This window comes from Sapajus apella, unplaced genomic scaffold (assembly GCF_009761245.1).
Source record: "Sapajus apella isolate SASKATOON/1434 unplaced genomic scaffold, GSC_monkey_1.0 scaffold104, whole genome shotgun sequence".
Lineage (NCBI taxonomy): Eukaryota > Metazoa > Chordata > Mammalia > Primates > Cebidae > Sapajus > Sapajus apella.
This window is the reverse complement of record NW_022437044.1, coordinates 1,685,093-1,742,950: the sequence shown is the minus strand read 5'-3', so window position 1 is coordinate 1,742,950 and position 57,858 is coordinate 1,685,093. Positions and strand designations below refer to the sequence as shown.

The window sequence follows — 57,858 nt, the reverse complement described above, 5'->3', positions numbered from 1 at the left end:
AAGGGAGAGAAAGGGAGAAAGAGAGAGAAAGAGAGAAAGAAGAGAGAAAGAGAGAAAGAAGGAAGGAAGGAAGGAAGGAAGGAAAGAAGGAAGGAAGGAAGGAAGGAAAGAAAGGAAGGAAGGAAGGAAGGAAGGAAGGAAGGAAGGAAGGAAGGAAGGAAGGAAGGAAGGAAGGAAAGAAAGAAAACAAAAGTTGGTGGGAAACTTTTTACTACTGATTCAATATCACTGCTCATTATTAGTCTTATTGGGCTTTCTATTTATTTCTGACTCAATCTTGGTAGGTTGCATGTTTCTAGCAATTTACAATTTGTTCTTCCTAGCTACTTTAAAATATACACTATAGTATTGCTGACTATAGTCACCCTAGTCTGCTATCCAGCATTATACTTTATTTCTTCTATCTAACAATAAATTTTTACCCATTCGCCAACTTCCTTTCATTTCCTGCTCTCATCCTCACACCCTTCTCAGCCTCTGGTATCTATCATTCTACTCTCTACCTCTATGTGAGCAAGTTTCTTTCAGCTTCCACATATGAGTGAGAACATGCAGTTCTCATCTTTCTGTGCCTGAATTATTTCACTTAACATAATGACATCCAGTCTCATTCATAATGTTGAAAATGAGATGATTTTATTTTTTTATGGTTGAATAGTATTCTCCTTTCTGTATATACCACACTTTTTTTTTTTTTTTTTTTTTTTTAAGGTCATCTAACTATTGCTTTGGGAGCCGGGGGCTCAGGAGCTCTTGGTGGGGCAGGTGCGCTTCCTCTTCACCATCACAGGCTTCTGGCTGCGCAGGATGGCGCTAGCCCTGCGGATAGCTGCCATGCATAGGTCGGGCTGGCACTTGCTCTTGCATATCATGTGTCTGATGCTGCTAAGCGTGGGGCGAGCACTCTTGTTGATGGTAGTCCGCACGTAGGAGGTGGCAGGCTTCCGCTGGCCGGATCTCCATTTCATGACCACCACTACACCCTTGCCGTTGGGTGCCAGCTCCAAGCCCACAGTCTTGAGGTGAATCAGCCCGTTGTAGCGGAAGGAGTTGCGGGCCTTCAAGTTACTGGGCTCGGTGCTGTAGGTCTGCTTGTTCTTCTTGATCAGGAAACTGGAGCAGTTCCGCACGACCATCCATTGCAGATGCGCAGACATGGCGGAGGCTTCTCTCGCTGCGGCGACCTGAGGCGGAAAGACTATACCACATTTTTTAACCTGTTCATCTGCTAATGAAAATTGAGGTTGATTCCAATTCTTTGTGGAGTGTGAATAAACATGTGAGTGCAGGTATTCTTGTGATATGCTGATTCATTTTACTTTGGATAAATACCAAGTAGTACGATTTCTGGATCATATGATAGTCCTACTTTTTGTTTGTTGAGAAATTTCCATAGTGCTTTCCATAGTGACCCTACTAATTTACATTCCCATCCATGGTGTATAACAGTTGTTTTTTTCTGTACATCTTTACCAGCACCTGCAAATTTATTTATCATTTTCTCTAGGTTTTCCAGTATATTAGCATATACTTGCTAATAAGTTTTAATGATCTTTTGTATTTCTGTGGTAATATTTGTAATGTCTCCTTTTCCACTTCTGATTTTTTGGGAGGATTTCCACTCATATTTTCTTGGTTACTCTAGCTAGCAGTTTATTCATTTCATTCATCTTTTTGAAAAACAAAATTTTTATTTTATTGATTCTTTGTAATCTCTTAGGTCCCTATTTCATTAAGATCTGCTCTGATTTGTGTTATTTATCTTCTTCTACTTTTGTGTTTTGCTTGCTGTGACCAAAGTTTCCTGGAACTGACAAGCAACTTCGGTAAACTCACAGGATAACAAATTAATGGATAAAAATTAGTAGCATTTCCATACACTACTGAAACACAAGCTGAGTGCCAAATAAAAAAGGCAATCTCATTCACAATAGTAGTCAAACTATACTACAGGCTACAGTTACCAAAACAGCATGGTACTGATACAAAAACAGACACATAGACCATTGGAATGAAATGGAGAGCCCAGAAGTAAGGCCATATGAAGAAGATTGAAACTGGCCTCCTTCCTTAGACCATATACAAAATTCAACACAAGATGGATTCATACCTTAAAATTAATACCTAAAACAATAAAAAAATCCCAAAGAAAACATAGGAAATGCTATTCTGGATATGGACCCTTGCAAAGAATTTATGACAAAGTTGCCAAAACAATCAAAATGAAAGAAAAAATTGACAAGTGGGACCTAAGTAAACTACAAAGTAAAAGAAAGATAACCTAAGAAGTTAGAGAAAATATTTGCTAACTGATATGGTTTGGCCGTGTTCCTACCCAAATCTCACTTTGAATTGTAATAATCCCCACATATCAAGAGCAGGGCCAACTGGAGGTCATTAAGTCATGGGAGCAGTTTTCCCCATGCTGCTCTCATGGTGTTGAATAAGTCTCACAAGATCTGGTGGTTTTCTAAATGGGAGTTCCCCTGCACAAGCTTCTTTGCCTTCCACCATGCAATAGGCACCTTCCCTCCCCATGTTTTCTGCCTTGACTTTCATGTGGAACTCTGAGTCAATTCAACTATTTTCTTTTATAAATCACCCAGTCTCAGGTATGTCTTTATTAGCAGTATGAGAACAGTATAATACACTAACTGTACATCTGACAAAGGTCTGATATTCAGAACCTATAATCAACAGAAATTAACAACAAAAACAAAGAAGCTTATTAAAAATGGGTGGAAGATATAAACAGATACTTCTCAAAAGAAGACATATAGGAAGGAGGTAGAGCAAAATGGCTGAATATAAAGCTCGATCAATCATCCCTTCCAATAAGACACCAAGTTAACAACTATCTATACAGAACACACACACAGAAAAAAAAAAAAAAAAAAACACTTTCACGAGAACCAAAAATCAGGTGAACACTCACAGTGCCTGACATTAACTTAATATTACTGAAAGAGGTACCAAAGAGATAGAAAAAAATTCAGAATCACTGATGCCACCCTTCCTCCCCCCCACCAGCAGCAAAAGCATGGTGCAGTGTGTTGCCCTGGGTGCTGGAGGAGGGACAGCACAGCAATTGTGAGTCATTGAACTTAGGGCATTCCTGTCAGAGCTGAAAGAAAAACCCAACCAAACTCAGCTGACATCCATCTACAGAGTGAACATTTAAACCAGCCCCAGACAGAGGGAAATTACCAATCCTAGCGGTCTGAACTTGAGTGCTAGCAAACCAGGCAACTGAGGGCCAAATTATTTCCCTTTTTTAAGAACACTTGAAAAGCAGTATATGCCATAAGGACTGCAACTATTAGGCATGTGCCAGGGGTAAACCAGGCCCAAAAAAATTTGACTGGGGGAGGCATGTGACATACTGAGACACCATCTGGGGCAACCAAGAGAGTACTGGCATCACCCCTCTCTTAAATCCAGGCTGCACAGTTTATGGCCCCAAAGAAGACTCATTCCTTCTGCTTGAGAAGAATAGATGAAAGAGTGGGGACAACTTTGTTTTGAATCTTGGATACCAGCTCAGCCACAGCCAGATATAGTCAGAGTCATGAGGGCTCCATTCCAGGACCTAGATTCCAGATAATATTTCTAGACACAATTTTGGCCAGGTGACATTTCTAGGCTTACCACTGCCCTGAAGGAAAGAACCCAGTGCACCCAACATTCACCACCTGCTAATTGAAGAGTGACTGGGCTGTTAATAATGAGCAGAGATGCCTAGGTACTACATCAAGAATTTTGGTGAGCCTCTGAGACCTGCCGGCTTCAGGTGAGACTCAGCACATTACTAGCTTTGGTGGCTACAGACCAAAACTCCTTCTGCTTGAGGAAAGCAAAAGGAAGAATAAAGGGGATGGAATTTGTCTTGTACTTTAGGTACCAACACTGTGACAGGCAGGTAGAGCACCAAGAAGGCTCTTGGGGTCCCCAATTTGAGAACTTGACTCTTGGACAGCCTTTCTGAACATGCCCTGGGCTAGAGGGGATCCCACTGTTTTGAAGGGTGAGTCCCAGGACAGGCAGCCTTCATCACAAGCTGATTTAAGAGACTTTTAACCTTAACATCAATAGTAGTCTGGCAGAAGTCTACGAGGCCAGAGGCCAGGGGTGGTGGTGGACTACAAGGTGAGGTTCCTCTGCCTTTTAAGAGGAGAGAAAAGTGACAAGAACTGCATCTTGTGGTTTGAGTGCCAGCTCAGCCACAATACAATAGAATACCAGGTAGACTTTTAACTTTTTTGACTCTAGTTCCTGACTTCTGGATGGTAATTCTGGATCCACACTAGGCCTGGGAGAACTTACCACCCAAAAGGAAAGGACAAAGACCTGGTTGGCTTTGCCAGCTGCTAATTGTAGAGCCCCAGGGCCTTGTGTGAATATAGATAGTAGTCAGAAAGTGGTTACAGCAGGCCTTGGGTGAGACTCAGTGCTGTTCAGGCTTCAGGTCTGACACAGCACAGTCATAGTGGTGGTGGCCACACAGGGGATTGTGTAACTCCAGTTCCAGCTTTAGGTAACTCAGAACAGAGACAGTGACTCCATATGTTTGGAAGAAAGTAAGGGAAATGAGCAAGAGTCTCTTGATGGTAATCCAGAGAACTCTCCTGAATCTTGTTAAAGACCATAAAGGCAGTACTTCTATGAGTCTGTAAGAACCACAGCGTCACTGGGCTTTGGTGCTCCCTAAAAGAAAAACAGTTTAGATCACAACCCAACTATTTTCAAATAAATCAAAAGCCTTCCAAGGAAGGATGGCTACAAATAAATGAAGATAGTGAAGACCACAATAAATACTGAACTCTACAATGAGCAGACACCAAAGAAGATCTGCTAGCATCAACAATACCTCTGAAAACACAAACAAAAAATGAAGCAAATAAGGCACTATGGAGAAATCCTGGAGAAATACAAATATGTGACTTTTCAGAGAGATAATTCAAAATACCTATGTTGAAGAAACTCAAGGAAATTCAAGATAACATATAGAAGTAATTCAGAATTCTGTCAGATAAATTTATCAAAGATTAAAATAATTAAAAATAATCAAGCAGAAATTCTGGAGCTGGAAAACACAACTGGAATACTGAATAATACATCATAATCCTTTACTAACAGAAGGGATAGAGAAGAAAAAATTATTGAACTTGAAAACAGGATATTTAAAAATACACAGTAAAAAGAGACAAAATTAAAGAGAATAAAGAACAATGAAGCACACCTGCAGAATCTAGAAAATAGTGTCAAAAGGGAAAATCTAAGAGTTATTGGATTGAAAGAGATGGTAGAGAAAAACACAGAACAGGAGTAGTAAGTTTATTCAGATGGATAGTAACAGAGAACTTTCAAAACCTAGAGAAAAATGTCAGTATCCAAGTTCAAGGAGGTTATAGAACACCAAGCAGATTTAACCCAAAGAATACTACTTCAGGGCATTTAATATTCAAATTCCCAAAGGTCAAGGATAAACTAAGGATCCTAAAAGCAGAAAGAGAAAAGAAAAAAAAAAAAGAAAGCCTCAATAAACTAGGTATTGATGGAACATACCTCAAAATAATAAAAGACATTTATGATAAACCCACTGCCAATATAATACTGAAGGGGCAAAAGCTGGAAGTATCCCTCTTGAAAACAGTCACAAGACTGGTATGTCCTCTCTCACCACTCTTATTCAATATAGTATTGAAAGTTCTGACCAGGGCAATCAGGCAAGAGAAAGAAATAAAAGTTATTCAAATAGATAGAGAGGAAGGAAAATTGTCTTTGCAAATGATATAATCCTATATCTTTTTTAAAAAAAATCTTCTTAGCCCAAAGCCTTTTTTAAGCTGATAAGCAACTTTAGCAAAGTTTCAGGATAGAAAACTGATGTGTGAAATTTACAGGCATTCCTGTACATCAACCACAGGCAAGGAGAGAGCCAAATCGTAAATGAACTCTCATTCACAATTGCTACAAAGAGAATAAAATACCTAGGAATACAGCTTAAAAGGGAAATGAAGGACCTCTTCAAGGAGAATGACAAACCACTGCTTAAGGAAATCAGAGAGAACAAAAACAAATGAAAAAACATCCTATGCTTATGTATAGGAAGAATCAATATTGTGAAAATGACCATACTGCCCAAAGTAATTTACAGATTCAATGCTATTTCCATTAAACTGCCATTGAAATTCTTCACATAATAAAGAAGTAGCTATTTTAAAATTGATATGGATCCAAACAGAGCTTATATAGCCAAGTCAATTTCAACCAAAAAGAACAAAGCTGGAGGAATCATGCTACCAGACTGTGAACTATACTGTAAGGCTACAATACCAAAACAGCATAGTACTGGTACAAAAACAGACACATAGACCAAGGGAACAGAATATAGAACTCAGAAATAAGACTGCACATCTACAGCCATCTGACCTTTGACAAACCTGACAAAAACATGCAATGGAGAAAGGATTTCCTATTTAATAAATGGTGCTGGAAAAACCGGCTAGTTATATGCAGAAAACTTAAATTGGGCCCCTTTTTTACATCTTATATGAAAATTAACTCAAGGTGGATTAAAGACTTAAATGTAAAACCCAAAATTATAAAAATCCTAGGAGAAAATCTAGGCAATACCATTCAGGATATAGGCATGGACAAAAAATTTGTGACAGAATTGCCAAAAGCAATTTCAACAGAACCAAAAATTGACAAATGAAATCTAATTAAACTGAAGAGCTTCTGCACAGCAAAATAAACTATCATCAGAGAAAACAGAGAAACTACAGATCGGGAGACAATTTTTGCAATGTATCCATCTGACAAAGGTCTAATATCCAGATTCTACAAGAAACTTAAACAAATTTACAAGAAAACAACAAACAACCACAATAAGAAGCAGGTAAAGGACATGAACAGACACTTCTCAGAAGAAGACATTCATGTGGCCAACAAACATATGAAAAACAGCTCAACATCACTGATAATTAGAGAAATGCAAATCAAAACTGCAATAAGATACCATCTCATGTCAGGAAGAATGGCAATTATTAAGATGTCAAGAAACAGCAGATGCTGGTGAGGTTGTGAAGAAATAGGAAATGCTTTTACAGTGTTGGTGGAAATGTCAATTAGTTCAACCACTGTGAACAATCGTGTGGCAATTCTTCAAAGATAGAGAACCAGAAATACCATTTGATCCAGCAGTCTCATTACTGGGTATATACCCAAAGGAATATAAATCATTCTATTAAAAAGATACATGCACATGTATATTCATTGTAGCACTATTCACAATTGCAAAGAGATGGAATCAACCCAAATGCCTATTAATGATAGACTGGATAAGGAAAACCTGGTGCATATACATCATGGAATACTATGCAGACATAAAGAAGAATGATATCATGTCCTTTGCAGAGATATGGATGGAGCTGGAAGCCATTATCCTCAGCAAACTAACACAGGAAAAGAAAACAAAACACCACATGTTCTCACTTATAAGTGGGTGCTGAACAATGAGAACACATATACACAGAGAAAGAAACTACACACGCTGGGACCTGTCTGGAGTTTAGGGTGCAGAGGGAGAGCACCAGGAAAAATAGCTAATGCATGTTGGTCTTAATACCCAGGTGATAGGTTGATAGGTGCAGCAAACCACCACGACACACATTTACTATGTAACAAATCTACACATCTTGTACATGTACCCCAGAACTTAGATTTTTAAAAAGAGAGATACAAATAAACAATAAAAATTACAAATTGATTATTAGCAGTGACCCCACAGAAATACCAATGATCATCAGAGATTATTATGAACAATTCTAAGCACAGAAGCTTGAAAACCTAGAAGAAATGGATAAATTCTTAGACACATAAAACCTTCCAAGACTGGACCAGGAAGAAATTGAATCCATAAACAAATCAATAATGAGTTAAAAAGTGAGTCAATAATAAAAAGCCCACCAGTCAAAAAAAAAAAAAAAAGTCCAGACCAAATTTATTCAGAGTCAAATTCTACCACACGGATAAAAAAGAAATAGCACCATTTCTTCTGAAAATATTCCAAAAAAAATGAGGAGGATGGACTACTCACTAACATTTTTTATGCGGATAGCATCAACCTGCTGCCAAAACCTGGCAGAGACAGCAAAGAAGAAAACTTAAGATCAATATCCTTGATGAGAATAGATCCAAAATTCCTCAACAAAATATTATCAAACTGAATTCAGCAGTGCATCAAAAAGCTAATACATCACAACCAAGTAGACATTATCTCTGAGCTGCAAGGTTGCTTTAACATATGCAAAACAATGCGTCACTCACCACGTAAACAGAACTAAAAACAAAAATCACATGACCATATCAATAGATGCAGGAAAGGCTTTTAATGAAAATAAGAATCCCGTCATGTAAAAAATACTCAACAAACTAGGCACTGAAGGCACATACTTTAATAACAGCAATCTATGAGCAACCCACAGCCAACATTACACTGAATGGGCAAAATCTGGTAGCATTCTCCTTGAAAAGCAGAACAAGACAAGATGCCTTCTTTCATTACTCCTATTCAGTATGATATTGGAAGTCCAGGCCAGAGCAATCCAGCAAGAAAAAGAAATAAAAGGCATCCAAATAGGAAGAGAAAACATTAAGCTTTCCCAATGTACAGTCAGTGTAATTCTATACTTGGGAAACTTCATAGTATTTGTCCAAAAGCTCCTTGATCTGATAAACAAATTCAGGAAAGTTCTGTGACACAAAATCAGTGTACAAAAATCAGTAGCATTCCTATACACCAACAGCAACCAACCTGAGAGCCAAATCAAGAATGCAATGCCATTTGCAATAGGCATAAATAGCAAAAAAATATTTAGGGATATAGCTAATCATGGAGGCAAAAGTTCTCTAAAATAAGAACTGCAAAACATGTCACAAAGAAATCAAAGATCACACAATCAAATGGAGAAATAGTTCACGCTCATGGATAAGAAAAATCAATATTTTTAAATGGCTGCATTGAACAAAGAAATGTATACAATCAATGCTACTCCTAACAAACTACCAATGGCATTCTTCATGGGAATGGAAAAATGTATTTTAAAATTTATATGGAACCAAAAAAGAGCCTAAATAGCCAACACGATCCTAAGTAAAAAGAACAGAGCTGGATGCATCCCATTATTTAATTTCAAACAATACTACAAGGCTATATTGATGAAAACAGTATGGTACTGTTACAAAAACAGACACATAGACTAATGGAACACAATAGAGAACCCACCTCCATCAGTACACCTACAACTATCTGATCCTTGACAAACCTGACAAAAACAAGCAATGGGAAAAGGATTCCCTATTCAACAAATCGTGCTGTGATAACTGGCTAGACACATACAGGAAATTGAAATTGGACCCCTTCCTTACACCATAAAAAATTAACTAAAGATAAATTAAATATGTAGATGTAAGACCTCTAATTATAAGAAAGAATTTTAGAAGAAAACAAGAAATGCCATTATTTTCAGGAATAATTTTATGAGTAAGACCTCAAAAGCCATTTTAAAGAAAATGCATGCTGGGCTTAATTTGACAAGTGGGACTTAATGAAACTAAACAGCTTCTGCACAGTAAAAGAAATTATTAACAGTAAACGGACAACCTATAGCATGAAAGTATTTGCAAACTATGTATCTGACAACAGTATCATATCCAGAATCTATAAGAATCTTAAACAACTTAGCAAGCAGAAAGCAAATAACCCCATTAAAAGGTGGGCAAAGAACATGAACAGATACTTTTCAAAAGAATGCATACATGTGACCAACAAGCTTATGAAAAAAATACTCAACATCACTAATCATTAGAGAAATGCAAATCAAAACCATAATGGGATACCATCTCACACCAGTCGGAATGAGAATGACTATTATTAAAAAGTCCAAAAATAACAGATGCTATTTTGGTTGTGGAGAAAAGGGTACACTTATAAACTGTTGGTGGGAATGTAAATTAATTCAATCATTGTAGAAAGCTGTTGGGCAATTTCTCAAAGAACTTCGAACAGAATTACCACTGTACCCAGTAATCCCATTATTGAGTATATACCCAAAGGAATATAAATTGATCTACCATTCAGACACATGCATGCATTCGTTCGTCGCAGCGCTATTCACAATAGCAAAGATATAAAATCAACATAAATACCCAACAGCGATAGACTGGAGAAAGAAAATATGGTAAATATACACCACGGAATACTATGCAGCCATAAAATGAATGAAATTATATGCATTCTAGCACCCTGGGTGGAGCTGGAGGTCATTATCCTTAGCAAACTGACAGGAACAGAAAACCAAATACTGCATGTTCTCACTTATAAGTGGAAGCTAAACATTGAGTACATATAGGCACAAAGAATAAAACAATGCACAGTGGGGTCTCCTTGATGCTGGAGGGCTGGAGTAGGGTGAGGATTCAAAAACTACCTTTCAGGTACTATGCCTATTACCTGGGTGACAAAATAATCTGTACGCCAAACACCCACAAGGCACATTTTACCTATATAACAAACCTGCAAATGTACCCCTGAATGTAAAATAAAGTTAAAAATAAAATAAAATCGGAATACATAAACAAATATAGTTATGCCACTAAATAAATATTTTCACCTTCTGCTACAGTTTGGATGTGTCTCCCAAAATACATGTGTTGGAAACGTAATCACCGCTGTAACAGAATTAACAGGGGGACCTCTTAGAGAAGTGAATAATAAATTAGTAGATTAATAGATTAACGCTATTATGATGGGAACAGGTTCGTTAATGCACATGTTGATTCCTTATAGAAGGACAAATTAGGCCTCCTTTTGTTCCCTTACATCATGGGATGATGCAGCAAGAAAGCCATCAGGAGATGCCAGCCATTTGATCTCAAACTTCCAGTCTCCAGAATCCCAGCTAATATATTTCTGTTCGGTATGAATTATCCAGTCTGTGGTTTTCTGCATTGGTAGCACAAAATAAACTAAAAAACAGCCCCATGTGTAAAATTACCTGAAATCACTTCTACTTAACATCCTAGTATATTTTTACTTGGTTAACAGTGAAGCGGAAGGTTTTTCATTTCAAACCTCCTTTCCTTTCACAGTATAAATGGATGGGCATTTAGGTAATGTCCATAGTATGCTGACAATCAAAAGATCAGAAATCACATATGCAAGATGTTCATAGTTAACATTAATATTCATAGTGCATTATTAATCAGCCGTATGCAGTGTATTGAACAAAATTTGTAGTAAGTTAATAAATGATCTGGTCTTAATAGCAGAAATGGAAAGAGTTTTGTTTGATGGGATAATAGTATTCTACTTTAAGACTAATATACAACTAACCTTTCAAATTTGAAAGACCAGTAGCCACTCATATCTCTTTGTTTCATCTGTGGGTTATCAGGTGCAAGAAGAATGGTAATTTTACTTGATAAATGGTTTGTTTTGTAATGATATAAATAAAATAAAAGAATCCCCATCCAGAGAGTTATTTTACACAGCTGTTTGTGCAGTCAACTGCTAAATAGTTTTGAGTGATTTATTTTTTTCTAGTAAAAATACTAAAAGGGGGCTGAATTGTCTTGTACATTGAAAGGAATATTATTATAGTTTTCCTTCTGCCAGTTCTTTCCACGGGTAGCATAATTAGTATTATCAATGAGAAAACAAAACTATTGTCAGCAATTGAACTAGTTAGTGCAGTGCATAGAATGTGAAACAAATACATCAAATAACTGGCAGTTAAATATATATGGTTTCATTGGAAGAAAAGATGAACATTTAGTAGAACAAGAAAGCAGAGTTACACATCAAGACAAATGTTTTAATTTATTTGAATGAATTTTGGCAAATGATTCTTTCTTTACTGATTTGAATCCTTTCTTTAAGAAGCTTAAAAATAAATCATTATTTAATTGCTGAACTTGTAGAAATTCAGTAAAAGACAGACATGGTGTAAAGTAACTGTTCATACTTTGCCATCATTCATTTGTTTATGCAGGCCTGTATCCATTAAACTGAGGAGTTACCATTTGCCAAGCACAGAGCTCAGTCCAGGGTACATGCTGAACTATGACAAGGCCCCTGTTCTTAAGGACCTCAGTACAGAAGGAAAAACAACATGTAACTATGACACTATAATTCAATATTTTAAGTCATAGTTTTGTGAGACAGTTCCTTGACTCAAGTATCTCATATATATACACACACACACACATATATATATTTTATATGTATATATGTATGTGTGTATATATGGACACATATATATACTTTTGTGTGTATGTATATACATGTACGTGTGTATATATACACACACTACATATATACTTTATATATATATATATATATATACACATGTATATAAACAGACATATATATCTTTTTTTTTTTTTTTTTTGGAAGCAGAGTCTTGCTCTGTCGCCCAGGCTGGAGTGCAGTGATGTGGTCTCAGCTCACTGCAACATCCATCCCCCAGGTGCAGGTGATTTTCTTGCCTCAGCCTCCCCAGTAGCTGGGACTACAGACACAAGCCACCGCACCTGGCTAATTTTTGTACTTTTAGTAGATAGGGGGTTTCACCATATTTGCCAGGCTGGTCTTGAAATCATGGCCTCAAGTGATCTGCCGACCTCTGCCTCAGTATTTTTTTGTACAGCTTTACTTTCTTTTCTCTCCACTGAATCTTCCAGCACTTGGTTCCACAGTCAGCCACCTTCAGGCCAACTCTGTTTCACCTCTCTGTCCAGGAATGGAGAGTCAGATTCTACAGTGCGATCTGGGCTCAGGCCCTGAGGTTTCTGTTTGTCTTGGAGAAAGGTAATTTAATAACAATAAGCAGTACACAAAGTACTCTGAATGCCGAGAGGAGAAACTCTGTGGTGTGCTTTTCCTGGGATGAAATGATGGGCATATGTGGTATACAAAACTAACATATTAACTTTTGTTAAAGTGAATAACTTTCGTCTTCGAAGAAAGTCTTCTTAAAAGTGTTCCTAAGAAAAGCAAATGTGATTAAAAATTGCTTCCTTTTCTACTTTCTTAAATAATTTCTATATGATCAGCCTTCTCTCTTTCTTAAATGTTTGTTTGCTATTTACCAATGAAACCATCTGCAGGCCTAGAATTTTCTTTCTTAGAAGTTTTCAATTATATGTTTCAATTGTGTGTTAAATTCATTTAATTGATATACGACTAATCAGTTTTTACGTCTTTCCTTGCAACAGTTTGATATATTTATTTCTCAATGAATTCATCCATTTCATCTAATTATTGAATCTATTTGCATATATTTGTTCATAATAATATCCCATTATATTATATATGTTATTTTTAATGATGTCCTCTTTGTTATTTCTGATATTAGTAATTTATTTCATTCCTATTTTTATCTTAATTAGGGTAGCTATAGGTTTATGATTTTTATTTTTCATAAAAAACTAGATTTTGCTTCAATAACTTTAGGAGAACCAATCTATTTTAATTAGGGTAGACATAGATTTATGATTTTTATTAATTTTTTAAAAAAACTAGATTTTGCTTCAATAATTTTAAAGGAACCAATCTCTTTTTACTTTACAGCCATATCCAATGTATCCATTAATTTTCTGAGGTCTACCTCCAAACTATATACAAAATCTGACCGCTTCTCAGCACCTTTATGATACCAATTTTGTCCAAACTATCATCATCTTTAACCTAGATTACTAGAGTAGGTTTTTTGTTTTTTGTGGCTTTTTTTTTTTTTTTGCATTTTCCTATCTCTAATGACAATGGTATTAGTTACATGGAAGGCATTTAATTCATATTTGTTGAATGAACAAGGCTCAACTTTCTATAGTAATTATATATTCATTCATCAACATTTCTACTATACCTTTAAGATTTTCTGAAGTCAGAAGTTCTTTTTGGTTAGTTGGAAATAGTAAAACAAAGAAATTAATGTAATCTAGTATCAGATTATCTGTGATTGAAGTCTGCATTCATGATTTTCTTTCTCAGTAACCTTAAGCAAGTCAGTTCATCTCATTCTGTAGCTTAATTTATCACCTGTAAAATGCAAATAATATTTAAACCCTCCTCATAGGGTGCTGTGAATCTTAAATGGCATAATACATTTAAAGCATTTAAGATAGGTCTTGATAAATATTAAGATACACAATACATATTAGTTTAATTATTATTATTTATTTTATGTCCCTCTCAATATCAGCCTAGCACATCAGAGAGAGTAGGTCTGAGTGGTCTTTATTCTGTCAAGTATGTTGCAGGATTTTGCCAGTGTGCAGCTTTCTCAAAAACATTTCCAACAAGCTGTGAGTTATTAACAAAAATTTTGTGTCTAATGAGAAGACTTTTCCTTGTTTAAAAAAAGATCCTTCCAAATAAAAGCTAGTTCTAAGATATAGGCCAAAAATACCAGTTCTGCCACAATTAGAAAACATTGTATTAGCAAAATAAACATAGTTATGGTTGCATAAAAATGACATATAAGTATCTTACATAAAATGATGACATTGTCTGGATATTGTAAACTCTAGGCATTAAGGCACAGTAGTTTTGTTCCTGTGACATAAAAATAGATGATGTAGGTGAAATAGAAAAAAGAGTAGATGAAGAACTCAAACTATTTTTACTTTTTTTAGTTTCTGAAAAGGCTTAAAGACACAATTTCTATTAGGGTTATTCCACAAAAAGTAGTTGTTAGATAAATTCCTCTTATGGCTTACTGAAGAGAGCAAAGTAATTGAGCAAAATAATTATTGCTTTCTCTACAGGATATTAAATTTTAAGACAAGTGTTCTGAGCACGACTTATTCAATTGTTCTAGATTCTGAAAGCCAAGAATTCCGAGGGAAGCTACGGACTCAAAATCTAAGTATTTTATGTTTTCTATAAAAAACAAAAAAATGCTGCTGACTATATTTTTTCTCCCAAAATTTCATGGTTCTCCTCTTTGATTCTTAAAAAGCCATTGCAATTTGGGCTGCATTGTCAATCAAGGATAGTAGGTCTGTAAGTTTCCTCGCAAAAGTGTTTGAGATCTCTTCTGCAGTAAAAGCAGAGCCAAAAGAAAAAAAAAGATCAGACAAGTTTGTTGACTATTATCTTCCTTATAATGGAATTGCACTTAGCCACTACCTTTATTTCCTCTCATCTATTGGTCATAGAAGTGCTTTGAATTCCTCTTCAATGATATTTAAAGTTGTAGAGTTATTTTTCTCCAAGTGTTTAAAAGTACCCTTTTCCTAAATCCATAACATATTTGCCAAATTTATTTTTATGTTTTGCTTCATTCTATTATGTTTTACATGAATTAAGATAAGGATAGTGTGCAATGAGCAAAAGTCTGTCAGGACTATAGAATTCTAGAAGTTTCAGTAATCACAAGCTGCCCCCACCTGGGTTCCTTGATTCCTTGGATAACTGATATAATCTATGTTTTGTATAGTTTCAAAAACCCTTGCCTCTTCATCTATGCTGTGATTACACACCGACGGAACACAAAATAGTAGATTTTAAATAGTGAACTCATGGAGAATTCAATTATGGTGACGATAATAAAAAAGGACATAGGAACGTGCAAGGACGTCATAACTAAAACACCAAAAGCAATGGCAACAAAAGCCAAAATTGGCAAATGGGATCTAATTAAACCAAAGAGCTTCTGCACAGCAAATGAAACTATCATTAGAGTGAACTGGCAACCAACAGAATGGGAAAAAATTTTGCAATCTATCCATCTGACAAAGACCTAATATCCAGAATCTAGGGAGAACTTCAACAAATTTACAAGAAAGAAACAAACAACCCCATCAAAAAGTGGGCAAAAGATATGAACAGACACTTCTCAAAAGAAGACATTTATGCAGCCAACAAAAATATGAAAAAAAGCTCATCATCACTGGTCATTAGAGATATGCAAATCAAAACCACATTGAGATATCATCTTATGCCAGTTAGAATGGTGATCATTAAAAAATTAGAAGACAACAGATGCTAGAAAGGGTGTGGAGAAATAGGAAGGCTTTTACACTGTTAGTGGGAGTGTAAATTTGTTCAACCATTGTGGAAGACAGTGTGGAAATTCCTCAAGGATCTAGAACCAGAAATAGCATTTGACCCAGTAATCCCATTACTGGGTATATACCCAAAGGATTATAAATCATTCTATTATAAAGACACAGGTACACCTATGTTTATTGTGGCACTGTTCACAATAGCAAAGACTTGGAACCAACCCAAATACCCATCAATGATAGACTGGATAAAGAAAATGTGGCACATATACAAGATAGAATACTATGCAGTCATAAAAAAGGATGAGTTCATGTCCTTTGCAGGGACATGGATAAAGCTGGAAACCATCATTCTCAGCAAACTGACACAAGAACAGAAAACCAAACACTGGATGTTCTCACTCATAAGTGGGAGTAGAACAATGAGAATACATGGACACAGGGAGGGGAACATCACACACCAGGTCCTGTCAGGGCATGGGGGCTAGGGGAGGGAAAGTAAGGAGTGGGGGGTATAGGGAAGGGATAGCATTAGGCAAAATACCAAATGTAGGTGACAGGGTGATGGATGCAGCAAACCATCATGGCACGTGTATACCTTTGTAACAAACCTGCAAGCTATGCACATGTACCCCAGAACTTAAAGTATAGTAATAATTTGTTTAAATTATAACAAAAAATAATAAAAGCTAAAAAAATAAGTTACACTTTAACAGATGTGTGGTTTTTGTAATCTAAGACTTAAAAACTCAGAGACTCACAGAATTTTGGAAGTAAAAGCATTAAAGATCATGTAATCAAGTGGTTCTTAAAATAAGTGCATGTGTCTCTGACAGGATTATCTAATTATAACCAAGGGATATGTAAAGTGATAGGATAAACGTGGTACATTAGCGGGTGCCAATTTCACTCAGCCTTTGGTATTTTAAAACAGTGTTTTTATTTGTCCTCCTCTGATGCTGTACTCTATGCATGAAGTACAGGTACTCAGGCTCTAACACATTTCTTTAGGTAGATTGCTATAATTTTATGGGCCTAATGGATATCTAGGAATAGAAGAGGTTTGGGAATGATGTTGAAAAGTATTGCCAGTATGACCAAAAGATAATTGGATTGCAATGTAGAATCATGGAGGAGGCCAGGTGCAGTGGCTCACACCTGTAATCCCAGCACTTTGGGAGGCCGAGGCAGGCAGATCACGAGGTCAGTAGATCGAGATCATCCTGGCTAACAGGTGAAACTCCGACTCTACTAAAATTACAAAAAATTAGCCGAGCATGGTGGCACATGCCTGCAGTCCCAGCTACTCGGGAGGCTGAGGCAAGAGAATCGCTTGAACCCGGCAGAGGTTGCAGTTAGCCAAGATTGCGCCACTTCGCTGAAGCCTGGGTGACAGAGTGACACTCCATCTCAAAAAATAAAAATGAAAGTAAAAATAATGGAGGGACAGCCTTACAGAGCTATTGAAAGACCCACTAGCTAGGTGTCATTTCTGAATGATAAAAACAGTGTGAGACCCATTTCAAGTGCAAAGAGACAGCCTTTTAGGGGTTAAGGTTATTTTAGATCATACCCTATATCTACCGTACTATGTACTATGGTAGGAATATTTGAATAACATAAACCTAGTGCAACTCCCTTATTGCATAGAAAATCGAGGTCAGAGAAATTAAGTGATTTCCTGTGGTCACATGACGAAAGTCAACAGCAGAGATGAGAAACTGGTTTTCTTCCTTCAAAGACATTTCCCTTTTCACTTTACCACATTGAATCTTCTCATACAATTCCAGGTAAAATAGTTATTTTGCTTTGAGACTTGATGACTAAGCTTGTAAATGTGTACTCACAGCCCTGTCACAATTTTATTGGGCTCTCTGGAAACAAAAAACAAGTACGGTCTTCTGAAAATTGCCATTTTTTGCCAAAAATACCAAATGGGCTTATTTCTAAAACTTAATTTTCTATAGAATTTTTCTTGTTGTTTGAAAAGGTTTTTAGGTTATAAACACTAGCCTATGAGTAGAACTTCAAAATTTTTTATTAGCCCTGTGTTTTAGGGCACAAAGTTTAGTAACAATTTAAAAAGGTAACTTTTTTTCAGGTAGATAGCTATGTACATATCCCACAGTCTAGCATCATCTTACTTGTATAGCTCGGGATCTCTAAACGTGTGAGAGGACATAAGAAACATCCTCTGAATTTGGCAAGGTATTATCTCAGTGATCCTTCTAAAAGGGAATTATTCTTTGCAAGCTCAGAATGTGGACAATGGTCTCCAATTTACTCACTGTTTTGCAACTGAGAAACTGGGAATATAGCTTCTGATAACAGCAAGACAGTTACTGGCTACAACTATATACATGCAATTGATTGAATAATACCACCCCAAAAATGTCAACATCGTAGTCTTAAAACCTTTCAAAAAACTTTACGTGAAAAGAGGACTTCGAAGGTGTGATTCAGTTAAGTATCCTGAGAAGGGAAGATGTACTTGGATTATCCAGGTGGGACCAGCATAACAAAAAATGTTTCTGAAAAGACAAAGGCAGGCGAATCAGAGAAGGAGATGTGATTATGCAAGTAGAGAGAAGTAAGGTGATTTGACGATGAAAGTAGAGATCAGAGAGAAAGAGAGAGATTTGAGGGTGTTACAATGTTGGCTTTTAAATGGAGGAAGCAGGCCATGCATGAGTCAAGGAATGCAAGTGACCTCTAGAATCTGGAAAAGGCAAGGAAATGGATTCTCTTTTAGATCCTTCAGAGGGAACACAGCCTTGTCAACACCTTCATTTTTAAAATTTAAGATTTCCAGAACTGTAAGATAGAAATATGTTGTTTCACACCACACAGTGTATGGTAATTTGTTACAGCAGCAACATGAAACTAGTACAATATGACTATATTCAATGGAATATAAGAACATAAAAGAGTGTTAGTTAAGATGAAAGAGGAACACAAACCATTGGCTGTTTTCATTTAATCCATACATTCTTTATTAGTCTTTAGAAAGTCAGAACTTTTAAAGCAAAATAGATTACTTCAAATGTTGGTATTTCTTCAGATGCCCTAAGAAGGCATACTCAATGAATAAATTCAAACTTCATTTAAAATGTACATGGACACTAGAACCCTCCATTGATTGGAATTTAAGACTAAAGAGTAAAATAATACAAAGGTTAGAGTACACTTAACTGGGCAACATAGTATTATAAGTGCATTTCATATGTGACATTGCTTATTCCTTAAAGCCTATAGATAGGTACTATTATTATTATCAATTTATAAAGGATAGAACTGAGGCTCAGATAGATTAAACAATTTGTCCATCATCATACAGCTAGTAAATGGCTGATATCTCATTCTAATGCATATAGACACAAACTATGTGTATTTGTGTGTATGTACTGGTATTTTATTTTTTTATTGAAATATAATGTAGATAGAATAAAATATTTTAATCTTAAGTGTATAGTGTTATTAAATTGTACAAATATATACATCAATGAAACAATTATCCTATTAAAAATACTGAATATCTCCAGAATTTTCAAAGCTCCCTGTTCCACTTCGCAGTCAATATATCCTTATGGATAATTACTGACTACTAATAATGAGATGTGAATTACTTTTGCCTATTTGTAATTACTGATGTTCAGATTATGTGACGATTAGAACTCTCATCAATTAACTAAGGTAGTTTTGCATTTGCATGTGTTGAACAAATATATTTGATCACTTATTGGCAAGACACATGAATGGATGCTGATGTGAGCCAAAGAAATTTGGTTTCTACACTTAAGGAACTGACTTTCTTTTTTTTTTTTTTTGAGACGGAGTTTCGCTCTTGTTTTCCAGGCTGGAGTGCAATGGCGCGATCTCAGATCACCGCAACCTCTGCTTCCTGGGTTCAAGCAATTATCCTGCCTCAGCCTCCCGAGTAGCTGGGACTACAGGTGTGCACCACCACACCCAGCTAATTTTTGTATTTTTAGTAGAGACGAGGTTTCACCATGTTGACCAGGATGGTCTCGATCTCTTGACCTTGTGATCTACCCACCTCGGCCACCCAAAGTGCTGGGATTATAGGCATGAGCCACTGCGCCCGGCCTGGAACTGACAGTTCTAAAACGTAAGACAGATAAGTAATAAACAAAGGAATGTATGAGTTTCCATTGTTTTACATAAAAGGGGTTTCAACATAGACTTGGGAAAGTCAGGGAAGATTTCCTGAAGGAAGAAATCTCTATCTTACAGAAAATTATAGAAAATAATCACCCTAAACCAGCTCACATTTTAACGTGAATTGTATATCATTAATAATTGTGCAAAAGACTACAGGACAAAATAATAATTATTACAGAAAATTGAAATATATGGTCAACCTATTTATCTTACATCTGAAAGATGACTGAAAGTTGGCTGGGTAAAATGAAATGTATGGAGAAACACATTTTAGGCAAACACATTTTAGAGCTAGCATTTACAAGGGTCAAGATGCAAGAAAAAGTATATAGCATATGTAGGGGATTAAATATAGTTTAGTAACAGTAGATGTTATGTTAAAGATGGAGAATGGTAAGATATGAGGTATATGGAATAAATACCAAATTATATATATCCTCATCATGGAAAATCACAGATGAATTTAAGAGGACTGACATAATCATATTTACATTTCAGGAATATTTCTAGAGCTGCAATAAGAAACACAAATCAGAAGGAGGCAATACTAGGGATAAGTATTTCAGTTAGATTGCAATAATGTCAGTAAGAGGTGATGCCTAGACTGGGGTAGACCAGCGTAGTTGGAAAGATATTAATGGATTCCGAATACTTAGGAGGTAGAACTGGTAGTACTTCGTTATTGCTTGCCTATAGGGTTAGAGGGGAAAGGAGGAATAATGTTCCCAGATTTGAGGCTTAATCAAATGCATGGACGTTGGTTCTTTTTCCATTTACTGAGAATGGGCACAAAGAAGATAAATATTAACCAGGTTTTTGGGGAAGAATAATGAGTTCTGGGATATAGAGAAGAACCTGTTGTTTCTATGTCCTGTATGTCCTCAGACTGAGTTCACTTCTTCTCACTATTGTAGATAGGCTCTATGCACATAGACAGCTTTCTCAAATGCCTATGTATTCCGACTTCATTAAACTTTCCTGCTCAGTCCACTGTCAGGGAGGATTGGAAGTGCCAGAGAATTAATAGTACCAGGGGCTGCTGTAAAACAACTACTCTATAAGAATCTCTCAAGTGGAAAATTGTCTCATTGTTTCCCATAAACTGCATGTGGGCCAAATATGAGAGAGCTAGTATGGGCATGTCTTAGTTATAATGTATAAGAGAATAACTAAAAGGGCAAGGGGATCGCTGTTAAAAAAAAAAAAAAAAACCTGGAAATTGCACTACCAGATGCCTTGGGGCTGTGGAATAAGTGGCAAGCAACTAGCCAGAAGAGGACAGGATTTATTCCTGTCAAGGGAATTGCAGATAAGAGATCCCCAGTGATGGGGAGTGCTTTTGAAGAACTGAAAGTCCATAGAAAGTGAGCTTGCATGAAAGGACTGGCAAACCCAGAGAAAACATGAAGACAGATTATGACATTTTCAGTTAGATGAGAAATTTGCTGTTTTGTTGCATCTTTAGTTTCCTCATTCTCTAGCCTTGGAGGACAAATTAAATAAGAATATCAACTAGGAGAGAAGGATATAAATACTATGTCGGAAAAGATGGAAATAACTGTTATGCATCTCTGCCACACCCTTGAAAGTGTCCTGCTTTCAACATGCACACGTTTTACTATTATGTGAGATTGGATATTTTTAATTTTGACCAACAGTCCTTGTATAACTAATGAATTACCATAAAATTCATGTTGCTGGCTGAAATGTTATGCCCAAGTGAATAAAATGCAAAGGGGTAAAGATTATAAAATTAAATTACTTTATGATTATATTCTATCCATCATACTTGATTTATACGTCATTTACACTTACAGATTTTGTCATTTTTTTTTACAAAAGTACTACAGAAAATGTTCTGCAACTGTATTTCTCATAAGAATCTATAATTACATCTTGTGTCTCTTTTCATTTCAGTACATAGAGATCTACCTCATTCTTTTAACTGCTACATATTACCCCACTGTGTAGCTGCACTATAATTCAACTGCTCTTTTAATGCTGGACACTAAAGCTGTATGTAATTTTTACTACTACTAATGCTGCTGTGAACATATGAAAATCTCTATATATAGACATGTGTATGTATGTGTGTGTGTGTATGCATACACACACACTGATGCACAAGGATATGCAGTAGAATAGATTTCTAGAAGTGACATTATTAAATAAAACAGAATGCACATTTTAAATTTTCACTTCATGACTATATTTATTTCTGGAAAGGTTTAACCAATCCACACTGTTGAGATTTTAAAACATGTCTATAAGTTATTTCTTACTACTCCCTTCAAAAGAAAGAGGTCGAATATTTTCTTTGAGTATGAGCTGTACTTAGTGACTCTCTTCCAAAAATGGAATGTGATAAAGTGATAATGTGCAATTTCCTAGGATATACTGTAAAAGGCATTGGGATTTTTTTCTTCTTTCTCTTATACCACTCTTTCTAAGGAGAGGTCAGATGCCATGTTCTAAGGATACTTAAAAAAAACTACGAGGAGGTCAATTTTGTGAGCAAATTAGTCCTTGGTATGGTTTGGCTTTGTGTCTCCACCCAAGTCACATGTCCAGTTGTAATCTTTACTTGTGGAAGGGAGGACTTGGTGGGAGGTGATTGAATCATGGGGGTGGACTTCCTCTATGTTGTTCTCGTGAGAGCGAGTGAGTTCTCACGAGATCTGGTTGTTTCAAAGTTTGTAGCACTTCCCATTTCCATGTTTCTCTTTTTCTTGTTCTGCCATGGTAAGATGTGCCTGCTTCTCCTTCACTTTCTGCTAAAATTGTAAGTTTCCTGAGGCCCCCCAGCCATGCTTCCTGTACAGCTTGCAGAACTGTGAGCCAATTAAACCTCTTTTAAAAATATATTATCCAGTCTCAGGGAGTTCTTTATGGCAACGTGAGAAAGAACTAATACAGTGCTCCTGTTAATCGCCAGCGAGGAACTGAGACCTTCTGTGAAATAGCTGTGTGAGTAACCCATCTTGTTAGTGAATCCGTAAGGAGACCCCTGGACTACGTTTTCATTACAACCTCATGAAAAATCCCAAACCAGAATAATCCATCTAACTCACTTCTGAATTCCTAACCCACAACAACAGAGATTTTTAAAAAGTGTGTTCCTTTAAGTCACTAAATGTTGAAGAAATATATACACAGCAACAGATATCTTACAGTTTAACAAAAAGTGAATAAAAGTAGTCTTTTTTCTGATACCCTGGGGAATATCAATTCTACTTTTCTTATTATACTGTAAGTTAAATTTTAAAATGCAGATCAGGTAAACATGCTTCCTGCTCATTTTTCCAACCTCACATATTAAAGTGCTTAATATTTGGTCTTTGGACCACATTTCTTTTTCAAGTTCACTTTCTTGATAATGTCGTTTAATATTATGGCTTGGAAACTTAATTTTACCCTTTGATATAGTTTGTATATTTGTTCTCTACAAATCTCATATTGAAATGTGATATCCATTGTTGGAAGTGGGGCCTAATGGGAGGTGTCTGGGTCATAGAGGAAAATCTCCCATGAATGGCTTGGTGCTGCCCTCATGGAAATGAGTGCATTCTTCTGTTTTAGTTCCCTTGAGATGTGGTTGTTTAAAAGAGTCTGGAACCTCCCTGCCCTATTTCTTGCTCCTCATCTTGCCATGTGACATATCTACTCCTTCTTCTCCTTCTGCCATGATGGGAAACTTTCTGTGGTCCTTACCAAAAGCAGTTGGCTTCCTTTACAGCCTGCATAACCATTAACCAAATTAACCTTTTCTTCTTTATAAGTTACCGGTCTCAAGTATTCCTTTATAGTAGGCAAAATGGACTTTTATAAATCTTAAATTTATATCTCTATTTCTGACCTCACCTATACAACTGCCTGCTCAGTGTCTTTACTTCAATGTCTAATAATCAGTTAAAGTATTCTGACTAAACCATATTTATGATCTTTCCCTTAAACAGAAACATTTGCAGTTTGTCTCCTCTCACTGTATGGCAAGACTATCTTTTTAGTTGATTAGGCCAAATATCTTGCAGTCACCCTTGATTTATATCATACATTATGGTTAATCCATCAGCAAATTCTGTTGACCATATTTTCAGAATATATTGAGAACCACTTACTTTTCACTACTTTTTCTTCCATGTTCACTGTCGAAGCTAATACCATCTTGACTAGGCTACTTGCTTCCACCCTTGATCCTTACAGCTTATATTTCACATAACAAATAATGTAATCTTAAATTTAAAAACTGATAAGGGGAGTCATGTCAGTTCTTTGTTGAAAATCCTTTAAAATATTCCCATTCAGCCAAGCACGGTGGCTCAAGCCTCTAATCCCAGCACTTTGGGAGGTTGAGGTGAGCAGATCACTAGGTCAAGAGATCGAGACCATCCTGACCAACATGGTGAAACCCTGTCTCTACTAAAAATACAAAAATTAGCCGGGTGTGGTGGGACACACCTGTGGTCCCAGCTACTCGGGAGGCTGAGGCGGAGGAATCGCTTGAACCCAGGAGGCAGAGGTTGCAGTGAGCCAAGATTGAGCCACTGCACTCCAGCCTGGCGACAGAGCAAGACTCAGTCTCAAAAACAAAAAAAGATAAGTTCCCATTCTATATAGCATAAAGTGAAAGCTTTAGAGGGACCTGCATATACTATCACTAACCTCATCTTCTACTGTGAGTCACTGCATACTGTATGCAGCCACACTGACCTCCTAGTTCTTATTTCAAAGTTCCATGCAAGTTTCAGCCTCAGGACATTTTGATGAAGTTGTTTGTCTCTGTCTTACTAATCTGTGAATGTATGCATATATTTAAAATTTTTTGCCCATGAAATTCTTATTTAACATGATATCTACCCTCTTAAAACATCTTAAGTGCACAACACAGTATTGTTAACTATAGGCACAATGTTGTCCCGAAGGTATCTAGCACCTGTTCATCTTGTGTAACTGAAACATTATGTCCCTTGAACAGCAGCTCCCCATTTCTGCCTTTTGTGCCTCTGGCAACCACCATTACACTCTTTGTTTCTATGAGTCTAACTATTTTAGATATCTCATATAAGTGAAATCATGCAGTATTTTTTCTTCTTTGACTGACTTATTTCACTTGGTATAATATCCTTCAGGTTTATCCGTGTTGTCACAAATGGTAGGATTTCTTCCTTTTTAAATGTTGAATAATATTCCATTGTGTATATTCAGATGGATAGATAGATAGATACATAAATAGGCAGATAGATGGATAGATAACATTTTCTTTATACATTTGTCTGCCAATGGACATTGAGATAGCTTTTATATCTTGGCTATTGTGAATAACACTGCAATGAACATGGGAGTACAAGTATATCTCCTCTATCCTGACTTTAATTCTTTGGATACACAGCCAGAAGTGGAATAGCTGAATCTTAAAAGTAATTCTATATTTAGCTTTCTGAGGAAAGTTCATTCTGTTTTGTATTGCGGCTGTACCATTTTTCATTCCCATCAACGGTTTATAAAAGTTGTAGTTTCTCCACAACCTCATTTTTTTTTTGAGTCATTCTAAAAGATGTGAAGTCCCAAGAAAACCCAAATCAAAGGCAATAAAATTTGCTTTGTTTATGTATAACAAATGTGACCAGTTTTACTCCCCTTGCTGGGATTTCTAATTTTCAACTAAATTTAAAAATGTGTTAGCACTTTACCTTAAATACAAATAAAAGTGTTTTACAGATTCCACCAAGATGGCTGAATAGAAGCAGCTCCAGAGCACAGTTCCCAGCAAGAGAGATGCAGAAGGTGAGTGATCTCCACATTTCCAATTGAGGTACCAGGTCCATTTCAATAGGACTGGTTGTACAGGTTACTTTTTACATGCCCCATTTTTGAGACTGAAAAAACAAAAAAAAAATAGGACTGGTTGGACAGTGGGTATAGCCCAAGGAGGGCAAACTGAGGCAGGGCAGGGCGCTGCCTCAACTGGGAAGTGCAACTGACTGGAGGATCAGGGACTCTGCAAATACCCAGCACTCCGGTTCAGATACCGTGCTTCTCCTACGGTCTCTGCAACCCACAAACCAGGAGATCCCCACCGGGCTGAAAAGCACAGTGAGTTACCAGCACAGATATGAATGGCAGCTCTGCTGGCGCCATGGGTTGTCAGCACAGAGCTGGGTAGACATTTTAATTATCACCAAGAGTGCCTGCAGGACGGAGGTACCCACTCTCCAGAAAGAGGGGGAGCTGAAAGCAGGGAGAGAGGTGATATGACTTGGCAGGTACCACCCCAACAAAGACCAGAAAGCTGAAGCCCTTTCACTTGAGAGTTTCACAGCCAGCATATCAGTTCAAGCTCAACATGGGACAATTGAGCTCGGTGGGGGGAAGAGCGTCTGCCATTGCTGAGGTGAGTCTAAACCTACCTATGTAAACAAAAGCTAGAGGAACCTTACACAGCAACTGGACTGAGCCCATGACAGCCCAACATAGCCTCTGCAGGCAGACAAGGGACAGACTGCCACCTCAAGGGGCTTCCTGACCCCTGTATAACCAAAAAGATGCCTCATACAGGAGAGCTCTCACTGACACCTGGAGGGTACCCTTCTGGGATGAAGCTACCAGAGAAAAGATCAGGCAGAAATCCCTGCTGTTCTACAACCCACAGGGGTGATTCCCAGGCAAGCAAGGTCTGGAGTGGACCTCCAGCAGTCATAGAGCAGAGGGTCCTGACTGTTAGAAGGAAAACTAAAAAGCAAAAAGAAATACCTTCAACATCAACAGAAAGGAAGTCCACTCAGAGATGTCATCCAAAATCACCAACTTCAAAGATCAAAGGTAGATAAATCCACAAAGATGGAAAGAAACCAGTGCAAAAAGGATGAAACCATCAAAGAACAGAACGCCTCTCTTCCAAGGGAATCACAAGTCCTTACCAGCAAGGGAACAAAACAGGATGGAGAATGAGTTTGGTGAATTGACAGAAGCAGGCCTCAGAAGGTGAGTAATAACAAACTTCTCTGAGCTAAAAGAACATGTTCTAACCCAATGTAAGGAAACTGAAAATCTTTAAAAAAGGTTAGACAAAATGCTAACTTGAATAACTATCTTAGAGAAGAACATAAACAATTTGATGGAGCTGAAAAACACAGCATGAGAACTTTGCAAAGCATATGCAGTTTCAATAACCAAATCAATGAAGTAGAAGTAAGGATATCAGAGATTGAAGATCAACTCAATGAAATAAAATGAGAAGGCAAGATTAGAGAAAAAAGAGTGAAAGGAATGAACAAAGCCTTCAAGAAATATGAGACTATGTGAAAAGACCTAATCTACACTTGATCAGTGTACCTGAAGGTGACAGAGAGAATGAATCCAAGCTGGAAAAGACTCTTCAGGATATTGTCCAGGAGAACTTCCCCAATCTGGCAAGGCAAAGGATAACCCCAAGGCACATAATCGTCAGATTGACCAGGGTTGAATTGAAGGAAAAATGCTAAGGGCAGCCACAAAGAAAGGTCGAGTCACCCACAAAGCAAAGGCCATCAGACTCACAGCAGATCTCTCAGCAGAAGCTCTACAAGCTAGAAGAGAGAGGGGGCCAATATTCAACATCCTTAAAGAAAACAACTTTCAGCCCAGAATTTCATATCCAGCCAAATTAAGCTTCATAAGTGAAGATGAAATAAAATCCTTCATGGGCAAGCAATTGCTGAGAGATTTCATCACCAGCAGACCTGCCTTATAAGAGCTTCTGAAGGAAATACTAAACATGAAAAGAAACAGCCAGTACCAGTAACTGCAAAAACATACCAAATGGTAAAGACCAATGATGCAATGAAGAAACTGTGTCAACTAATGGGCAAAACAACCAACCAGTAACAAAACGACAGGACCAAATTCAAACATAACAATATTAACATTGAATGTAAATGGCCTAAATGCCACAATCAAGAGACACAGACTGGGAAATGGGATAAAAAGTCAAGACCCATTGGTGTGCTGTATTCGGGAGACACATATCACGTGCAAAGACACACATAGACTCAAAATAAAGGGATGGAAAAATATTTATGAAACAAGTGGAGAGCAAGAAAAAGCAGGGGCTGCAATCCTAGTCTCTGATACAATGAACTTTAAACCAACAAATATCAAAAGAGACAAAGAAATGCATTACATAATGGTAAAAGGATCCATGCAACTAGAAGAGCTAACTATTCTAAATATATATACACACAATACAGGAGCACCCACATATATAAAGCAAGTTCTTCATGACCTATAAAGAGACTTAGACTCCCACACAATAATAGTGGGAGACATTCACACCCCACTGTCAATTTTAGACAGATCAACAAGACAGAAAATCAACAAGGATATCCAGAACCTGAACTCAGATCTGGACCAAGCAGATCTAATAGACATTTATAGAACTCTCCACCCCATATCCACAGAATATACATTCTTCTCAGCACCACATTGTACTTACTCTAAAATTGACCACATAATTGGAAGTAAATCAGTCCTCACCAAATGCAAAAGAACAGAAATCATAACAGTCTCTCAGACCACAGTGCAATCAAGTTAGAACTCAGGATTAAGAAATTCACTCAAAACTGCACAACTATATGGAAACTGAACAACTTGCTAATGAATGAGGACTGGATAAACAATGAAATGAAGGCAGAAATAAAGATGTTCTTTGAAACCAATGAGAATGAAGACACAACACACCAGAATCTCTGGGACACATTTAAAGCAGTGTCTAGGGGGAAATTTATAGCAATAAATGCCCAAATGAGAAGTCAGGAAATATTTTAAATTGACACCTTATTGTCAAAATTGAAAGAGCCAGAGGAGCAAGATAAGACAAATTCAAAAGCTAGCAGAAGACAAGAAATAACTAAGGTCAGAGCAGAACTGAAAGAGATAGAGACAGAAAAAACCCTTCAAAAATTAATATATCCAGGAGCTGGTTTTTTGAAAAGATCAACAAAATGGACAGACTGCTAGCCAGACTAGTAAAAATGTAAAGAGAGAAGAATCAAATAGATGCAATAAAAAATGATAAAGGGCATATCACCACCAATTCCACAGAAGTACAAACTACCATCAGAGATTACTACTAACAACTCTATGCACATAAAACAGTAAATTTGGGAAAAATGGATAAATTCCTGGACAGTTACACTCTCGCAAGACTAAACCAGGAAGAAGTTGAATCCCTGAATAGACCAATAACAAGGTCTGAAGTTGGGGCAGCAATTAATAGCCTATCAATGAAAAAAAGTCCAAGTCCAGATGTGTTTACTGTAGAATTCTACCAGACTTGCAAAGAGGAGTTGGTCCCATTCCTTCTGAAACTATTCTAAACAATACAAAAAGAGGGAATCCTTCCTACCTCATTTTATGAGACCCAAATCATCCTGATATCAAAACTCGGCAGAGACACAACTAAAAAAGAAAATTTCAAGCCAATATCCACGATGAACATAGATGCAAAAATCTTCGATAAAACACTGGCAAAGTGAATGCAACAGCACATCAAAAAACTTATCCATCATGATCAAGTAGGCTTCATCCTGGGGATGCAAGGCTGGTTCAACATAGGCAAATCTAGAAACATAATCCGTCACATAAACAGAAACAAAGACAAAAACCACATGATTATCTCAACAGATGTGGAGAAGGTGTTTGACAAAATTCGACAGCCATTTATGCTAACATTTCTCAATAGACTAGATATCAATGGAATGTATCTCAAAATAATAAAAGCTATTTATGACAAACCCACAGCCAATATCACACTGAATGGGCAAAAACTGGAAGCATTCCCTTTGAAATCTGGCACTAGACAAGGATGCCCTCTCTCACCATTCCTATTCAATATAGTATTGGAAGTTCTAGCCAGAACAATCAGGCAAGAAAAAGAAATAAAGGGTATTCCGTTAGGAAAAGAGGGAGTCAGATTGTCTCTATTGTCAGATGACATGAATATATATTTAGAAGACACTGTCATCTCAGCTCAAAACCTCCTTAAACTGATAAGCAACTTCAACAAAGTCTCAGGATACAAAATCAATGTGCAGATATCACAAGCATTCCTATACACCAATAACAGACTAACAGAGAGCCAAATCCTGAGAGAACTCCCATTCACAATTGCTACGAAGAGAATAAAATACCTAGGAATACAACTAACAAAGGATGTAGGGACCTCTTCAAGGAGAACTACAAACCACTGCTCAAGGAAATAAGAGAGGACACAAACAGATGGAAAAACGTTCCATGCTCATCATTAGGAAGAATCAATATCATGAAAATAGCTGTACTTCCCAAAGTAATTTAGAGATTCAATGCTATCCTCGTCTAGCCACCACTGACCTTCTTCACAAAACTGGAAAAAACCACCTTAAACTTCATATGAAATCAAAAGAGTGCCCACATAGCCAAGACAATCCTAAGCAAAAAGAACAAAGCTGGAGGCATTATCTTACCTAACTTCAAACTATACTACAAGGCTACAGTAATCAAAACAGCCTGGTACTGGTACCAAAACAGAGATACAGACCAATAGAACAGAACAGAGGCCTCAGAAGTAATGCCACACATCTACAACCATCTGATCTTTGACAAACCTGACAAAAAGAAACAATGAGGAAAGGGTTCCCTGTTTAATAAATGGTGTTGGGAAAACTGGCTAGCCATGTGCAGAAAGCTGAAACTGGACCTCCTTCTTATGCCTTACACTAAAATTAACCCTAGATGGATTAAAGATTTAAACTAAGACCTAACACCATAAAAACCTTAGAGGAAAATCTAGGCAAAACCATTCAGGACCTAGGCATAGGCGAGGACTTTATGACTAAAACAACAAAAGCAATGGCAACAAAAGCCAAGATAGACAAATGGGATCTAATAAAACTTAAGAGTTTGTTCACAGCAAAAGAAACAATTAACAGAGTAAACTGGCAACCAACAGAATGGGAAAAAATTTTCCAATCTACCCATCTGACAAAGGGCTAATATTCAGAATCTACAAAGAACTAAAGCAGATTTTCAAAAGAAAAAAAAAAAAACATTCAAAAGTTGGTGAAGGATATGAACATACACTTTTCAAAAGAAGACATATATGAGGTCAAAAAATGTGAAAAAATGCTCATCATCACTGGTCATTAGAGAAATGCAAATCAAAACCACATTGAGATACCATCTCACTCCAATTAGAATGGCAATCATTAAAAAATCTGGAGACAACAGATGCTGGAGAGGATGTGGAGAAATAGGAACACTCTGACATTGTTGGTGGGAGTGTAAATTAGTTCAACCATTGTGGAAGACAGTGTGGATATTCCTCAAGGATCTAGAAATAAAATTCCATTTCACTCAGCAATCTGATTACTGGCTGTACACCCAAAGGATTATAAGTCTTTCTATTATAAAGACACATGCTCACTTATGTTTACTGTGGCATTGTTTACCTTAGCAAAGACCTCAAACCAACCCAAATGTCCATCAATGATAGACTGGACAAAGAAAACGTGGCACATATGCACCATGGAATATTATGAAGCCATAAAAAATGATGAGATCATGTCCTTTGCAGCGACCTGTATTAATCTGGAAACCATCATTCTCAGCAAACTGACACAAGAAGAGAAAGCCAAACACTGCATATTCTCACTCACAGGTGGGTGTTGAACAATGAGAATACATGAGCACAGGGAGGGGAACATCACACACTGGGGTCTGTTGTGGGGAGGGGGCCTAGGGGAGGGAAAGCAGGGGGTGGGTAGTTTGGAGAGGGATAACATTGGGAGAAATGCCTGATGTAGGTGATGGGAGGGATGGAGACAGCAAACTACCATGGCATGTGTGCACCTATGCAACAATCCTGCAAGATCTGCACGTGTACCTCAGAACTTAAAGTACAATAAAAAAAATAAAAAATATAAAAGTGTTTTATATAGATCATGTTAATTGCAAGAAAATGTTAATCATTTTAACTCTTAATAGAATCCAGAAAAAATATGTATCTTTAAAAGAATTATGAATGAATAGAAAACTTAAATTACAATTCCTGTCTATTAAAAATTTTTAAATAGTGTATGTTGGATGTGATCTGCAGAAGGATACGGCTCATTTTGATAGGAAAGATTCTAGTTGTCTCTTTTGCAGCTTATTAATTGCTGTACCGGACATATTTTGTTCCTTTGGTTCCCCTGGAGGTTTAAATACCATGTAACATATGTTAGATTTTGGCAGTCTTAGGTTTACAGAAGTTTAAATATATTTGAAGCTGTTGGGCATGAAATTATTTAATTTCTCTCATGAGAGGAAATGCTAACAAATCTTTAACCAAATAAAACTGCTTACTATGCACACATTTTTTATTTCACAAGAAGCTACTGCATTAGTTATCAAATCTAAAAACTTAGCTAATACCTGAATAAAAGATAAGTACAGAAAACAACAATGTATCATTTGCAAAAATAAAAGAGATGTCAGCACAGAAAAATCAAAAATGTTGAAGTATAAAAAATTATTTAAGAGACTTTAGAAAGTGAAATTTTTTCACCAAAATTGTAGAGGTGTATGACTATAATAAGGATGTAATAGCTAAATTCTATCATATGAACTGAAAAATAAAAGCTTGAAAGCTAGCAAACTAATCACAATCATTTATTGGCAAAAAATCTAAATGAAATGGTAATTAGACATAATTTTTATTTAAAATTAATATAAAGAAGAAACTTGACCCTTTTGATCTACGTATCAATGTATATAAAGAAAGGAATTTTGACACCGCAAAGGAAAATGCTGTAAGCAACCTTGTACATTGTGCCCTTACAATTTGTGCTTTGATTTACTTATATTAATTTCCAACAAATAAAATCTGTTTCAAATATGAGGAATTTGTATGACACTCTTTTGTCAGTTATGGTAAAATATATCTGTCCACAAACAATAACTCCTTTTTGGTTAATAAGTTGTTTCTCTTCTGCAGTTTAATCACTCTCTCTTCTGGACAGTGCTGAATTCGCATTACCTAAGTAGGACCTCTCTGGCTCACATATTTTTTCAGTGCTGCTTATCCCTTGCAAAAGTGTTGTTATCAGTGATTGGGCTGTTGATAGCTGGTTGTTCCCTTGTACTCCCATTACAAGCTGAGCTAGTTTAATTATCAGAGGTGAAAATTATGTCCCTTATACTTCTCTAGCACTTCTGTATACTGTCTGCAATCCACCACGAGATTTTTTTAGCCTCATTTTAATTTCTCATTGTATTAGAATTTGTGAGCTATCAGTAACTTGCAATGATTAATTTCTATAGAATTTCATTTGCTACAATACTGAAATGAGGCAATAATTTGACAAAAGTGCCGCTTTCCTCCCAATATTGTATGCCAAGAGGCACCCAAATCAAGAAAATGAAAGGAAGTTATCATGAAACCAACAAAAGCAGTAAGAAAACGAATCTGTGAAAATATGAGAACAGGCAAATAAAAAGTAAACCATTTCTTAATGAAAATGAGAAGAGGACATTCAGGTAAAAAATAAGAGACAGAAAGGAGTTTTGGCTTTAGGTCTAATGTGCAATCAAATCATATATCACACACATTTTGTGTTCCATTTTTAACTTAATGCCATTAATGTCCTCTGTTCAATAAAACATGGGTAATAAAGCAACTCTATTATAATACATCAGTAAAATGGCATTATTACAAAATTTTTTAAAAATCTTCAGAAATAGCTTATAGTCCGGATTTTATGTGCTTTAAGAATTTTCAGATGGTACCCAGTGATGCTCAAAAATTGATATTCACTATTTTCAATATAGATGTGGCTGCAAAGACTAACAAGTCCACTGAGACGGTAGTACAGGTTAGTTGTTAAGGGCAGAGTTGCTGGTCTGGTTCAAATAGTTCTGTTTACTTGCTTTACTGAGTGCACAATGCATGGCCAAAACTATGTCAAGTACCGTGAGACAAAAGACTAGTTCTCTACTCTCCTGATCAACATTTTCCAGTACAAATATAATGCATGTCACATATGTAATTTAAAATTTGCATAGTAGCCACATTTGCAAAGTAATAAGAAAGTGATGAAACTAATTATACTAGTATATTTTATTTAATCCAAAATATATAGTGTATTATTATACAATTATGTGTCACTTGCCACATTTCAAGGGCTAAGCAACCACATCTGATTAGCGGCTACACTATAAGGTGATAAAGCTTCAAAATTTACAATGTGAGGAAGCAAAAGTAAAGGATATCAATAAAAGAACTGCAAGTGAATAAAATGCCAAACTTTGTGTGACTGACCTAAATTCAGCAAAAGATACTTAGCAAGAAGTGAAGAGTAGAGATATCAAAAAAAAAAAAAGAAAGATCAGAAGTTAATGACTGAGTTATGAAAGTATTTTCTGAATGATTATGAGACTCAAAATGAATCTGGACTAATGGATAAGACCTGTAATAAGAGGAATCGTCCCTTCAGTACTGCATACAAAGATACTGTTTATTTGATACAACAAATCTATTGGCAGGGAAAGTCTCACTTTTGTCTTTGCATGTTAAGATTCAGTAGAATTAACACACCTTTTGCTCAACAGTTACTGGGTCATTCTTCATTTCTATGTGCTAGACCAGTTTATCTGACAGTTTCTTTATACTTCTCTAGCACTTCTGTATACTGTCTGCAACCCACCATGAGATGTTTTTAGTCTTGTTTTAATTTCTCATTGTATTAGAATTTGTGGGCTAGTTGTACCTTGCAATGATTACTTAATTTCTATAGAATTTCTTTTGCTGCATTATAGAAATGAGGCAATAATTTGACAAAAGTGCCATTTTCCTTCAAATATTGTATGCCAAGAGGAACCCAAATCAAGAAAATGAAAGGAAAGGAAATATTGTGGGAAGTCGTGCTTCACTGAATTCTCAAAGACTTTTGTTCCCCTTGTCCAGGATGGATACTGAAGTTTAATGTGAATTCTTTCTCCCGCTCTCATTGCGCAAAATGCAAAATAGTGAAATGCCCTTGTAACAACAGCTTTATGAAGGAATAATTTATATGCAATAAGCCATATACATTTAGAATATACAATTAGATAAGTTCTGATATATGTATGCACCCGTGAAACTACCATGACCATCAAGAAATAAATACATTAATCACATACAAAAGTATCTTAGTATTCCTTTGTAATCTCACACTCATCTTCCTCCTTAGATTCACCCTTGTTGCATGTATCAAAGTAATTTTTTTAACTGCTGTGTAAAACACAATTTTTTTAATATGCCACATTCTGTTTATCCAGTTAATTGATGAAATGTGGATTGTTCCCAGTTTGGGGCTGCTATGAATAAAGCTGCTATGAACATTCACATGACAGTCTTTAAATTTAATAAACCTTTACTTCTCTTGAGTGAATACCGAAAAGCATACTGCCTGGATCGTGTGTTAGATTTATAAATAACTTTTTAAGGAACCGCCAAAGCGTTTTCCAAAGTGACTATACTATTTTAAATTTCTGCCAGTAGCATATGACAGTTCCAGTTATTCCAAGTCCTTAGGATTATCATGTTTTTAATTTTAACCATTCTAATGGGTGTGTAGTGCTATGTCAATAATGATTACTGATGTTGCACATCTCTTTACATTCTTGTGTGCTATCACTATATCTTTTTGGTTAAGTGTCCTTTCAAATATTCTGCTCCTTCCCTTATTTTGATGTATTCCTGAAACTACTTGTTTATCAAATATGTTATATGAATTTTTTCCCCAATGTATGCTTTGCCTCTTCCATCCCCTAGCTATTTTTTGAATACCAGAGTTCTTAATTACTATGAAGTTCAATTTCTTTAGATTTATTTTATAAATCACGCTTTTGGGTATAAGATATATCTAATAAGTATTTGTCTAATTGAAGGTCAAGACTTTCTCCTATGTTTTCTTCTAAGAGTTTTATAATTTTAATATTTAAATCTATGATGCATTTTCAATTAACATTTGTACATGATGTGAATTATGGCTTAGAGTTAATTTTCATTTTTCTAGCACCACTTGTTAAAAAGAATATGCATGCTCCACTGATTTGCTTTGTTACGCCTTCGCCAAAAGCGAAATCATCATGTGTGTGGTCTCTGACTCTAGATGATCTATTCTACTCCATTGATCTACATATCTATTTTAGCATTATTTTTACACTGTCATGATTAATGTAAATTTTTAGCATTTTAAGTCAAATAATTTAATCCTCCAATTTTGTTTTCCTTTACCCAAATTGTTAGATCTAGGTCTCAAGGATTCAAAAATGAAAAAAGAAAAATGGTCACACTGCTTCTTCATAGCTCCTTAGCTTCAAATGTTTTGCCTTCTAAGATCTGGTACCAACCAATTTATTTAGCTTTTCCATACATTATTCCTCTCTGTGCACCACACACTTTAATCAAAGTGGGTCACTCACAGTTCTGCAAATATGTGCCATGCTATTCACCTTTATGTATTTAATCAAATGGTTCTTTGTGCTTGAAATGACCACCTTGTATGATTAAAATATATTTAAGTGTTCTATCAATCCTTATAGGAATATTTAAATAATAATTGTGATTATGAAAATTATGTCAAATTAATTATGTTATGATTAAAATTATTTTATTTTATTCTGGTAACAAATCAGAGAAAAAGATACTTTTCCCGTTTTACAGATTGGCAAACTGGTGTGCTGGGGAATTTGGTAAACTCTCCAAGGCCATATGATTAGTCAATATCAAAACTGGGATTTGAGTTCATGTCAGCCTGGCTCTAAAACCCCATCTTGATCATAGCCAGTTCTGTTTTCCTCAGTATGCATCATCAGCATTATCTCATACCTAAGGTCAGTAGTGTTTTGAAAGCCCTATGAAAAAGCTTTGGGCCCACAAACAAATTGTTTCAAAATTTGATAAATATGAATCGAAGTATGAACCATCAACACAATCCCATTTCTAGGGTCATGTGTCTGTGTGTATGTGTTTTGAGATATAAATCACATTTCACCCATTTAAGTGCAAAATTTTGTATATTCACAGACTTGTGCATCTACCACCACAATCAATTTTAAATCATTTTAATCACTCAAAAAAACCCCCCAAGTTGCTTAATTATTATCCACTTCCACCTCTATTTCTTCCCAGTCGACCCTAAACAACCATAAATCTATTTTCTACCTCTATAAATTTTCCTATTCTTGACATTTTTCTGGACATTTCATATAAATGAAATAATACAGCATGTAATCTTTTGCAACTATCTTTTTTCACGTACTATAATGGTGTCAAGGTTCATCCACAGTATAGCTTATATCAGTACTCTTTCTACTTATTGCTTAATATTATTTTATTGTATGGATATAAAATATTTTATTTATCCATTCATCAATTACTTGACATTTGGATTGTTTCCACTTTTTGCTTACTATGAATAGTAATTTATAAGTTATGTGTCAATACATGTTTCATTTCTCAAGAGTATATACCTAGGAGTAGAATTACTAGATCACCTGGTAACTAGGTTTAACCATTTGAGGAGCTGTCAGTTTAAAAAGCAGTTGCATCATTTTAAATTCTCAGTAGCTGTGTATGGAGATTCCAATTTCTTAACATCTCCACTAACACTATTTATTATCTGACCTATTGATTACAGCCATCTTTGTCGGGGTGAAGTGGTATCTCAATGTGGTTTTGACTTACATTTCCCTGATGGCTAATGATGTTGAATGTCTTTCCATATACTTAGCCATTGGTGTATCTTCTCTGAAAAAGTATTTAGTCTTTTTCTGCATTTTTAATTTAGACGTTTCTCTTTTAAATGTTGTAATATATAACATACATAAGTCGCTTGTCAAATTTATAATTTGCCAAAATTTCCCCCCGTTCTTTGGGTTAAGTTTTCACTTTTTGATGACCTCTATTGCCTTAAAGAAGTTTTTAGTTTTGTAAGTTTTTAATTTATATAGATTTCCTTTTGTTTCTTGGACTTTTCGTATTGTGGCTAAGAAATCATTGCCTAATATAAAGTTACAAAGACTCATTCCTATTTTTTGTTCTAAGAGTTTTATTGTTTTAGTTCTTACATTTAGTTATTTGATCAATTTTGAACTAATATTTGTATATGGTATGAAGTAAAGGTGTAATTCCATTTTTGGCATGTAGACATATTCAAACATCATTTGTTCAAAGAGCTTTTTTCCTCATAGAACTGTCTTGCCTTTGTTTAAATTAATTGGCCACAGATATATATTTTATTTCTTGACTCTTAATTTAATCTCGCTAATCTATACCTTGTATGTGGTAACCTTGCTGAAGATATTTAGTATTTTTTGTAGTTTTGTTTTCTGGATTTTTTAGAATTTTCAATACACAAAATAATTGCATTTGAAAATAGAGATGATTGTACTTCTTTCCTTCCAATCTGAATGCCTTTGTTTTCCTGACTAAATGCCTTGGATAGAACCTCTAGTTCAATGTTATATAGAAATAGCAAGAACAGACATCCTGTTTTTGTTTCTGATCTTTTGGGGAAAATTTTCAATTTGTCACCATTATGTACAATGTTAGTGTTAAGTTTTATTTAAATGTCCTTTATTAGAGTGAGGAAATTCAATAACGGTTTTATCATGAAACATTTTCAGACTTGGTATATAATCATACATAGGGTGTGTGTGTGTGTGTGTGTGTGTGTGTGTGTGTATGAAGATTGAGAGAGAGAGAGAGAGAGAGAGAGAGAGAGAGCACTGGATTGATGTTGCTAGGAAATGTTGGGAATATTTGTGTTTATATTCATAAGGAATCTTCGTCTGCTGTTTCCTTTTATTTCAGTACCGTTGTCTGGTTTTGGTATAAAAAACACAGGTTTTACAGACTGAGTTGGGAAGTGTCATTTCTTTTCTTTTTTAAGGAGTTTGTTTAAAATTTGTGATAATTATTCTTTAATTGTTTGAAAGAATTCTCAAGCGAAGCCATGTGGTCCTGAGCTTTTTTTTTGTGGAAAGTCTTGGTTTTCCCAACTCAGTCTCCTTGCTTGTTACTCTTCTATTTGTGTTTTCTGTTTCTTCTTCCAACAGTTTTGGCAGTGGATATCTAGGAATTTGTGTATTACATCTATATTATCTAATAAGTTGATATCCAGTTTTTCAGAATGTTTCCTTAAGATCATGTTTATTTCTTTTTTTTTTTTTTATTTTTTTGAGATGGAGTTTCACTCATGTTACCCAGGCTGGAGTGCAATGGCGCGATCTCGGCTCACCGCAACCTCCGCCTCCTGGGTTCAGGCAATTCTGCTGCCTCAGCCTCCTGAGTAGCTGGGATTACAGGCACGCACCACCATGCCCAGCTAATGTTTTTGTATTTTTAGTAGAGACGGGGTTTCACCATGTTGACCAGGGTGGTCTCGATCTCTTGACCTCGTGATCCACCTGCCTCGGCCTCCCAAAGTGCTGGGATTACAGGCTTGAGCCACCGCGCCCGGCGATCATGTTTATATCTATAAGGTTGATAACAATGTCTCCTCCTTTCATTATAGATTTTAGTATATCGCATTTTTTTTCTTGGTCAGTCTAGCTATAGGTTGATTAGTTTGGTTGACCTTTCCAAAGAGTCAATTTTCTGGTTGTTTTCTAACTTTTTGCTACTTATCACCGTTATTTATTTTGGACTTCATTTTCCTTCCTTCTACTTGCTTGCTTCGGCATTAGTTTTCTTTGTTTTTCTTAATTTTTAAGTTAGAAAGTTGGATTAATTTTTAATTTGGCGATTTCCTCTTCCATAATATAAGCACTTAGAACTCTAAATTTCCCACTAAGCACTGCTTTAACTTAATTTTATTGTAAGTTTTGGTAAGTGAGATTTTAACTTTTATTTATCTCCAGTTATTTTCCTATTTTTGTGTATGGTTTCTTCTTTGACTCAATGGTTGTTTAAGGTGGTAGTGTTTAATTTAAATATACTTATGAATTTTCAGTTTCTTTTACTGATTTGTATTCTTTCCATTTGGTTGGAACAAATATTATCTATTAGTTCAATCTTTTTAAATTTATAGATATTTGTTTTATGTACTAGTATAAGATTTATTCTGGAGCATGCTTCATGTGCACCTGAGAAGGATGTATAGTCTGCCACATTTGGGTGGAGTTTTCTATATATGTGTGTTATGTGCCTTTTGTTTTCACTGTTGTTCAAGACTTCTATTTTCTTTTTGATCTTCCACATTGTTTTATCTTTTGTTGAAAGAAGAAATTATTTTTAAAATACAATCTTTTATGAATACACAATTACCTTTTCCAGTGCTCTTTTATTTCTTCATGTGTACTTGAATTAATGTTTAGTATCCTTTTATTTAATCTTGAAGTACTTCTTCTAGAATTTATTGTAGTACAAATTTGCTAGTGACAGACTTTTATTTTTGTGGAAATATTTTAATTTGGCCTTTATTTTAGAAGGAGAATTTTGCTAGATACAGAATTCTTGCTTTATAATTTTTCCTGCAGCACTGTGAATATGTCATCTCATTGTTCCTTGACCTCCTTTGTTTCTAACAAGAACATTGATTTTGGTATTATTGAGGATCACTTGTACACAATGAGTTGCTTTATTCTTGTTCCTTTCATGTTTCTCTATTTGTATTTTGGTTTTGACAGTTAGATTATGGTATGTCTAGGTGTTGTTCTTTTTGGGTTTATGCTGCTTGGAGTTTTTGAACTTCTTGAACATAAAGAATTTTTTTTGTCAAATTTGGGAAGGTTTCAGTCATTATCTCTTCCAATTATCTTTCTGTTGCTTGCTGTTTTTCATATTCTGGAACTGCCGTATGCATACATTGGTATGATTGATGGTATCCCACATTACTCTGAGGCTCTGAATTATTATTTTTCATTTCTTTTCTAAAACCAGATAATCTCTACTGAGCCTATCTTCATGTTTCTAATTCATTCTGCTGACGGCTAGAATCTTCTTTTGAGCTTCATAGTAAATTTTTTATTGCATTTATTATACTTCTCACCTCCAGAACTTGTATGTGGCTCTTTAACAAAAACATTATCTACCTTTTTGTCAATATTTTTTATTTTGGAGAGATAACATCCCCAAGCTTTTAGTAATTTATATACGGTTGCATGTAGTTATTTTAACATATGTAAAGTGACTTATTCAATATCTTTGTCTAGAAAGTTCAATATCTGAGCTTCCTCAGGGACATTTTTTATTGATTTCTCTTCCTCTTATTAGTTGTCATATGTCTTCTTCCTTTGGATGTTTTTACAATTTTAATAAAAAATGGATATATTAAATAATGTAAATGGAAACTTGGGAAAACATAATTTACATCAAAAAAAGAAATATCTAGATGGAATGCTAACAAAATATGTTATATATATATATATATATATATACACACATATATATGAGAAAACTACAAAACTCTAATCAAAGAAATAAAATTTTAAAAAGAGCAATATTTAATGTACATGGATAAGAAAATTCATACCAAGATGTTAGTTCATTCCAAACTGATTGATAGATTCAACACAATCCTAATTAAAACCCCAGCCAGTAATTTTGGGGACATTTATAAACACATTTTATAGTTTTCATAGGAAGTCAAAACATCCAGAACTACCAACAAAATATTGAATTATAAGATACTACTAGATTTCAAGACTTGCTATAAAGTCACAGCAATGAGAACAGTATGCTATAGGGAAAAGATTAAACAAATAAGCTAATAAAAAATAGCCCAGAAATAGATCCACACAAATGTAGTCAACTGATCTTTCACAAAGGATCAAAGTCAATTTAGTGGAAAAAAGCCATTTCACCAAATGGTTCTGAAATAACTGGACATTCGCACGTGCACACACACACACACATATACACACACAAACACACAAATAAACATAGACACACACTTCACACCTTACACAAAAATTAACTTGAAAATGATTATGTCTAAATATAAAATGCAAAACTATACAACTTCTAGAAAGTAACATATCAGAAAACTCTAGATAACGTTGGGCTTGCTGATAATTTAGATGCAACACCAGCAGCATAATTTATGAAGAAAAAACATAAGTTGAGCTCCATTAAAATAACCAAATTTTATTCTGCAAAAGACACTGTACAAAGATGAAACAAGCCACAGGCTGCAAAAACGATTTGCAAAGCATCTGTATAATGAAGGACTGTTATTCAAGTTATAAAGCGAATTTTTAAAACTCAATAAAACAGGCTAGGCACTGTGGCTCACACCTATAATCCCAGCACTTCAGGAGGCCAAGGTGGGTGGATTGCTTGAGGTCTTGAGTTTGACACCAGCCTGGACAACATGTCAAAACCTCATATCTAGGAAAAATAAAACAATAAAATTTGCCAGGCATGGTGGTGCATGCCTTTCATCCCAGCTACTAGGGAGGCTGAGGTGGGAGCATTGTTTGAACCTGGTGGGCAGAGGTTGCAATGAGCTGAGATCATGCCACTCCACTCCATCATGGGCAACGGCGTGAGATTCTGTGTAAAAATAATTGAGTTCATAAATAAATCTCAATAAAATATACAACTAGATTTAAAAATGGCAAAAGATTTATGTACTTCAACAAAGAAAATATGCAGATGGCTAATAAACATATACAAAGTTGGTTAACATCCTATATCTATAGGAGAATGCAAATGAAAACAAAAATACGATACCGCTCTACACCTATTAACATGGACAAAGCCCAAAATACTGAGAACAACAAATCCTGGTGAAGATGTTGAGCAACAGGAACTCTTTGCCATTGCTTGTAGAAATGCAAATTGTACAGGTACTTTGGAAGAAAGTTTGGCAGTGTATTCACATTTTCTCTGTTCTCCAGAGAAAAAGAAACAATAAGATATCTATCAATCTATTTGTCTAACTATCTATCTATCTATCTGTCTGTCTATCTAGAGAGAGATTTATCGTAAGGAATTAACACACAGAGGTAATGAAGGTTGACAAGTCTGAAGGAATGAATTCAGTAAGCTGGAGACCCAGGAGAGCCAATGGTGTAGTTCCAGTTCAAACCCTGGCAGGCCTGAAGGAAGAGGCAATTTTTCAGTCCCTGTTTTAGGGTGTAACAAATAAACAACATCCCACATCAAAGGCATTCAGGAAGTGGTAGTTCCCCCATTTTTTAGTTCGTTCAAACTACTATAAAAATACCATAAACTAGGTGGCTTATAAAAAATGAATATTTATTTCTCATAGTTTTAGAGACCGAAAACTCAGAGATCCAGGCGGCAAAAGATTTGATGTCTGTTGAGGGCCTGTTCCTCACAGGTGGTGACTTTTTGCTATGGATTCACATAGTGGAAGGGATAAACAAGCTTTCCTGGATCTTTATTATAAGGGCACTAATTTCATTCATGATGGCTCCACCCTCATGACACAATCACCTCCCAAAGTCACTGCCTCTTAAAATGATCACATTGAGGTTAGGGTTTCAGCATATGAATTTTGGGGGAACACAAGCATTCTGACCATAGACCTGCTATTCAGTCTTTTTGTTCTATTCAGGCCTTGAACTAATTAGATGAGGCACATCAACATGAGGGAGGACAATCAGCCTACCAATTAAAATGTTAATTTCATTCAGAAACACTCTCACAAGCAAATACTAATGTTTGACTGAATATGTGGGCAACCCATGACCTAACGTAGTTGACACAAAACATTAACCATTATAGGCAGTTTCTTACAAAACTAAACACACTCTTACTATGCAATCCAATTCACGGCATTTTCCTAAATGAACTGAAAGCTGATTTCTGTACAAAAAACCCCACACCAATGTGTATAACAGGTTTATTTATAATTGCTAAAACTGGACAGCAACCAAAACATCCTTTAATAGGTGAATGGCGCTTAGAAATAGTGCAGGGGTAGAAAACCAAGAAGGCTGACTAGATGAAGCCAGGAAGAGCATGTCCCACTGACAAAATAAACCATCACAAAGATGGGCATGCCCTGAGCAGATCTTCAGAAGGAGGGCATTGAGAGTAGACAGAGGGAAAATGCAGACCCTGGGATGAAGAGGAAGAAGCTCAGAACCCTGCACAAGGCTGAAGAGCATTAAGACTCATTTTTAGCCTACGGCAGATCTGGGAGAAAAGGTGATTTAAATAGGCAAAGGAAAGGATAAATAGATAAAGAGTGGCCTGCTCTCTCCATGGATCTCTAAAATCCGAGCTGCTGGAGAACACATGACTCCCATGCACATTTGTACTGATATGGAAAGCTACTTGGAGAGGTGGCAGGACAAGACTCCAGAGTGTGCAGAGCCCGGAGAGTTTGATATATTAAACAAAGCTAGAGAGGTCCACCCCTGAAGGCTCACCAGGCTCCTTTAGGTGGCTTTTGCTATTGTTGATTGTCAGGCCTTGACAAAGAAGGGCTGTTTGCCAGTCTGATCTGAGTGTGCCCTTGCCTACCAGCCACTGCTAGAGTCTGTGCCTATTTTGCAATGCAGCCTCAGATGCCCTAATTAGGTCCATCTTGATGGCTGCTCTATATCCTCTTCACCAGCAGACCTTGCCTACACAACAGAGAACTTAAGAAGATAGGCTTCCACTGATGCACACCAATCTACATGATACCCCAGCCACACTGCCAGTGTGCACTTACCTATAGCCACCTTCACCACTCACATGCAGAACTTGCCATCCCAATGCTACCAGCAAACGTGCACACAGAACTTCCTGTGTCCCTGTTCCAGCCGACATCCATGCACATGCACCCTGCCATCCAGCCACCCATGGTGCAAACATGCACTCACGGACCCAGTCACTCTGCTGCTATAAGAAAACTATCATAACAGATAAATTTATTAATGTTGCAGGATACAAATGTACATTTAAAAATCAGTAGCATTTCTATATGCCAGCAGTGAACAATATGAAAAGCAAATTTAAAAAATAATCCCATTTACAACAGTCAAACATACAATTAAATACCTAGTAATTAACTTCACCAAAGAAGTGAAATATCTCTATAATGAAAACTATAAAACGCTGATGAAAAAAATTGAAGGGGGCACCATAAAATGAAAAGATATTCCATGTTCATGGCAGAACAAGGTTAAAATGTGATACTACCCAAAGCAATCTACAGAGTAAATAAAATTTCTATCAAAATATCAATGACATTCTTAACAGAAATAGAAGAAAACAATTCTAAAATTCATATGGAATCCTGAAAGAACCAGAATAGCCAAAGCTATTCTAAGCAAAAAGAACAAAACTAAAGAATCACATTACCTGACTTCAAATTATACTACAGAGCTATAGTAACAAAGACCTGGAATCAACCCAAATGCCCATCGATGATAGACTGGACAGGGAAAATGTGGCACATATACACCATGGAATATTATGCAGCCATCAAAAACGATGAGTTTGTGTCCTTTGTAGGGACATGGATGAACCTGGAAACCATCATTCTCAGCAAACTGACAGAAGAGCAGAAGATCAAACACCGCATGTTCTCACTCATAGGCGGATGTTGAACAATGAGAACACGTGGGCACAGGGAGGGGAGCAATACACACTGGGGTCTGTTGGGGAGAAGTAGGGGAGGGACGGTGGTGGGTGGGGAGTTGGGGAGAGATAGCAAGGGGAGAGATGCCAGATGTAGGTGATGAGGAGGAAGGCAGCAAATCACACTGCCACGTGTGTACCTATGCAACAATCTTGCATGTTCTTCACATGTACACCAAAACCTAAAATGCAATACAATAAATAAATGGAAAAAAAAAAGATAAAAAAAATACTAGCAGAAAAACAGGCACATAGAAATAAAACATCGAAGAAACTTTCCAAGACATTGGTCTGGGAAAAAATTTCTTCAGTAATTCCCCACAAGCATAAGCACCCAAAGAAACATGGACAAATAGAATTACATTAAGTTAAAAAGCTTCTGCACAGCAAAGAAAACAATCAATAGATAAAGAGACAACATACAGAATGGGAGAAAATATTTATAAACTACCAATCTGACAAAGCATTAACAAGCAGAATATACAAGAAGCACAAACAACTATACAGGAAAGAAATGTAATATTCTGACCAAAAATTGTCAAAAGATTTGAATGGACATTTTTCAAAAGAAGACATACAGCAAACAGACACATTAGAAAGGTGCTCAACATGATTTATTATCAGAGAAATTTAAATCAAAACTACAATGAGATATCATCTCACCCCAGTTCAAATGACTTGTATCCAAATGACAGGCAATAACAAATGCAGGGGAGGATGTGGAGGGAAGGGAACCCCCATACACTGTTGGTAGGAATATAAGTTCAGGCAGCCACTATGAGAACAGTTTGGAAGTTCCTCAAAAAAATAAAAATAAAGTTACCATTTGATCTAGCAATCTCACTGCTGGATATATTCCTAAAAGAAAGGAAGTAAGTATATCAAAGAGTTATCTGCTCTCCCATGTTTCTTGCAGCTGTGCTCACAAATAGCAAGATTTGGAAGCAACTTAAATGTCCATTAACAGACGAATGGATAAAGAAAATGTGGTACTTAAACACAATGGAATAGTATTCATTCAAAAAGAATGAGATTCAGCCATTTGCAACCTCAGGGATGGAACTGGCAATCATTTTGTTAAGTGAAATAAACCAGGCAGGGAAAGACAAACATCACATACTCTCACTTACTTGTGAGATCTAAACAATTGAATCCATGGAGACAGGGAGTAGAAGGATAGTTACCAGAGACTGAGAAGAGTAATGTTGGGGGTAGGGAGGAGTTGGGGATGGTTAATGTTTTAAAACAAAGAATGAATAAGTCCCAGTACTTGATAGCACAACAGGGTGACTATAGTCAACAATAATTTAATGCTACACTTAAAAATAACTGAAGGTTCTCACTACCTTACTGGTCTCTCTTGTGGAACTAAGCAGAAGTCCCCTCCCCTCTCTGAAGATTTTAGGGCATGGTAGTCAGTGTCCTTCTCCAACTCTTGTATTTACATATCTAAATAGATAACTGGTGAGCAAAATAAAATACCCTATTTAAATTAGCAGAAATTTGGAAATTCAAACCATTGCAAAGAAAAGTCCACGCCAGCTGAAAACAAAGAGAAACTCAAGCTTTTGCTACAGCAACATTATTTCCCTCATTATTCCACAACAATTGCATGAATCTTTGGAAACCAATTAGATTACATGATTTTCTTTCATTTTTTATTATTTGATTCATTCAAGTATTCATTGAGTGGCCATATTTTCCTGAGTTTTATGTTTTGCTCAGGAACATAAATACAGACAAAATAGTCTTCAAGATGCAGTTTACTTCAGAATACAAGAGAAAATGAAAGAGCATTGAACTACTTAAGGAGGTGTACTTCCTTCTTAATGAGTCATAAGAACTATACAAAAACTTGTTTTGTAGGCACAAAGTTGCCGATGGCCCACTCTTATAGAAGGGTTGCAGATTTGAAAGCTGAATTGCTTAAACAGTTGAAGTGGTTTGTTTTTCTTTTTAAAGAATGGAAACATTGAAACTGAACATATTGTAACATAGTGATAAATTTAGGTCTAATTTTCCTCTCTATTCCAAGTTAAATACAGCATTTTTTTTTTCCCAGTTTCTGTTGGGACATGATGGTACTGTTAGGCAACTGCCATTTTCAGATTCTAAATATATGAATTTCTGCCAAGATTCAAAGGAGACTGTTTCATGCTCACATTCTGTTTGCCAGCTGTTTGGATCTGGAGACTTTTAAAATGCCAAATACATGTCTGTATGCCAAAGATATTTTCCTTTGTAGAATTGAGAGGAAAGTGCCATGAACTATATATCAAAGTAAAAATAAATGAAGAAACACAAATAAAAACAGTGTACTTCTGTATGTGTGTTGGGGTTGGGAAGTGTGATGGTTGGAATTATTCAGGAAGCCATGCTAAAATTCTCAATCAGTGACTTTGTTTTCCAAAATAATAAATCTGTTACTGAATTTCCTGTTTCCGACCGATAATAATTAGAAAAAAACATTTTGTATGGGATTATTTTCCAATTTAACTATCTTGGCACCATTCTTTCACAGGGAAAGCATCCTTGAGATAAACATGCACACCTGTGATAAAACAATAGCTGTTAATTAATAACTTAATAGTTTCAAATGGACATTGGTTCCAGGAAGGCAATGGTCCATGAACTACTTGGTTTAACAATAGCTCTTTGGAATTATCCTGTAATTCTTTGCAGTGAAGGAGAGAGAAAGAATTCCTCTTAGTTGAAATGAAATATTGTATATGTGTGTGGTGTGAATATTTGCTATGAAAGAACATTAAATAAAACTTATTTTAAAATAGAATTGTGACGATATTGACTTCAGGAAACAATTAAACTGCACAAGGAAGTATGAATATCAAAAGCAGATACAGGAATCTTTTGTGAACTAAAGCATTTCCTGGCAGCCTAAAAAAAAGTAATTCTGCTTCATCTTTGCCACTGACTCACTAATATTAATGCTCTTCTCTGACTATTCCACACAGTGGACATAATTTATTCTTACCCACTTTACATTGTCCCCTCTTTTGTTAACAGCAGGCAAATGTTTCCATAGCCATTCAACTATCTCTTTTATCTAGTGTATTAGTTAATTGTAAATTTTGTTTCGACACTACCTGGGCTCAAATCCTTCCTTTATCACTTCACAACCATGTAACCGTAGGCAAGTTACTTAACTACTCTGTTTATTGTTTTTCTCCCCCATAAAATAATAATATTTTCTTAACCTCTATAGGTTTGGAATAAGGATTAAATTAGTTAATATCTATAAAGCATGTAGAAGAGTGTTTAGCATATAGTTAGCACCAATTTAACATTAGGTATTATTGTTTATTTCATTTTTCGTGGTTTGATGGGGCTAGTCCAACCTCTCTAGATCTAAATGTAGCACAAGAAACAGACCCAGGCAGTAAACATATTTTATCTTTCTGGCACAATGATTGGAACAGGGATAAGCATGTGATTTCAAGTTCATGTAATCAGAACAAATTATGTAATGTCTACTTGAATTACTGGGAAGAGAAAATTATCTTTTAATGGAGTCTCCTGAGTAGTACAATTTAAATTTGGAGATACCGGGAACCATGTTATTCTGTGGAAATAGTCTGCTTTAGAGTGAAGCTAGCATAGAGAACAGGACAGCCTTGAGCTGGAGAGATAAATTCTTCATTACCTTTCTGAGAACCTGAGCCTAGTATTTTCTGAAGTCAGATATTCCTGAACTTTACCATTGTATAACCAGATCTATCCCTTAGAAGTGAAAAAGTTCTGATTGCTATGGATTTTTCATCCTTCACTTATCCAAGATTTTCACTATGTCTGTGAACAGCAAAAGCCTTAGCTGTCAATCTCCAATGGCTATGGAAGTATGTGGTCCAGTAGAAAAAATTGAGGACCTACCTATGATTGATGATATTTTCAAGAAATCAATTGGCCAAAATCTGAGCACGAAGTAACTTTTGCTAAGATTCTGAAGTGGATAACATGCATCTTAATATTCATGTATATTTCCATATTTAACTTTAATATGTTAATAAAAAATTACCCTGGAAGAGTTACTCCTGAGTAGAAAAGTAGACACGGGGTGGTGGACTTTATTTCTTGGACTGGAATGTTTAAAATGCCAACTAATCTTGAGGGAAAGAGATTGCCTACATCTGATAAGAATGTACACATTGTTTTCTGCTGTGAACAATTTTCCGTATCTATAGGATAAGGAAATGTCCCCTAAGTAGAAAGATATGCCCAGGGAAGTTCTTAGAGCAGTCATTCTTAACTCTGACTGTATATCAGAATCACCTGTGTTGCTTTAAAAATGCAATTTCCTGAAACCCAGTCCTATAATTTCAATATATCTAAAGTAGGACCCAAGCAACTATGTTTTAGCAGTATTCCCAAAAGATGCTGCTGAAAATGTTTGCTATAAAGAAATGATAGTGTGACATGGTAAAACCCCCATAAAACTGCATACCTCGGCTTTCCATTGAAACTGCTCTCTGTAACCCAAACGTGACAGGCAAGCAGTCCAAACCCATGCCATCTTCGTAATTAAGGACTGTAATTTCCTTCCTACCCAGACAATGTGTAAACAAATGCTAATCTTGACTTTTGTGAACCACTTAAGTAACAATCAGAATGTCAAAAGTTCCCTGGCCCTCGGAGTGTCCGGAGAACCTCAGCCCCACCCCTGCCCCTCACCCTCACTCCCGAGGTGGTTTTACAGGTATAAAAGGTCTTGACACCCTCCTTTCGGGGCCATGGGTTGGAGAGACGCGAGTCCTCCGTGGCTGCTGGCAATAAAGACCCTGGAATTTGGCATACTTTTGTCTTGGTGTTGACTTTCTATGCTCGGGCCAGTACAACAATAGGTCTGAGAGTGGAGCGAGCTGTAAGATCTACTATTAGGAACAAAAGAGGAAACACAGAGACGCAATGGTGCATTCTCTGCACTCTAACCACATTTCCTCCTTTAACATCAGTTATATTTGCGCTTTTCTTAGCTAGTTGTTAATTAAAAAGCAGTGAGTATAGTAATGCTAAAGTGTAACTTTGATTAAAAAAAAAAAAAACAAAGTTCTTCTCAAGGTATTTGTCTATTAACACAGAATATTTCTTTAAAAGTGGTTATTCGATTCTGATATCAAACTTTTTGGACAGTATAAATAAGTAAATTTCAGGCAGAGAGCCTTTTTTTAACCCTTCAAAACTTACATGAGGCTAGCTTTTCCTTCTCATTTTCTCATTCTGTAGTTAAATATGTATATTTCGTTTCACATTTTAAGTGAGGCACTTAAGTGATCTTTTAAATTATGAAAGAAGATATAGTGATTTAGAAAAGATTCAATGATCAAGAACAGAGACTGCTGGCTTTTCTAAACACAGATTTTGGAAAATTTTCCAGATGTTCCTTAACTTTGGTTTTCATTGCATCGATTCAAGTGAAACAACATCTGTTATGGTGCAGTGTATTTCTTAATTGATGTGTTTCCTGTCCTTTACTTTGAATTCAATGCATTTTCAAAGTTATTTATCTGGTAATATTTTACATGCGTTTATTTAAAACAACCTTAAAAATATCAGATTCATTTTTTAGCATAAAATGAAAATTTACAAGTTACAATATCATGATTTTGCTTTTGTTATTTATTTAGTAGGTGAAATATTAAGGAAAAAACTCATTTTCAAACATATAAAAAATTTTTAATTATATAGTTTTCTTACATAAATACTTATAAAAATTATTTGGCATAATTTTATCTTTGGTTTTAACATTATGGCTATATGTTCTATGTTGGAAGTGAGTAAAGCGATAGCTACATGCCAAATCTGGCCTCCCATCTGTTTTAGTATTTTAATTTTGATTGGACCACCATCACACCCATTCCTGTTCATATTGTCCATGGCTGGCTACACCCTCCAACAGCAGAGTTGAGTAGTTGCAAGAGAGATCTTACTGCCTGCAATGCCTAAGACAACTACTTTGTGGCCTTTCAAGGAAAATTTGAATCCAAATACCGAGTAAATCGTGGTATATTGATTTTTTCATCCAAATAATTAATAAACATTCTATTCCATTTGTCTCAGTAAACATGGTGTTAAATATAGTCTTCCTTGTTAATAACTGCATGAAAAAGTATGATTATTGTTTTCTGGTATTGTTGTATTGGACCGAGCGTAGAAAGTTAGCACCAAGACAAAAGTATGCCAGATTGCAGGGTCATTTATTATGCCGGCGACCACAGAGGACTCACGTCTCTCCAACCTGTGGCGTCAAAAGGAGGGTGCCAAGACTTTTTATACCCGAAAAACCACCTTGGGAGTGGGGGTGAGGAGCGGGGATGGGGATGAAAAGGTTTCGGACATTCCAAGGGCTAGGGGATTCTGTGATTCACCTCCTGGGCGGAGACGAGGGCGGGGGTCTCCGGACATTCCAAGGTCCAGGGGATTCCGTAATTCACCTCCTGGGTGGAGATGAGGGTGGGGGTCTCCGGACATTCCAAGGGTCAGGGGACTTTTGTCATTCTGTTTGTTACTTCAGTGGTTTACAGAAGTCAAGATAAGCATTTGTTTACACACAGATCTTAGTTATCCTGGGCTGCTTATTTTAGTTATTACTAAATAACTAAAGCAAAGGCTAGCAATCCTGGCACAATATCACAGTATTATGAAAAATACTTAGAGATCAAGAGCTCAATCTTCAAGTCACTTAACCATTAAGTCGGAGAATTGGAATTTGACTACAGTCCAATTTAGCTTCAGAGCCAGAGCACTCAACTGGTATACTACACTAAATTTAAAGTTCTTTAACTTTATAAGAAGCACTTTAACCACAGCCTCAGAGTTAATATAGTTTACCCCTCCAACAAAAGGGCTTCCAAGCTTCAGGTATGACACCAGGAGTTTTTCACTAAAATATACCAGGGTTAAAATTCTCCCTAATTTTTAGTGATAAGTGGAAGTCAGATCAAACACGGGAAAAACAGCAGAGAAAAATTAGGCAATATATTTTCTCTAATATAGCTGGTACTTTAGAGAGAATGTATAAACAATAAATTAAAAAGTAAGTAAAATTTGTAGTTATAAGATGTTAAGGAAGAAATAAAGGAAGGAACGGGATAATGCATGTGTATGGGTGTATGTCTTTGTAGAGAGTGAAATTATATATAAAGTGGCGTAACAGTTCCCATTACACGTTTTAGAGTCTTACCATTTCAATACACTCTAGCTTTACTTCCAACTACTAGCATCTACATCTCATTGCGAAATGAATAATCCCTCCCAAATAAACAAAAAGCACCTCTTCTCTCACTTGAGTGAGAAACTCCGAGGTACATGTTCTATAATGGTTCTCAGAGTTCTCCAGAGGAATTCAGCTCCAATAATAAAGAACATACTTTATTTACTGCTGTCTACTCTCTGTCACAGTTCTCTTTTCTACATAAGTTTTCTGAGATCAGCTTCTGAATAAATTGCTTGCATTTTGTATTTTGATTCTAAGTCTGTTTCTGGGGAATGTAAACTAAGAATGACATTTCTCTAGAAAGTACTTGTTTAAAATGTGTATAACTTCTTTTTTCTTTTTTTTCTTTTTTTTTTATTGCATTTTAGGTTTTGGCGTACATGTGAAGAACATACAAGATTGTTGCATAGGTACACACATGGCAGTGTGATTTGCTGCCTTCCTCCCCATCACCTATATCTGACATTTCTCCCCATGTTATCCCTCCCCAACTTCCCAACCCCCACTGTCCCTCCTCTAGTTCCCCCCAACAGACCCCAGAGTGTGATGCTCCCCTCCCTGTGTCCGTGTGTTCTCATTGTTCAACACCCGCCTATGAGTGAGAACATGTGGTGTTTGATTTTCTGTTCTTGTGTCAGTTTGCTAAGAATGACGGTTTCCAGGTTCATCCATGTCCTTACAAACGACACAAACTCATCGTTTTTTATGGCTGCATAATATTCCATGGTGTATATGTGCCACATTTTCCCTGTCCAGTCTATCATCGATGGGCATTTGGGTTGGTTCCAGGTCTTTGCTATTGTAAACAGTGCTGCAATGAACATTCGTGTGCACGTGTCCTTATAGTAGAACGATTTATAATCCTTGGATATATACCCAGTAATGGGATTGCTGGGTCAAATGGAATTTCTATTTCTACGTCCTTGAGGAATCACCCCACTGTCTTCCACAATGGTTGAACTAGTTTACACTCCCATCAACAGTGTGAAAATGTTCCTATTTCTCTGTATCATCTCCAGCATCTGCTGTCTCCAGATTTTTTAATGATCGCCATTCGAACTGGTGTGAGATGGTATCTCAATGTAGTTTTGATTTGCATTTCTCTGATGACCAGTGATGATGAGCATTTTTTCATATGTTTGTTGGCCTCATGTATGTCTTTTGTAAAGTATCTGTTCATATCCTTCACCCACTTTTGAATGGGCTTATTTATTTTTTTCTTGTAAATCTGTGTTAGTTCTTTGTAGATTCTGGATATTAGCCCTTTGTCAGATGGGTAGATTGTAAATATTTTTTCCCATTCTGTTGGTTAACAATTCACTCTAATGACTGTTTCTTTTGCTGTGCAGAAGCTGTGGAGTTTGATTAGGTCCCATTTGTCTGTTTTGGCTTTTGTTGCCAATGCTTTTGGTGTTTTGGTCATGAAGTCCTTGCCTACACCTATGTCCAGAATGATTTTGCCTAGGTTTTCTTCTAGGGTTTTTATGGTGTTAGGTCTTATGTTTAAGTCTTTAATCCATCTGGAGTTAATTTTAGTGTAAGGTGTCAGGAAGGGGTCCAGTTTCTGCTTTCTGCACATGGCTAGCCAGTTTTCCCATCACCATTTATTAAACAGGTACTCCTTTCCCCATTGCTTGCTTTTGTCAGGTTTGTCAAAGATCAGATGGTTGTAGATGTGTGTGTGGTGTTGCTTCCGAGGTCTCTGTTCTGTTCCATTGGTTTATATCTCTGTTGGTACCAGTACCATGCTGTTTTGAATGTGCATAACCTTTTTATGTTTACTTTTTTGTTCTCAGCTTTATTGAGATATAATTTACAAATAGGAATTTTTCATGTTTAACATGTACAACTTGACGTTTTGATATATGTATACACTGTAAAATCATCACAATCAGACCAATTAACATATGTATAACCTCAAATAGTCACCATTTTCTTTTTTTTATTTCATTGTGAGGACATTTAACATGTACCGTTTGAGCAAATTTCAAGTATATAATACATTATTGTTAACTGTAGTCACCATGCTGTACATTTGATTTTCAGAACTTACTTATCTTGCCTAACTGAAACTTTGTATGCTTCGACCAATATTTCCCCATTTTTCCCTTTTCTCTCCCCAGCCCTGTTCCTGGCAAATGCTATTCAAGCCTCTTGTCTGTGAGTTTTATTTTAGATTTCACATCTGAGTAAGACTCAGTCTTTTCCTTTCTGTGTCTGTCTTATTTCCCTTAGCATACCACCTTCTGGGTTTATCCATGTGGTTTCAACTAATAGCACATATTTTTTTTAAATTAATAATGCTGTATTTTATTCATGGAAATACTCTATATATTTTAACCACTCAGCCACTGATGGTCATTTTCTTCTGTAGCATGGCTATTGTAAATAATGCTGTAATTAACATGAGATCTGATAAGATATTACTATCTGAACTACGTAACAATCTCATACAACTTAACAGTAAGAAACAAAAGCTCAATTTTAAAACGGCAAAGAACTTGAATATACATGTTTCCAAATAAGACACAAATCTTCAACATGTTCAACATCATTAATCACCGGGGAAATACAAATGAAAACAATTATGAAATGTTATCCCGCACCTATTAGAATGGCTATTAGTTTCTTTTAAACAAAGGTTGGTATTAGTAAACATGTGGAGAAATGGGAATGCTTGTACATTGTTGATAGAAATGTAAATTAGTACAGCCATTACTGAAAATAATATGAAAGTTTCTCAAAAAATTAAAAATACAATTGCTATATAATGCAGCAACCCACTTCTAGGTATATATTCAAAGGAAATGAGATCAGTATGTCAAAGAGATATCTCTACTCTCATGCTCATTGTAGCATTATTTTAAAATGTGTGTAACTTTTAATTCTCCACATCTAGTTCCAGAAATTTATTATAAGTAAATAATCATGTACATGCCCAAATATATTACACTGTCATCAGTAGTGTGTAGAGATAACAAATTTTGACACTGAGTATAAAAAATTTTAAAACATTTTTAAATTTTAGAGAAGAAAATTATTTTATAATTTTTTTTACAATTTACAGTTCTCTTATTACCATGAGGATTGAAGTTTTTTGTTCTTTTAGCCATTCATTTGTCTTCCCAGTCATGTATTTTCTACATTTTTCTATTTGGGCAATAAAATTTTATTTTTTAAATTAATTTGTGAAAGCTACATATATACTAAAATCATTAGATCTTTTTTATACATGCCACAGATGTTAGAAGCAGACTTTAAATTGCCTTTTGTATTTGTGCAACTACTGAGTGCCTTTTTTGGTATCAGATCTGTCAATCTCTTACTTTGTTTTGACTTTAGCATTAGATTCAAAATAATCTACACTAACTAGGATTATACAAAGTGACATCTGTGAGTGTATATGTGTATCCAGTAACTTTATTATTTTGTCTTTTATACATTTAAAATATAAAGCAGAAATATGACTTTTTTTTTCCTGAAATGGTTGCCAATATACCCAGCATAATTTATTCAATAACCTACAGATTGTATTTTGATATCAATTTATTTGAGTAACAGTAGAAAGAGTGCCAGTAAAGCCTCAGATTCTGATCATTTATTATGGGTTAGGTAACTTCACACTAATTCTTCAGGAATATAGATTAGAGTCTCCAACACATGTCCACAAATGTTTGCTATTGAATATGTGGGGGATTGAATATGAATAGAAGAAAGAATATGGATGAACTTAAATTTATTACCATTATCCTATCCTACTAGTAATAGGAAATTAGCCTTTTCTATTCCCTGAGAGAGTAGTTTTCTGCTATTTCCAAAGGTTTTCTGTCTTCATATTAATATAGCAAGGATCATGTTAAAGCATATTTCTTGTGCACACTAGAAGATATTTGTTAAACTATCAACAACTTAATCAAGTATAATTTTTATTAGGAAAAGCTGAGCAATGTCAATTATCCCAAAATTAATTTTCTTGAGCAGTGAATAGCTCAGTCTTCTAATTCCAGTTAAAGAAGTTTTTGGTTAGTAAAATTCTGCAATGTATTAAACTAGTAAATATTTCAAGTAGATAATGGCTATTCTGACATTGTTGTACTTTGAAATTATTCTCAGCTTTTCTCTTATCCAAATTAAAAGACTTTAATTAGTATGCTTTATTATCTCATTTGTTAAGTTAGGATAATCTGTTTTCTCGGTTATTGGGACCAAAAGTCAGTTAGACACAAGAGGTAAAATGGCTTTTTAAACAGCTTAAATATTACGGAATTTTGATTAGTATTTCAATATCATTAAAAAGTTTAGCTATGTCTCAGATAAAATGGTATAATCTGCTGTTCATACTGCTTACTAATATTAGAACATACAAGTACTATTAAAATGAACATAAGAGTTTAGAAATCTGATTGTTAAAAATGTTTGTGTAATTTCTAATTAAGAACTAGAAGGTAAAATTTTTAAATTTGCATTATATTTCCCTACATATTACAGTATATCCAGACCACAACCAGGACCAATGAGCATCTTACCTTCATAAGATACATTATTTGGCTATCAAAATCTAATTGAAAAGAAAAATACCGGCCGCGCGCAGTGGCTCAAGCCTGTAATCCCAGCACTTTGGGAGGCCGAGGTGGGTGGATCACGAGGTCAAGAGATCGAGACCATCCTGGTCAACATGGTGAAACCCCGTCTCTACTAAAACTACAAAAAATCAGCTGGGCATGGTGGCGCGTGCCTGTAATCCCAGCTACTCAGGAGGCTGAGGCAGGAGAATTGCCTGAACCCAGGAGGC

The 57,858-nt window shown here is 35.9% G+C and overlaps 1 long non-coding RNA gene and 1 pseudogene across 2 annotated transcripts; one reads left to right on the top strand and one right to left on the bottom strand.

Annotated features, from left to right (window-relative positions):
• Positions 1-727: 727 nt before the first annotated feature.
• Positions 728-1,194, bottom strand: LOC116536833 (annotated as a pseudogene). The gene has a single exon (XR_004262818.1). The product of XR_004262818.1 is annotated as a 60S ribosomal protein L28 pseudogene (transcript).
• A 6,932-nt stretch (positions 1,195-8,126) lies between these two features.
• On the top strand, positions 8,127-26,657 carry LOC116536832. Its single transcript, XR_004262816.1, has 3 exons — positions 8,127-8,239; positions 25,160-25,166; positions 26,648-26,657. It is a non-coding gene; the product is annotated as an uncharacterized LOC116536832 (long non-coding RNA).
• The last annotated feature ends 31,201 nt before the right edge of the window (positions 26,658-57,858 follow it).